The sequence below is a fragment of the Bos indicus genome, chromosome 9 (assembly GCF_029378745.1).
Source record: "Bos indicus isolate NIAB-ARS_2022 breed Sahiwal x Tharparkar chromosome 9, NIAB-ARS_B.indTharparkar_mat_pri_1.0, whole genome shotgun sequence".
Taxonomy (NCBI): Eukaryota; Metazoa; Chordata; class Mammalia; order Artiodactyla; family Bovidae; genus Bos; species Bos indicus.
The window spans coordinates 1,819,234-1,891,322 of record NC_091768.1 but is presented as its reverse complement, the minus strand read 5'-3'; positions in this window follow the sequence as shown (position 1 = coordinate 1,891,322).

Here is a 72,089-nt window from a genome sequence, read left to right as displayed (position 1 = left end):
CCTGGGTTTGATCCCTGGGTTGGGAAGTTCCTCTGGAGAAGGGAACTGCTACCCACTCCAATATTCTGTCCTGAAGAATTCCATGGATTGTATAGTTCATGGGATTGCAAAGAGTTGGACATGACTGAGCAAATAGAATAACTAAAATGAATACTCTTCTAAGTCAAAAATGGTCATAAACATAGTTAAAGCAGATATATGCAAAACCATGTTGCCTGCTAAGATAGACCTATGACTATAAAACACTTTGCTAAATTAAAGTGAAGAAACTGACCATTGGAATAGTAAAAAATTTTGCTATAAGCAAAAAATATAAATATATTTCAAAATTAGAAGCAATTGAAGACAGCACATTTAGAATGAAACAAATGTTATCTGTTTGCCATTTTTATGTTTATTTTTCATTGTAATACTCTGATTAGTGAAGATTCTCTACTCTTTGGGGGGAAAGTAAATGTGTACCATCTTTTCAGAGGATTACTTGTCACCAGAAATGCTTAAGTATTAAAATACCAATTTCAAATTTAGAAAGTTATTGTTGCTGTTGTTTTTCAGTTGCTTAGTTGTATCTGACTCTGCAACAACATGGACTGTAGCATGCCAGGCTTTCCTGTCCTTCACCACATCCTGGAGGTTGCTCAAACTCATGTCCACTGAGTTGGTGATGCCATCCAACAATCTCATTCTCTGTTGTCACTTCTCTTTCTGCCTTCAGTCTTTTGCAACATCAGGGTCTTTTCCAGTGAGTTGTCTGTTCACATCAGGTAGCCAAAATATTGGAGCTTCAGCTTCAGCATCAGTCCTTCCAAAGAATATTCAGGGTTAATTTCCTTTAGGATTGACTGACCATTGACCTCCTTGCTGACCAAGAGTCTTCACCAGCACCACAGGTCGAAAGCATACATTCTTCTGTGCTCAGCCTTATCTATGGTTCAACTCTCACATCCGGACATGACTGCTAAAAAACCATAGCCTTGACTATTTGGACCTTTATCAGCAAAGTCATGTCTCTTCTTTTTAATATGCTGTGTAGGTTTGTGATAGCTTTTCTTCCAAGGAGTAAGTGACTTTTAATTCCATGGCTGCATTCACCATCCTCAGTGATTTTGAAGCCCAAGAAAATAAAATCTGTCAGTTTCCTCTCCCCAACCCATTTTCCATAAAGTGATGGGACTGGATGCCATGATCTTAATTGTTTAAATGTTGAATTTTAAGCCAGTTTTTACTCTTCCCTTTCACCTTCATTAGTAGGTTCCAGTTCCTCTTCACTTTCTGCCATTATGGTGGTGTCATCTGCATATCTGAGGTTATTGATAATTCTTCTGGCAATCTTGATTTCAGCTTGTGCTTCATCCAGTCTATTGTTTCCTATGATGTACTCTGTATAGAAGTTAAACAGGGTGACAATATACAGCCTTGACATATTCCTTCCCCAATTTTGAACCAGTCCATTGTTCCATGTTTGGTTCTAACTGTTGCTTCTTGACCTCCATACAGGTTTTATAGGAGGCAAGTAAAGTGGTCTGGTACTCTGATCTCTTAATTTTCCATAGTTTGTTGTGATCCAAAAAATCAAAGGCTTTAGCATAGTCATTATCCAACGGATGTTAGCAATTTGATTTCTTGTTCACCTGCCTTTTCTAAATCCAGCTTGTATATCTGGAAGTTCTTGGTTCTCACACTGTTGAAGCCTAGCTTGAAGGATTTTGAGCATTACCTTTCTAGGACCTAAAATGAGTGCAATTGTGCAATAGTTTGAATATTCTTTGACCCTGTCTTTCTTTGGGACTGGAATGAAAACTGGTCTTTTCCAGTCCTGTGGCCACCATTGAGTTTTAAATTTGCTGGCATATTGAGTTATTATTGATATACCCAAATTTTGTTATTAAAATCTTATTAAAATTATAAATATTTGAAAACAGCTGTTTCCTGAAGAATGGATTCCTAGGTGGCTCAGTGGAAAAGAATCCACTTGCCAATGTAAGAGATTCAGGAGATGTGGGTTTGATCCCTGGGTCAAGAAGATCCCCTGGAGGAGGAAATACCACCAACTCCAGTATTCTTGCCTGGAGAATCCCATGATCAGAAAAGACTGTGGGCTATAGTCCATGGGGACACAACTGAGTGACTGCATGCACTGAACATGCATGCATGCATGCATCGTAAAGTGGTGGTTGTACTAAATAGATGTTGACATAAAAATCTGCTTCACTTATACTCTTAAGTGGAAGTGATAAGACTACATGTACAATATATTTGCAAAGATGTGCAGCACAGGCATACTACACATATACATGCATTAGATTCTTTCAAATATTAATGTTGCTTTTCATATGGCTTTTATTTTCTGAAAATTTTACACATATATTTTATACTCATGATAAAATATGTTTTTTGCAAATGTTTGTGTACAGTGAGTTAAAATAACATTTTAGAAAATATATTTAATTACTTCATTCACATTAGATTAAAATGATCTAATTTTTATAAGAATCATGAGGAAAATATTTATGGGAAAAATAATTGCTTATTAATATTATTATACTGACAATAGAGTCAACTGAAAAAAAATTGTCATATATATCTCTGAAATAGCATAGGAATATTATGTATTCTTAATATTCAAACATGCCTTGCACTTCTTAAGCTAAATTACCACTTATAGGTTGAAACCATTAGTCACATGACTGCTGCATTCTTTACATTTTAGTGAAATTGGAAAAAAATGAAATAGTCTTTTAATCACATGGTTTTATTGAATATTCAGATGTTTACTGACTGATTACTTTGTGACAGGCACCAGATACTGCTATAATTTATTTTGTTTGTTTGTCCATTTGACCCAGAACTGCTCAGGATGAATTACACCTTTAAAAAATTTTTTTCCTAATTTTATTTTATTTTTAAACTTTACATAATTGTATTAGTTTTGCCAAATATCAAAATGAATCCGCCACAGGTATACATATGTTCCCCATCCTGAACCCTCCTCCCTCCTCCCTCCCCATACCATCCCTCTGGGTCGTCCCAGTGCACTAGCCCCACGCATCCAGTATCGTGCATCGAACCTGGATTATTTTACAGTGCTGTGTTAGTTCTGTTGTACAGTGAAGTGAATCATCTATATGTATAGATATATACCTCCCTCTCACCCTTCATTCTCCTTCTAGGTTATTGCAGAGCACTGAACCGAATTTCCTACTCTATTCAGCAGCCTCCCACTAGCTATCTCCTTTACACATGGTAGTGTATATATGTCAGTCCTAGTCTCCCTATTTGTACAACCTTCCTTTACTCTTGTGTCCACATGTCCAATTCCTATGTCTGTGTTCCCATTCTTGCTTTGGAAATGGGTTCATCTGTACCATTTTTTATAGATTCCACATATGTGCTTTAAAATATGCTATTTGTTTTTCTCTTTCTGAAGTGCTCAGACATGAATTACACCTTTTAAAACTATTGTTAACTGTTTCTCCTTTCTATTTCTTGGCAAATTTTAAATCACGTTTTTGTTTTTTTTTTTAATTTTATTTTATTTTTAAACTTTACATAATTGTATTAGTTTTGCCAAATATCAAAATGAATCCACCACAGGTATACATGTGTTCCCCATCATGAACCCTCCTGCCTCCCCATACCATCCCTCTGGGTGGTCCCAGTGCACTAGCCCCAAACATCCAGTATCGTGCATCAAACCTGGACTGGCATCTCGTTTCATACATGATATTTTACATGTTTCAATGCCATTCTCCCAAATCTTCCCACCCTCTCCCTCTCCCACAGAGTCCATAAGACTGTTCTATACATCAGTGTCTCTTCTGCTGTCTCGTACACAGGGTTATTATTACCATCTTTCTAAATTCCATATATATGCGTTAGTATACTGTATTGGTGTTTTTCTTTCTGCTTACTTCACTCTGTATAATAGGCTCCAGTTTCATCCACCTCATTAGAACTGATTCAAATGTATTCTTTTTAATGGCTGAGTAATACTCCATTGTGTATATGTACCACCGCTTTCTTATCCATTCGTCTGCTGATGGACATCTAGGTTGCTTCCATGTCCTGGCTGTTATAAACAGTGCTACGATGAACATTGGGGTACACGTGTCTCTTTCCCTTCTGGTTTCCTCAGTGTGAATGCCCAGCAGTGGGATTGCTGGATCATAAGGCAGTTCTATTTCCAGTTTTTTAAGGAATCTCCACACTGTTCTCCATAGTGGCTGTACTAGTTTGCATTCCCACCAACAGTGTAAGAGGGTTCCCTTTTCTCCACACGCTCTCCAGCATTTATTATTTGTAGACATTTGGATCGCAGCCATTCTGACTGGTGTGAAATGGTACCTCATAGTGGTTTTGATTTGCATTTCTCTGATAATGAGTGATGTTGAGCATCTTTTCATGTGTTTGTTAGCCATCTGTATGTCTTCTTTGGAGAAATGTCTATTTAGTTCTTTGGCCCATTTTTTGATTGGGTCATTTATTTTTCTGGAGTTGAGCTGTAGGAGTTGCTTGTATATTTTTGAGATTAGTTGTTTGTCAATTGCTTCATTTGCTATTATTTTCTCCCATTCTGAAGGCTGTCTTTTCACCTTGCTAATAATTTCCTTTGATGTGCAGAAGCTTTTAAGGTTAATTAGGTCCCATTTGTTTATTTTTGCTTTTATTTCCAATATTCTGGGAAGTGGGTCATAGAGGATCCTGCTGTGATGTATGTCAGAGAGTGTTTTGCCTATGTTTTCCCTAGGAGTTTTATAGTTTCTGGTCTTACATTTAGATCTTTAATCCATTTTGAGTTTATTTTTGTGTATGGTGTTAGAAAGTGCTCTAGTTTCATTATTTTACAAGTGGTTGATCAGATTTCCCAGCACCACTTGTTAAAGAGATTGTCTTTAATCCATTGTATATTCTTGCCTCCTTTGTCAAAGATAAAGTGTCCATATGTGCATGGATTTATCTCTGGTCTTTCTATTTTGTTCCATTGATCTATATTTCTGTCTTTGTGCAAATACCATACTATCTTGATAACTGTGGCTTTGTAGTAGAGCCTGAAGTCAGGCAGGTTGATTCCTCCAGTTCCATTCTTCTTTCTCAGGATCGCTTTGGCTATTCGAGGTTTTTTGTATTTGCATACAAATTGTGAATTTATTTGTTCTAGCTCTGTGAAGAATACTGTTGGTAGCTTGATAGGGATTGCATTGAATCTATAAATTGCTTTGGGTAGTATACTCATTTTCACTATATTGATTCTTCCAACCCATGAACATGGTATATTTCTCCATCTATTAGTGTCCTCTTTGATTTCTCTCACCAGTGTTTTATAGTTTTCTATATATAGGTCTTTAGTTTCTTTAGGTAGATATATTCCTAAGTATTTTATTCTTTCCATTGCAATGGTGAATGGAATTGTTTCCTTAATTTCTCTTTCTGTTTTCTCATTATTAGTGTATAGGAATGCAAGGGATTTCTGTGTGTTGATTTTATATCCTGCAACTTTACTATAGTCATTGATTAGTTCTAGTAATTTTTTGGTGGCGTCTTTAGGGTTTTCTATGTAGAGGATCATGTCATCTGCAAATAGTGAGAGTTTTACTTCTTCTTTTCCAATTTGGATTCCTTTTATTTCTTTTTCTGCCCTGATTGCTTTGGCCAAAACTTCCAAAGAATAGTAATGGTGAAAGTGGGCACCCTTGTCTTGTTCCTGACTTTAGAGGAAATGCTTTCAATTTTTCACCTTTGAGGATAATGTTTGCTGTGGGTTTGTCATATACAGCTTTTATTATGTTGAGGTATGTTCCTTCTATTCCTGCTTTCTGGAGAGTTTTTATCATAAATGGGTGTTGAATTTTGTCAAAGGCTTTCTCTGCATCTATTGAGATAATCATATGGTTTTTATTTTTCAATTTGTTAATGTGGTGTATTACATTGATTGATTTGCAGATATTGAAGAATCCTTGCATCCCTGGGATGAAGCCCACTTGGTCATGGTGTATGATCTTTTTAATGTGTTGTTGGATTCTTTTTTTTTTTTCTTGATTTATCAGTATTGATATATTTTTTTAATTTTATTTTATTTTTAAACTTTACAATATTGTATTAGTTTTGCCAAATATCGAAATGAATCCACCACAGGTATACCCACGTTCCCCATCGTGAACCCTCCTCCCACCTCCCTCCCCGACCCTCCCTCTGGGTCTTCCCAGTGCACCAGCCCCAAGCATCCAGTACCGTGCATCGAACCTGGACTGGTGACTTGTTTCATACATGATATTATACATGTTTCAATGCTATTCTCCCAAATCTCCCCACCCTCTCCCTCTCCCACAGAGTCCATAAGACTGATCTATACATCGGTGTCTCTTTTGCTGTCTCGTACACAGGGTTATTGTTATCATCTTTCTAAATTCCATATATATGTTGGATTCTGATTGCTAGAATTTTGTTAAGGATTTTTGCATCTATGTTCATCAGTGATATTGGCCTGTAGTTTTCTTTTTTTGTGGGATCTTTGTCAGGTTTTCGTATTAGGGTGATGGTGGCCTCATAGAATGAGTTTGGACGTTTACCTTCCTCTGCAATTTTTGGAAGATTTTGAGCAGGATAGGTGTTAGCTCTTCCAGGACAATATTAAACGCTACGACATTTGAATCATAGGGGTCCCAGAAGAAAAAGACAAAAAGAAAGACCATGAGAAAATACTTGAGGAGATAATAGTTGAAAACTTCCCTAAAATGGGGAAGGAAATAATCACCCAAGTCCAAGAAACCCAGAGAGTCCCAAACAGGATAAACCCAAGGCGAAACACCCCAAGACACATATTAATCAAATTAACAAAGATAAAACACAAAGAACAAATATTAAAAGCAGCAAGGGAAAAACAACAAATAACACACAAGGGAATTCCCATAAGGATAACAGCTGATCTTTCAATAGAAACTCTTCAAGCCAGGAGGGAATGGCAAGACATACTTAAAATGATGAAAGAAAATAACCTACAGCCCAGATTATTGTACCCAGCAAGGATTTCATTCAAGTATGAAGGAGAAATCAAAAGCTTTTCAGACAAGCAAAAGCTGAGAGAATTGTGCACCACCAAACCAGCTCTCCAACAAATACTAAAGGATATTCTCTAGACAGGAAACACAAAAACGGTGTATAAATTCGAACCCAAAACAATAAAGTAAATGGCAACGGGATCATACTTATCAGTAATTACCTTAAACATAAATGGGTTGAATGCCCCAACCAAAAGACAAAGACTGGCTGAATGGATACAAAGACCCCTATATATGTTGTCTACAAGAGACCCACCTCAAAACAGGGGACACATACAGACTGAAAGTGAAGGGCTGGAAAAAGGTTTTCCATGCAAATAGGGACCAAAAGAAAGCAGGAGTAGCAATATTCATATCAGATAAAATAGACTTTAAAACAAAGGCTGTGAAAAGAGACAGAGAAGGTCACTACATAATGATCAAAGGATCAATCCAAGAAGAAGATATAACAATTATAAATATATATGCACCCAACATGGGAGCATCGCAGTATATAAGACAAATGCTAACAAGTATGAAAGGAGAAATTAACAATAACACAATAATAGTGGGAGACTTTAATACCCCACTCACACCTATAGATAGATCAACTAAACAGAAAATTAACAAGGAAACACAAACTTTAAATGATACAATAGACCAGTTAGACCTAATTGATATCTATAGGACATTTCATCCCAAAACAATGAATTACACCTTTTTCTCAAGCACACATGGAACCTTCTCCAGGATAGATCACATCCTGGGCCATAACTCTAGCCTTGGTAAATTCAAAAAAATAGAAATCATTCCAAGCATCTTTTCTGACCACAATGCAGAAAGATTAGATCTCAATTACAGGAGAAAAACTATTAAAAATTCCAACATATGGAGGCTGAACAACACCCTGCTGAATAACCAACAAATCACAGAAGAAATCAAAAAAGAAATCAAAATTTGCATAGAAATGAATGAAAATGAAAACACAGCAACCCATAACCTGTGGGACATGGTAAAAGCAGCCCTAAGGGGAAAGTTCATAGCAATACAGGCACACCTCAAGAAACAAGAAAAAAGTCAAATAAATAACCTAACTCTACACCTAAAGCAACTAGAAAAGGAAGAAATGAAGAACCCCAGGGTTGGTAGAAGGAAAGAAAGCTTAAAAATTAGAGCAGAAATAAATGCAAAAGAAACAAAAGAGACCATAGCAAAAATCAACAAAACCAAAAGTTGGTTCTTTGAAAGGATAAATAAAATTGACAAACCATTAGCCAGACTCATCAAGAAACAAAGGGAGAAAAATCAAATCAATAAAATTAGAAATGAAAATGGAGCAATCACAACAGACAACACAGAAATACAAAGGATCATAAGAGACTACTATCAACAATTATATGCCAATAAAATGGACAACGTGGAAGAAATGGACAAATTCTTAGAAAAGTACAACTTTCCAAAACTGGACCAGGAAGAAATAGAAAATCTTAACAGACGCATCACAAGCACGGAAATTGAAACTGTAATCAAAAATCTTCCAGCAAACAAAAGCCCAGGTCCAGACGGCTTCACAGCTGAATTCTACCAAAAATTTAAATCACGTTTTTATTGTAGGGTTTGCAAATAACTCATTCTTATGTTGACATTTCCTAAGCCAGAAAATTTAGAGGAATAAGCTTTCTTTTGGTGAAAACTATGGGGCTTCCCTGGAGAAGGAAATGGCACCCCAATCCAGCACTCTTGCCTGGAAAATCCCATGGACGGAGGAGCCTGGTAGGCTACAGTCCATGGGGTCGCTAGGAGTCAGACAGGACTGAGCGACTTCACTTTCACTTTTCACTTTTATGCCTTGGAGAAGGAAATGGCAACCCACTCCAGTGTTCTTGCCTGGAGAATCCCAGGGACGGGGGAGCCTGGTGGGCTGCCATCTATGGGGTCGCACAGAGTCGGACACAACTGAAGTGACTTAGCAGCAGCAGCAGCAGCAGCATGGGGCTTCCCTGGTGACTCAGACAGTAAAGTGTCTGACTGCAATGCAGGAGACCCAGGTTCAATCCCTAGGTCAGGAATATCCACTGGAGGAAGAAATGGCAAACCATTCCAGTACTCTTGCCTGGAGAATTCTATGGACAGAGGAGCCTGGTGGGCTACAAGTCCATGGGGTTGCAAAGAGTCAGAAACTACTGAGCAACTTCACTTCACTTCTTCATGGGCATGTGCAACTGACAGGTGAAACCTTCTAGTGCACCTCCCCAGTTGCCGCTGCAGTGGAGACTCCAGTCCTGGGAGCTGGGAAGCACTTACACATAGATAGGAGTTTTTTGTTGCAGTTTCTATTAGTCACTTTTGTTCTAATTTACTTGCAACTTATAAAAAATATTCCATCTAGAACTCACCCTGTAATGAACACCTCTGGTTTTCCTCCAGGTTAAACTGTATCTGCTGAAACCCAGCAGGTTTCACTAATAAATTCAGGGTAGTAATAAATTCAGAAGTAACATTCTGACATTTTCTTCCTCATGCATCTCCCATCATCTTCCACAAATAAATGCCCCTTGTTCTTGTGTTATGCTAGTTTGCAGCTTTCAGGTGCATTCATTAGTTTCATGTTATTCCCACTAGTCATTATCATAAATTGTATCATTGACACCATATACAAAACATAGTAGAGTGAATATAGTAATTTAATAATACATTTTTTCATGCCTGTTACAGTTCTTTGGTTTCAAAACAGTTTCATCTTTATTGTTGAGTACCATTTCAGCAGCATGTAGAAAATTAATTGCATAGAACAGAGATTGAAAGTATGGTTTGCAGGTCAAACCTGGCCAGGACCACTGTTCTTGTAATGAGTTTTGCAGGAACATAGCCTTACTCATTTGTTTACATATTTTCCATGGCTGATTTTGTACTGTGTTAGGCATCAGCTTCCAAAGTGCTGTTAGAATATGCATCTTCTAAGGCATGTAATAAAAGCAGTTGAATTAGTTTGCTCCAGTATTCAGAGTTAACTAATACTGAAAACAAAACATGGGCTTCCCAGGTGGCACTAGTGGTAAAGAACTCAATGAAGGAGATATAAGAGACACAAGTTCTATCCCTGGTAGGGAAGATCCCCTGGAGGAGACCATGGAAACCCACTCCCATGTTCTTGCCTGTAGAATCCCATGGACAGAGGAGACTTGTGGGCTACAGTCCAAAGTGTTACAAAGAGTCAGACACAAATGAAGTGACTTAGCATGCATTCATACTAGCTCTGAAATATAAGATGTGTAATTTTAATGATGTCACTAAAGAGTTAAATCCCTTTGTATTGTATTTAAACTGTCATTGCACAAATTAAAGATGAATGGTCAAAATTTAGCTAAAAATGGAAAATTTTCTTGGAATGACATTCAACAGCAAGTGAAAAATACTGTGAAAAGATGTGAAAGACCACAGAAAACAAGGGAAAAACTATAGTTTAGTACTTCAATAGGACTTTTTTTTTTTTAAACAAATGACCCCATATTTTCATTTTGCACTTGGTTTGTAAGTGCACCCCTGCCCATGCTGCCACTGTTCTGGAATTTTCTTCCCACCTACTCCAGGCCTGTTTCATGTAGTTCTTCAGTTAAAATCCTCCAGGGTGTGCTCTTACATGTTTTCCCTCTCTCTTTCCTCCTTTTCACACACCCTTTAGACTCCTGGCAATTCTCGCTAGTTTATTTAAAATTTTTCTTTGAAAGTACAGCACCTACATTCATGGTTTCAAACCCATGCAGAGGTATAAATACTCTTGTATTTTTTTTTTTTTTTTTTACTCATCAGTCCCTCAAAAACTTAAAATCTTTATCTCTCCAATACTGCAACCTATATCTCCCTACCCATAATTTTCTCCCCGTATTCATACCTTGGCCATGAAATTTATATCCATCTAGATTTCCAAACTTCAGGGTAAACTTTAGTTTATCAAAACCATTATGGATTCTACCTACAAAATCTTCTCCAGCAGTTTTGCATCTCAGTTCTCTGCAGTCACTCCAGTTTAAACTTGTCACCTCTTTTGAACTGCGTTGGTTCTGTCTAAAATTGGATAGACATTATAGTCTCCATTCTCCTGATCCTTGTTCTGTTACTTTCAGAGTGACTTTTTATTTTTTATCTTCTTATGTGATTTTTTAATTCCTCTGCTTAAAAAACTACAGCAAATCTTCATTTTCAGTAAGAAAAAGTTTAAAATTCTAAGCATTCCAGCTACAATATTCAACCTTGATTTTATCATCTGAAGTTCTTCTCTGCCACCTATCTCTACCCTGCTACTGCTAAGTCACTTTAGTCGTGTCCTACACTGTGCAACCCCATAGACGGCAGCCCACCAGGCTCCCCCATCCCTGGGATTCTCCAGGCAAGAACACTGGAGTGGGTTGCCATTTCCTTCTCCAATGGATGAAAGTGAAAAGTGAAAGTGAAGTCGCTCAATCGTATCCAACTCTTAGCGACCCCATGGACTGCAGCCTACCAGGCTCCTCCGCCTATGGGATTTCCCAGGCAAGAGTACTGGAGTGGGGTCCCATTGCCTTGTCCACCCTATTTATGACTAACTCTCTTCAGTCCCATCACAGTTTTACAGCTCTGTTGTTTAGAGTCCATATTCCCATTCAAAGCTATGGTTTTTCCAGTAGTCATATACAAATGTGAGAGTTGGGCCATAATAAGGCTGAGCACCAAAGAACTGATCTTTTCAAATTGTGGTGCTGGAGAAGACTGTTGAGAGTCCCTTGGACAGAAAGGAGGTTAAACCAGTCAATCCTAAAGGAAATCAACCCTGAGTATTCATTGGAAGGACTGATGCTGAAGCTCTAATACTTTGGTCACCTGATGGTGAACCACTGATTCACAGAAAAAGACTCTGAAGGTGGAAAATGTTGAAGATAGGAAAAGAAGGAGACAGCAGAGGATGAGAGGTTGGATGACATCACTGGCTCAATGGCCATGAGTTTGAGCAAACTCTGGGAGATGGTGAAGGACAAGGAAGCCTTGTATGCTATAGTCCATGATGTTGCAGAGAGTTGGACATGACTTAAAAAGTGAACAACTAAGTCCCTCCATATTGGTGCCCTCTATTCCATAGTTTGTGAGAATATTTGTATTCAGAAATGAAATATATAATATATTTACTTTTTTCATATTCAATTCCATTATGGTGTATTACAGGATATTGAATATAGTTCCCTGTGCTGTACAGTGGGGCTTCCCTGGTGGCTCATATGGTAAAGACTCTGCCTGTAATGCAGGATACCTGTGTTCATTCTTGTTTATCCATTTTATATATACTAGTTTTCACCTGCTTAATCCTAAATTCCCAACCCAACTCTCTCCCCAATACAACTTTGGCAACTACAAGTCTTGTTAACTGCAAGTCTGTGAGTTGTTTCTTGTAAAACACCTATCTTAAAGCTGGTTGCAAAGACTGTCATCAACTTATTAAAAGTTAGGGAGTCTTAGCTGTGAAGGCTGCTATGACCAGAGTCACATAAACTGGATATTCAGAAACTGGAGGGTGGGAAAATACCCTAAAATTCCCTAAGCATGGATGAAGTGTCTGACCCCCTACGGAAGAAGGTGAATAGCTCTGTGTACAGTAATCTCAGGGAATTATGAGTGTATCTGATCAGCATGCCTTTAGTTATCAAGTGACTTGACACCAGGAGATGCTAGGTTGCTGGTGACATAGGTAAAGATGGGGAAGTCATGTCTGTTTCTGAGCTTGATTCTAGGAAGTGCTGCTGATTCCTTGATTGAGGAAGTGCTGTTCCCCTAGAGAACAGCTATCTCTTGTTGGGCGGGGATTCAGCACAGCTGGAGTTTGAGGCAGAAGTCAGCTCCACAACCAGCGTTGAATGAGTATGGCACTTGATGTTCCAAGTGGAGGACCTAAATAACTAGGTCCTGTTATAAAATAAATAATAACTCAGTCCTGAGACCTATGTTGGTGTTATATGACATTCAGAGATCAGTCACAGGGGGGAAGTGGTTGGGCCAAGAAACAGCACACTCAGTGGACACCTCTGGATATTATGGGAATGAAGATGAAACACCTGGTCACAAGGATAATTTTAACAATAGTATCTGCCATTTATTCAATACCAGCTTACTAGCAACCTAGTCCCCTCCCAATTTTGCAGATGAGAACCAGGTGGAGACTGTCCTGGCTCAGGTACCTGAGCAAGTAAGTATCTCATAAGCACTGGAACTGGAGTTGGCAATTCCCAGGTCTAACTCCAATGAACTGTAAGGACAAGACACCAATTCAATGAAGACAGTGAGTCTCTTTTTATTCTTCATGCCTTGACTATCTTCCTTTCTAGTATAGATCTCGGCGGGTCCATCTGGAGAATGCCATCCCTTCTTTGTGGGGGCTGGGATGCAGGGTAACAAGGTTCAACATTGGAGTAGGGACCTGCAACTCATGGGCTTCTGCCCATAAGTAGGGCTAGCGTGCCTACTTCTTTCATCAAAACCTTTCCCAAAAGAAAGAAGAATGTGGCCAGTGGGATAGATGTGGTGGTGTTTTCTGGCCCCTGTTCTAGAGCATCTCAGAGAGTGCACCTAACTATTAACACTTGCCTCTCCACAGATGCAGATTTTCCCTTTCTGTGTGCTATTGTCAGTCACTTGTACATAGGAAATGGATAAAAATCTGTTTGTTACCTCCAAACTCTATTTATACTTGAAGCACATGGTGCAAAATGACAAGGTGTCACTTTATAAACATCAGTCAATAATATTTTTAGATGTTATTTAATGTCAGCACAGGAGCCCCTGGTGGCTCAGATGGTAAAGAGTCTGCCTGCAGTGCAGGAGACCTGGGTTCAATCTCTGTGTCAGAAGATCCCCTATAGAAGGAAATGGCAACCAACTCCAGTATTCTTGCCTGGAGAATCCCATGGGTGGAGGAGCCTGACAGGCTACATACAGTCCATGGGGTCACAAAGATTTGGACATGACTGAGTGGCTTCACTGTCATTTAATATCAATAGTTAAGGTATTATTTAAACCCCTAGACAGTGTCCTCATCTGAGTGTAACAGAGATTAGTGTAACTTGTGTTCTTCCTGAATAACCATGTTTCACTTCCAACACATCTAAGTGAGGATGTCCTCATCTCTGTGGTTTGAGTGACACACTGCTGAACAGAACGTGTCTCCTGTCCTCCCAGAGCTTAAACTCCAGTAGAGAGAGACAGATAGTAAAGACTAAGTATAACAAACCTGTATTTCTCTGCAACATATTATATACAATAAAATGTATGTTGTGTACCCAGTCAGTAAGGTGTGTCTGACTCTTTGTGACCGCATAGCTTGTAAATCTCCTCTGTCCATGGGATTCTCCAGGCAAGAATACTGGTGTGGGTTACCAATGCCATTTGCTTGATATTGTCTAAGAACATAAGGGAAACTCTGTGTGGTGGAGCAAGTGAGCAAGAGGAAGACTTGTAGAGGGTGAAGTCAGGTGGATAATAGGGGAGAAGAAAAAAGTCAGATTCCAACAACTTTAGGTTAATAGAAGGGCTTGTGTTGTGAGTGAAACAGAAAATCCTGCCAGAGGTTTGAGTAAGACAGTGACAGGATTTGAGGGATCATTCTGGCTGTACTGCTGAGTATTGATTAGTGAGTGGGGTGGGATGGATGTAGACAGGGTACCAGTTAGGAGGCTAATGCACTTGTCCAGGTGACAAATGACCTTTGGCTCAATATAGGCAGTGAAACCAGATAAATAGTCAGATTCTGAATCTATTTTGAAGTTTGACCCAGCAGTATTTGCTGATGCATTGGCTTGTTTTTATTTGTTTTGGTAATCAAATTTTTTTAAAAGAGAGTAAAATGTCTTAAGATACCTCTGAAGATAAAGGAAAAACTAGGCAAACCAATTTTTCCAGATATGCTACAAATAGGTATATCTGAAATTTTGTCAACTCTAAATGATACCTAACAATATCTCTATTACAATGTAAAAGTCTGATACATTCATAATGATATTCTTGATGATGGCCCTGAGGCACAGAAAGACACTTTGGCTCCTGCATTGGTCATGCATTAAGAAACTATGTTTGACATAAAATATGAATCTGGTGTGCTGCACTTGTGCTTATCTTGTATATTTATGTGTGAGTTTGTGTTGAATGGAGGCACTCTCTGCTAATTATATTTAATAATTCAAGCTATATGTGCCCTATGTGATAGTATAACTAGAAGAGTACATATATGCATGTGTGTATATGTATGTTTGTGTATAGACTTGGGTATGTGCTTGTGTGTTTGTATACAGCAATAAGTCCATATGAAGTAGATAGACCTAAGAATATAATGTTAACTATTAAGAGAACACATGCCAGAATTAGAAAATATGGAAAAGGAAGAAGACAGATGCCAGGATGAGATTTGATAATACTGACTCTGAAATTTTGCAAATGTGATACAAACTCTAGAATTACAAATATATTTTGATGAACAAGCTATTAATTTCCTAGGGTTGCCACAACAAAGGGTGATTTGTGCTTTCTTCAAATCACCTGCAAAATACTGGGTAATTTAAAACACCAGCAATTTGTTGTCTCACAGTCCTGGACCCTGGAGGTCTGAAAACAAGGTGTTGGTAGGGCCACACTCTTACTCTGAAACCTCAGCTGAGTCCTCCCTTGCTCACTTATTTCTGGAGGGGCTGTCAATCCTTGATGCCCCTTGACTTGCAACTGCATCGCTAATTTCTGCCTGCTCTTCTCACATGGTGTCCACTTTGTGTACTTTACCATCTTCCTACAAGGACACACTAAAAAAGATTTCAAAAACCTTGAGTCATATAATTTCATTGCTTGGTAATATGGCAGAAGCTTAGAGGATAAACAAATTCTAAAAGTCCCATTATGTGACTTTCTAACTCTTTGACTTTTTAGAAATGTTATCTGATTAGTCTCTGTTATTAAATGGGGCTACCCACTAGTTTTGTGGAGTTAATTTTTAGGATTATATGAGTAAATATATACATATATATGTATATGTATATATATATGTGTGTGTGTGTGTGTGTATGTATATATATATATGTGTGTGTGTGTATATATATATATATATATATATACACATATTTCTGTCACAGTACCACCTGAATGCTAACCTCTCCCTAAACATTTGCTTTTTTTTTTTTTTTTTTTTTTAAATCTTCCAATTTTATTTTATTTTTAAACTTTACATAATTGTATTAGTTTTGCCAAATATACTCTATACTCTGTTTAGTTTCTGGACTACTACCTCAATCACAGTTAAACATTTCTGGTCCTTTGAGTAATTGAAACATCAGCTTCATGCTTGCCCTGGATTTTATTGACATATGCTCTGTGTTGATTTGATTACTTACTATTGACTAATTTGCTCTCTTGACATTTTATTTCTAGGCCTAGCCACACTCTTGCATCTCTTGTAGTTGTAAATCTCTGATTATATTTGGCCAGAAGTTTCTAACCCTTCCCTAGGTCTCTTTAGTTCCTATTAATACTTTTCAATGTGTATCCTCAGTTCAGATATATTCAGTAGCTGATGCTCTGGGGCTCCCTAAAGCCCATGTAAGCCTGTCCCCTCTTTCTTGAGATCCAGACACCTTATCCTTCATTCACAAACTAATGGAGTCCAGTGTCTAACCCCTACTCTCAGTTTTGAATTGCATGATACTCCCAGTGTAGAAATAACATTAATTCCTATATTCTTATCATATTTATCTTCCTTTTTCTCCAAAACTTCCATGATATTTTACTTTTTGAACAGTTATTTAATGCTTAAGAAACACGACATGAATAGTCAGTCTATATTTGCAAATGCAAAAGCAATTCTAGATAGAATTTACAAAATTCACTTGAGGTGCACAACATTTTTGATCTAAGATTATAACCATAAACTATATTTTTCTATTTGATTTTTATGTATGCTCTTATTTTAGGTAGAGTTTCTCTAAGTAACTTACCATTTTGCTTAGATTTTGGATAATTTTTATTTCCTGTAGTTGTTTTTTGTTTTTTTTTTTTTTTACTATTAATGTATCTTATTTTGATACTAGTGCCTCTGTCATTCTTTATAGCAGTCTGATGAACTTTCTATGATAGAGGGAATAAAGTTGTGTTTTATAATTTTGATAGTGGAGATTAATAAGTGGTGAAATTCTGTGCTTTTGTGTATTTAATATTTGTACATGAAGGTATGTGAGTATAATTGTTTATACTTGAAAAAAGTCATCTTCTATTTTTCTAAAACCAATAGGTCCTGTATTTAAAATAAGATTTTTGGCAAACAGGTTGAAAAAAGTATCTATTTTTATTAACGTGACAGGAATCACCCCACATTTTAAACTTATTTAATTTTTAAAAGCAAACGAAATATACACTATCATTTTTTTAAATTATTTTTAATTGAAGGTTAATTGCTTTACAGAATTTTGTTGTTTTCTGTCAAACATGGACAAAAATCAGCCATAGATACACCAATGTCCCCTTCCTACCAAGCCACCCTCTTATCTCCATCTCCATCCCCCTTCTAGATAGTTACAGAGCCCCTGAGTCATACAGCAAATTCTCATTGGTTATTTATTTTACATATGATATTGTAAGTTTACATGCTACTCTCTCCATACATCTTACCCTCTCCTTGCACCCCTCCCCCATGTCCATAAGTTTGTTCTCTATGTCTATTCCTTCATTGCTGACCTGTAAATAAATTTATCAGTACCATTTTTCTAGATTCCATATATATGCATTCAGATCAGTTCAGTTTAGTTGCTCAGTTGTGTCCAGCTCTTTGTGACCCCCAGAGGTCACTCAAACTCATGACCATCGAGTCGGTGATGTCATCCAGCCGTCTCATTCTCTGTCAGCCTTTATCTTGCTAACCCCAATCTGCCCCAGCATCAGGGTCTTTTCCAGTGAGTCAACTCTTCCCATGAGGTGGCAAAAGTATTGGAGTTTCAGCTTTACCATGAGTCCTTCCAATGAACACCTAGGACTGATGTCCATTAGGATGCACTGGTTGGACCTCTTTGCAGTCCAAGGAACTCTCAAGAGTCTTCTCCAACACCACAGTTCAAAAGCATCAATTCTTCGGCGCTCTGCTTTCTTCACAGTCCAACTCTCACATCCATACATGACCACTGGAAAAACCATAGCCTTGACTAGATGGACCTTTGTTGGCAAAGTAATATCTCTGCTTGTTAATATGCTACGTAGTTTGGTCATAACTTCCCTTCCAAGGAGTAAGTGTCTTTTAATTTCATGGCTGCAATCACCATCTGCAGTGATTTTGGAGCCCAAACAAATTAAGTCTGACACTGTTTCCACAATTACCCATCTATTTGCCATGACGTGATGGGACCAGATGCCATGATCTTCATCTTCTGAATGTTGAGCTTTAAGCTAACTTTTTCACTCTCCTCTTTCACTTTCATCGAGAGGCTTTTTAGTTCCTCTTCACTTTCTGCCATTAGGGTGGTGTCATCTGCATATCTGAGGTTATTGACATTTCTCCCAGCAATCTTGACTCATCTTGTGCTTCTTCCAGCCCAGCGTTTCTCATGATGTACTCTCCATATAAGTTAAATAAGCAGGGTGACAATATACAGGCTTGAAGTACTCCTTTCCCTATTTGGAACCAGTCTGTTGTTCCATGTCCAGTTCTAACTGTTGCTTCCTGACCTGCATACAGATTTCTCAAGAGGCAGGTCAGATGGTCTGGTATTCCCATCTTTTTCAGAATTTTCCAGTTTATTGTGATCCACACAGTCAAAGGCTTTGGCATAGTCAATAAAGCAGAAGTAGATGTTTTTCTGGAACTCTCTTGCTTTTTCCATCATCTAGTGGATGTTGTCAATTTGATCTCTGGTTCCTCTGCCTTTTCAAAAACCAGCTTGAACATCTGGAAGTTCACAATTCACGTATTGCTGAAGCCTGGCTTGGAGAATTTTGAGCATGACTTTACTAGCGTGTTAGATGAGTGCAATGGTGTGGAGTTTGAGCATTCTTTGGCATTGCCTTTCTTTGGGGTTGGAATGAAAACTGACCTTTTTCAGTCCTGTGGCTACTGCTGAGTTTTCCAAATTTGCTGGCCTATTGAGTGCAGCACTTTCACAGCATCATCTTTCAGGATTTGAAATAGCTCAACTGGAATTCCATTACCTCCACTAGCTTTGTTCATAGTAATGCTTTCTAAGGCCCACTTGATTTTACATCCCAGGATGTTTGGCTCTATGTGAATGATCAAAATGTTGTGATTATCTGGGTCATCAAGCTCTTTTTTGTACAGTTCTGCTGTGTATTCTTGCCACCTCTTCTTAATATCTTCTGCTTCTGTTAGGTCCATACCATTTCTGTCCTTTATCAAGCCCATCTTTGCATGAAATGTTCCCTTGGTATCTCTAATTTTCTTGAAGAGATCTCTAGTCTTTCACATTCTGTTGTTTTCCTCTATTTCTTTGCATTGATTGCTGAGGAAGGCATTCTTATCTCTCCTTCCTATTCAAAATTCTGAATTCAGATGCTTATATCTTTCCTTTTCTCCTTTGCTTTTCACTTCTCTGTTGTTTTTTGTTTTTTTTTTTTTCCCACAGCTATTTGTAAGGCCTCCTCAGACAGCCAATTTGCTTCTTTGTATTTCTTTTTCTTGGGGATAGTCTTGATTCCTGTGTCCTGTAGAATGTCATGGACCTCTGTCCATAGTTCATCAGGCACTCTGTCTATCAGATCTAGTCCCTTAAATGTACTTCTCACTTCCACTGTATAATCATAAGGGATTTGATTTAGGTCATACCTGAATGGTCTAGTAGTTTTCTCTATTTTCTTCAATTTAAGTCTGAATTTGGCAATAAGGAGTTAATGATCTTGGCCACAGTCAGTTCCTGGTCTTGTTTTTTGCTGACTGTATAGAGCTTCTCCATCTTTGGCTGCAAAGAATATAATCAATCATGGTCATGGTGGAGAGGCCTGACAGAATGTGGTCCACTGCAGAAGGGAATGGCAAACCACTTCAGTATTCTTGCCTTGAGAACCCCATGAACAGTATGAAAAGGCAAAATGATAGGATACTGAAAGAGGAACTCCCCAGGTCACTAGGTGCCCAATATGGTACTGGAGATCAGTGGAGAAATAACTCCAGAAAGGATGAAGGGATGGAGCCAAAGCAAGAAAAACACCCATTTGTGGATGTGACTGGTGATAGAAGCAAGACCCAATGCTGTGAAGAGCAATATTGCATAGGAACCTAGAATGTTAGGTCCATGAATCAAGGCAAATTGGAAGTAGTCAAACAGGAGATGGCAAGAGTCAATGTCGACATTCTAGGAATCAGCAAACTGAAATGGACTGGAATGGGTGAATTTAACTCAGATGACCATTATATCTACTACTGTGGGCAGGAATCCCTTACAAGAAATGGAGTAGCCATCGTGGTCAATAGAAGAGTCCTAAATGCAGTAATTGGATGCAATCTCGAAAATGACAGAATGATCTCTGTTCGTTTCCGAGGCAAACCATTCAATATCACGGTAATCCAAACCTATGTCCCAACCAGTAACACTGAAGAAGCTGAAGTTGAACGGTTCTATGAAGACCTACAAGACCTTTGAGAACTAACACCCCAAAAGATGTCCTTTTCATTATAGGGGACTGGAATGCAAAAGTAGGAAGTCAAGAAACATATGGAGTAACAGGCAAGTTTGACCTTGGAGTATGGAATGAAGCATGGCAAAGGCTAATAGAATTTTGCCATGAGAATACACTGGTCATAGCAAACACACTCTTCTAAGAACACAAGAGAAGACTCTACATAAGGACATCACCGGATGGTCAACACCAAAATCAGATTGATTATATATATGCATTAGTGTCTGATATTTATCTTTCTCTAACTTACTTCACTCTGTGTAACAATCTCTAGATTTGTCTACCTCATTAGAACTGACTCAAATGTGTTTTTTATGGCTGAGTTATATTCCTTTGTATATTTGTACCACCATTTATTTATCCTCCCATCTGTTGATGGACATCTAGATTGCTTCCTGTTCTAGATATTGTAAATAGTGCTGCAAAGAACACTGGGGTAAATGTGTTTTTTTCACTTTTGGTTTCCTCAGGCTATATGCCTAGGAGTGGGATTGCTGAGTCATGTAGTGGTTTTATCCCTTCTTTATAAAGGAATCTCCATTCCATCTTTCATAAAGGCTGTGTTATAGAAACCAAGGTGTTGGAAAGAGACAAGAGACACTTGAAGATGCAGAATATCAGGGTTTATTCAGCACCAGTGTGGGCTCAGGAGTCACCTCCAAAGGCTGAGTGCCTGGCTTTTTCTGGGTATCTTTTATACACTGTAAACTCCCCGCTCAAATAGTTCAGATCCCTCCCCTCTCCAGGTAGCCCAAGTTTTCCTGGACAAGCCAGCAAGATCACAGACATAGAAGCAGTGATTGATGAGCAGCACCAGTTAACACAAGATAAAGGAAGGGCAAGCAAAAGGTTGTTACTTTAATTGGGGCCTTTGATCTCACTCCTATCTTAGTCCCCCCTCTTGATGTTTAGGATACATCTGCCACCATCAGAGAGCATCATCTCCTGGCATTTGCTGGTGTCCCTTTAAAAGCAGCAGCTGGGAGGCTGTTGTCCGTTGGACAACTGTCTCTATGAACCCTGTTACAACTCTGACTAGGAGAGATATGAGGCAGGGAATAAGCAGACATCCAGTGATTATGACTACGACCATACCAACCATTGTTTTAAAGCCCCCCCTAGCCAAGAGAACCATTCTCCAAAGAGGCCATCTGTACCCCATCCCTTTCAGGTCTGAACCGGAATATGGGCAATCTTCTTAATATTTTTAGCCATGTCTATCACAGCTTTTCCATTATCATCTATTTGGACATGACAGTCAGTTTGGTTGAATTTCCCACAAACTTCTCTTTCCTCCACTAGGATCTAGTATAGTGCTAATTGGTTTTGATAAATGGCAGTCCTCATCTAGGATTGTTGGTGTGCCAATAGTTCCAATGCAGTTGTGGTTTCACTAGTTATAATCTCAAGTACCACGTGAAGTTAGATTATTCAGTAAATGGGGGTCCTGTATCCCCAACTCTGATCTTGTGCCAATGTGGGCAGACCATAATATTGGATTATCCATTGTGGGGGCCACTCATCTTCATCTCAATTTTGTTTTTCCCTTAGCTCGAGGGATCGTTTTTCTCTATGTCTTAGGTTGTCAGATTGGGACACCTAGTGTGTCCCCTTGTGTGTCAGGTAAGAGGAAGAAACCTGGTGAATTATTCCTATGATGCAGGTTCCTCCCCATCTGGATGGAAATCATAAGTAGGCCCTTCTCCAACAAATCCAAAAAAAAGTCTCTCTGGGGCCTTCCATAAGTCTGGGTTTGTGGAGCTAAGATGCTTCCAATATGGCTAATGCCTGGGATTACAAGAAAGGTATTAATATCAGTTTGATTTCCTGTACAGTTTTGCACTAGAATCATGGAGGTGGAGTTGAAGGGAACACAAGTGTGATTTCCATTCCCTCCTTTTTGGGGAGCCCAATACTAGGTTGGGCCCCTAGCCACCATGACAGGATCTTACTGGTATTATTATAGACCAGCGCTCTTTCGTTTCTCCAACGCAGGTATAGTTTATCCCTTCTCACTTAGGCATTCTTCACCTTTTGTCTCCGTGGACAGGGTCCAACTCTAAATAGGACCCCTTGCCCACCTGCTAATTGTTCGATTGCATTGTAATAGCAGAAATTCATCCAATCCAGTATCCTTTCATGGCCATATTTCACTCACCGGGGTCCCTCCACAAACCCAGCAGCTAGTGACATTTAACTCCCAGGCAACCTCTTTGGCTAGATGGATAAAAAGATTATTTCCAATAGTGGGCACTTCTAACTTATCTTTGAGGGAGGCTTAAAGCAAGTTGTACAGTCTAGTGGACCCTGGCTTTGGACCTGATGTCAATGGGTCTGTCTTGATTACTTGGGCCTTTAACCATTTGACCGCCTCTTGGACTTCTTCTTTCTTAGCCTTCTTTCCTGTTTCCCCCTGCCTTCTGACATCCTAAAGTGAGTCTGTTGAGTCCAGCAGGCCATCTGTCTTGGGGTGCCATAGCACATTAGGCCATTCACACTGTGGGCTTTAATTGTTTTCCTTCCAGTAATGTTTCCCTTCCCTAGTGCATGGGGAAGCTGAACTGTAACATGCGGCTGGTTGGAATGTTTAGTAAATGAATCCTTGGACCTGTTTCCCCTAATGATAGAAAGGTTCCATACATTCAGAACAACCATTCTGATTCTCGGTTGAGGCGGGGATTTTACAATTTACAGAACCATAAGGCAAAAAATATGCTGTTTTCATATTTAAGCTGATTGTAGTAGAAGGAGACTCCAAAAAGCAAGCATTATGAAGTAGGCAAAGCAGAGGGAGAGTTTTTGAATACAATCCAGTTGTGTCTCCAGGGGAGACACAGAGTAAAGCCCTATTCTGAATAAGGTGAATAGGGGGAGTCCCAGCCCAATTAAAAAGCAATACATTTACCTCTTGTCAGCTCTGTTGGTTCCTCAAGCTTCAGCCGTGCATTGACTGATCAGCTTTTCCATCAGCTGGCTAGAACAGGGCTTTGGGGTAGTTGTGTCCTTCTTTGCAATGACAGGCACAGGGGTTCCTCTGGACTGAGGGTGGTTTTCCACTTCTCTTGGCTATTAGTCTGACTTGCAGGTTTGACTCTGGAGTAATGGATCCAAGTGTCTATTCCTGCCACCTTGAGAGCAGTGGGGGTAGTTACGATTACAGAATAGAGCCCTTTACACATGGGTTTTAAAGGTTTTTTTTTTCCAGTCCTTTACCCATACTTGGTTCCATGGTTTGTGGAATGGACTGTTATGCCTAAGGATATGGGTAGTCTATCAATTGTCCATCTATGTATTTGAGAGATTATGTGTCCTAACCCTTGTAGCTGCCTACGTAAGTCCAAGTTCTGCAGTTTTCTGGTGTCTCCCCTTAAGCTGACTAGCGGGAGTGGCTGTCTATACAGGATTTCAAATTGCAAAAACCCTATCTCTGCCCGAGGTGAACACCTCACCTTTAAGAGGGCCACAGGTAACATGTCTACCCAAGATAAACTGGTCTCTTGGCATAGTTTTGCTAGGATTTGCTTGAGGGTTCAGCTTATGTGTTTCACTTTCCCTGAGCTCTAGGGACAGTAGGAAGTATGTAATTTCCACCAGATTTTCAAAGCCCTTGCCAACTGTTGTACTGCCTCAGCTACAAATGCCAGTCCATTCTCTGACCCTATCATCAGAGGCATTCCATATCTGGAGACAATGTCTTTCAGGAGCCTTGGTTTCTTCTCTTACTTTCTCAGTTCAAGTAGTAAAGGCTTCCACCCAGCCTGAAAACATGCAGATAGAAGCCAAAAGGTATCTAAATCCTTGACTTGGGGTGATTTCAGTGACATCTTCTGTCATATCCTCAAAGGCAGATAGTCCACAGTTTTGTCTACCTGCCAGCCTACTAGGCCCTTGGCAAGCATTATTTCGTATACAGTTTACACATCACTGGGAGACAGAAGATCAGAATGTCGGGAGGCAATCAATGAGATAGTGCCAGCCTAGTCTTTAAGATGGTCTTGACCATATAGGTTAGTTCATGTTGCTGGTGGACCAGCTTAAAGGCTAGCTGTTCCAGATCATAGACTGAGTGGTCTTATGTGATCCACCAACCTGTCTTGGCCTTGGTTCCTCCTCCCTTTTTTATTCATTTTTCCTCCTCGAGAGAGTACCTGGGAGCAGCTGGTTTCTCCGGGGCTAGCAGGACTTTTGGTTTGTCTGGTGGCCACTCCTGATGGTCTCCTCGGTGGCTGCATCAGCCTGGTGATCCCCTCTGGCCACCAGCTCACCACCCTTCTGGTGGCCTTTGACGTGGACGACTGCCACCTCCTTTGGTTCCCATACTACTTCAAAAATTTCAGGACTTTGGCTTGGTTTTTAATCCCTTTTCCTTCTGCTGTAAGAAGTCCTCTTTCCTTGTATAAGGCTCTGTGGACATGTAGAGTAGCAAAAGCATACCACAAGTCAGTATAGATGTTGGCTCATTATTCTCAGCTGAGTTCCAGTGCCCTGATTAAAGCTTATAAACTCTGCTCTCTGTGTTGACCATCCTTGAGGAAGCAACTCTGCTTCCACCCCTTCAGAGTCAGATACCACAGCATACCCAGCCACCTTCTTCCTGTTCTCCATGAAGCTGCAACCATCAGTATATACGACAAAGTCTGGGTTGTGGAGTGGCTAATCAGTCAGATCTGGTATACTAGAAAATAGTTCATCTATATTTTGAAGTAATCATGGTCCAAGGGCCCTGCTTTGTCAGATAGGAAGGTAACTAGGTTTAGAGTCTATACAACTTCCAGTTTTACCAGCGGATTTTCACGTAGTAACCCTTGATACTGAGTCATTTGTGCATGTGTGAGCTGATGGTGGCCTCTGCTACCCATCAGGATTACAACTGAATGTGGGACTGTAACATTTAAGTTTTGCCCCAATGTTAACTTGTCAGCCACCCTCAGTTAACAAGGTAGTGGCCGGTAATGCTCAGAGGTAAGATGGCCATCCGGCCGTGACCAAGTTGATCTGTTTAGACAAGTAGGCCACCGGCCTTTGCCAGGGTCCAAATTCTCTTGGTCAAGACTCTCAAGGCCATTCCATTCTTTTCATGAACAAAGAGATTGAACTCTCTAGTTACATCAGGAAAACCTAGGTCTGTGGCCTCGGAGAGCTTGGCCTTAATTGTTTGAAATGCTGCCTCTTGGCTTGGTCCCCATTCAAGGGAAGACTTTTGTTCTTTCAAAGCCTCATATAGGTGCCTCGCAAAGTATGAAAATCCAGGGATCCATATCCCACAGAATCCTGTTGTTCCCAGGAACTTATGTACCTTCTGGCAAGCGGTAGGGATAGCAATAGCATAAACTGCTTGTTTTCTTTCAGTTCCCAGCATTCACTTGCCCTGCATGATGTTAAAACCTAAATATCTGACTTGTCTTTTAGAGATCTGTGCCTTTTTCTTTGGTACCTAGTACACAGCTTCCATTAACAAAGAGAGGAGGGTTTTTGTTCCTTCTAGGCATCGAAGCTGCATTGTGCTGGCCAGCAGAAGGTCTTCAACGTATTGCAACAGGACACAGTCTAACTCCTGTCCAGGAAATTTAGGCAATTCAGCAGCCAAATCTCTGCTGAAAAGAGTAGGGGAGTACTTGAACCCCTAAGGATGCCACATTCAAGTGAGCTGTTCCTTGTTTCCCATGTGAGGGTTTTCCCACTCAAAGGCAAATAGTCGTGGGCTGACAGATGCAACCCAGAGGCATCTTTCAAGTCCAAGGAAGTAAACTATTCAGCTGTGGAAGGGATGCTAGTAGGGTGTACAGATTAGGCATTTCCAGGTGTAGAGTAATTGCTGCCTCATTTACAGCTCTTAAGTCTTGAACCAGACAGTAGTCATGCACCCCTGGCTTCTTCACAGGCAGTAATGGGGTGCTCCAGGGTGGCTGGCATTTCATCAGAAGTCAGTGTTAGAGTAGTCTTTCTAAATGAGCCTGCATTCCCAGTTGGGCCTCCTGGGGAATTGGACACTGTTGAAGTTTTACAAGCTGAGCTCCAGGTTTCAGATCAATCAGGATGGAAGAATACTGTTTTGCCAGACCCAGAGGATTTTACTCAGCCCAAACCAGTGGGTATCCAGTCTCTAATTTAGGAGGAATGGTCCGTTCTCCTGGAGGGGAGGAATAGAGGCACCATTCTTCTCTCCTTACAGCAAGAGCACAATCAAGGAGGAGGGTGATCCTGCTAGCTTTAGCCAAGCTGACTCATCAGCAGAAAAGGAAATCTGGGCCCCCAGCTTAGCAAGCAGGTCTCTTCCCATCAAGGGAATGGGGCAGTTGGGCAGGTAGAGGAATTGGTACCCTACCTTATGACCCCCCAGTCGGTATTGTCGAGGACTACAAAACAACTCGCAGGTCTGGGCACCTGTGGCCTCAATGACGGTGGCTTCTTTTCCCTAGAGGGGGACCCCCTGCTTGGTAACCACTGAATGCTCAGCACCTGTGTCCATCATAAAGTCCATGGGATGGCCCCCTACTTGAACTCTGACCATGGGCTCTCGGGAGCCCAACTGGAGAGAGCCCAGTCCTGTCTAGTCAGATTCTACTCCAGCTAGCCCAATCAGATTAGCACTGGGTGGCTTGGACTGATACCAGCTCAGTGTACCTGCTGCTTTGGTTTTCCTCTCAGGGTGACTGAGGCATTCATTTTTTCAGTGTCGCTTTTCCGTGCAATAGGCACACTGATCACAGCTGAGGGGAATTCTCCTTTTCAGATCTGGGCCTCTTGCCTTATGGGGTGGTCCCACTGGAGGTGCAGGTTTTGACAGGGCAACTGCCAAGAGTGTGGCTTTTTACTTCATCCTCTTTTCCACTTCTGATAGCATGCTGTTTGGTATTGATTGACAAAGAGTTTGTTTGCTATTTCTAGCAGTTCTGTGACATTTTTGCCTGCAAACCCTTCTAACTTCTTGAATTATTATTATTATTATTATTATTATTAATGTTATATTATGCCTGTCCCACAAAGGCTGAATTTATCATCCATTGATTTTCAGGGGTTTCAGGATCAAAAGGGGTCAAGACCCAGAAGGCCTCACACAGCATTTCATAAAAATCAGCCAGGCTTTCATCTGTTTTTTTGTAGCACTTCAGTGGTCTTAGCGATGCTAGTAGGCTTCTTAGCCCTGGCCTTTATCCCCTGAGGGGTGCCTGTCAATACCTCTCCAACCTCCAAGGGAGATTTCTTCCCCCCTTGGTATTTGGGTCCCAGCGAGGCTCTTCCTCTGGGAAGTTGTCCCAAGCCCAGTTCTCCACGTCTAATTGACCCCCTAGGGCATTGGCCTGGAGCCTTTTTTGAGCCTCTGTCATGACTCTTGACCTTCTTCTGTATTGAATAGGGTGAGGAGAAACTGCTGGCAGTCTACCCAGGTGAGGTGTTGGGTCTGGAAGAGGGATTCTAAGAGATCAACCAGTGCTTGGGGCTTTTCAGAGTAGGAGGGGGTGTAATGCTTCCAGTTAAGATCAGTCATGTAAAAAGGCTGGTAGCAAAAATCAGGTCCCCACTCTTGTAGGATGCCATTGTCAGCAAAGTGCTGCAGCCCTTGAGTCTCTCATAAGGGCGTTTGTAGTGCTGAGGCAGCTGCTCCCTGAGCTGACCGGAGGTGTCTACCCATTGGTTCTGGGGTAGCTGGCCACAGCGTCACCATGGCTTCAGGAGCATCAGGAGGAGGTGAGACGGAAGGCAGCGGGCTGTCTGGTAAATGCAGACCTGCTGCTCTAGATGGAGCAGTGTGGGGGTGGAAGGTGGGGGCACTGGGGGCACTTCTTCAGCCTAGCTCTGGAGGATAGGTGGTTCCTTCTCTTGACACAGGCCCTTTTATTTGGTTGAGCTACTAGGACCTTACACCGTCCCTGACCTGTGGCATAGAATTGAACCCAAGGGGGCCTTAACTGGGCAATTTCCAACCACTGACCCACATATAGGAATCGGTCCGGGTGGTTGGGGTCTCCTGTTGTGTCTCTAGGCACTGCTCGAACAGTGGGCACGTCTAAGGTCCCTTCTGAGGGCCATCCGACCCCAAAGGAGGGCCACTCCAGCATACAAAGGATCACAGTTTTCCAGGACTCAATTTTACACCATAACCCCCAGAGAATTCTTTCTTAAAATTCTTAACCATACACTCTAAGATAATGGGTTTAGAAGTCAAATTCCCCGTTATGTGAAAGTTCCAACCCTGAGGTGGTGTTGCACAACAAAACAAAGGGAGGCACTCACTATCCTCCACCTGGCCGCTCCCTTTAAGGACATTTAGACGCCTCTTAGCATTGGCAGTATATATAAACCCCCGACCCAGACCAGCTTGAAGGGAGGGATTAAATCCCCCAGAGACTGGCACTGCCCTGAGCTGTATGAAGCCATCGTGGAACTGCAGGTTAGGACCCACTCAGGCTCCATAAGACGGTGGAGCATGGGCTCTCACTCTGCACAGTCCTTCTCTTAAACAAGCCAGAATGGATAGACCACCTGAAGGAACAAACCCTATTGTGAGTGACTCTCCAATCACTGGGAGGTGATCAGGCTCCCCTCCTGCCCTATGGTGGGTCTTGACTCTGGCAGATGTCCCCGGGTCACTCACCCATCTGACATACTCTCTTGGAGCCCACTTCTGCTCTCCTTCTGAGTCTGCTTGGGAATCGGTGAGGGTTGAGGCTGGTGTGGCTCAAATGAAGGTTGGGATCCTGCAAATGGCTGGGCAGTGCCTATCCATCAGTTACCTGCCAGCAGCTGCAGCTTTCTCCCCTTCCCTGATAAGGGTGGTGCAAGGGGTCAACTAGGTTGTTGGCTTCCCGGTCAATGTACGAGAAAATGTCATAGAAATTGTGGCCTCTGAAACAGACAAGAGGCACTTGAGGATGCAGAATAGCACAGTTTATTCAGCACTGGTGCAGGCTCAGTGGAGTCGTCTCCAAAGGCTGAGCACCCCAGCTTTGTTCTGAGAATATTTTATACACGGTAAGCTTCCACTCGAACAGCTCAGATCCCTCCCCTCCCCAGGCAGCCCAAATTCCCACAGATGTAATAAGCAAGCAAGATCACAGATGGCAAGTGGTGATTGATGAGCAGGAACTGTTAACACAAAATAAAGACAGGGAAACCAAAAGGGTGTTACTTTAATTGGGGGGCTTTGATTTCACTCCTATCTCAGCTGTATCAATTTACATTCCCACCAACAGTGCAAGAGTGTTCCCTTTTCTCCACTCCAGCATTTATTGTTTATATGCTTTTTGATGATGGCCATTCTGACCTGTGTGAGGTGATATCTCATTGCACTTTTGGTTTGCATTTTTGTTAATAATGAGCATTGTTGAGCATCTTTTCATTTATTTATTGGCCTTCTGTATTTCTTTGGAGAAATGTATGTTTAGATCTTTTTCCCACTTTTTGATTGGGTTGTTTTTCTGGTATTGAGTTGTATGATTTGCTTGTTTATTTTGGAGATTAATCCTTTGTCAGTTGTTTCATTTGCTATTGTTTTCTCTCAGTCTGAGGGTTGTCTTTTCACTATATTTATAGTTTCCTTTTCTGTGCAAAAACTTTTAAGTTTAATTAGGTCCTACTTGTTTTTGTTTTTATTTTCATTCCTGTTGGTACTTTTCATTAGATAAGACATGGCATTGCAAAATAGCTTAATTTATTTATATAGTTATGAAACTTGTAGTATTTAGTCCTCAGTTCATTTATTTAAAATGCAACTGATAAGCTTAACCTATATTCAAGAGAAACACAACTATTTGTTTAGTATTCATTTAAGACCTACAGCCATCAGCAGAAACACACATACTTCTTTCTCCTGTTGCCCTAGAAATGGTTTCTATAGCAACTGAGTATATTGGTCTGAGGACCCAAAGACTACACATGAGTGTGTGCATTCATAACAAGAAACAGTCTTTACGTGATCTTTTATTTTTCAGCTTAAATATAATTGATATCAAGTCAATTGGAACTCATTTATAACAAATAGTACATAAAATGTTATGAAGACCAGTGGAGCACAATTTTGATTTATTTCTTTAATCTAAATTAAGTAAATAGCTCAAAGTTACTTACATCATTTTTAATCCATAAATGTTCCCACACTTTGTCTTTAATATCAATTTCCAGAATAGTGGTACCTTATCTGCTAAAAGTTATTACTCTCAATACATAATACTCACTATGGTTATAAATAAAGATCCAAATATAAAGTCTATCCTATTCAGGTGCATAATGTATTTTAGACAAATACTCTTCTAAATAATTATAAATACTCATGATATACACTAATAAACATTATGTGAGCATTTAAATGGTCTCTTTGGAGACATTATGATGCATGGACTTTTGAAACCATTTTTTTCCCATAATAAAATATGCACAAGTGAGTTTTTATAGAAATGGAATGTAATTTAAAACAATTGATAAGTAATTTAGCTCATAATATAAAAAGAGATTTATATATGATATAGTATCCATTTCTAGTTTGTGTTGTTTCTTTTGTTTAGTCATTTTTTAACATTGATTTTCTTTTTTTCATTCATTCCTATTCTGGATTTATCCACTTTGTGATTTCCCTGTACATTCCCCCAAGACTTTCATTTTCTCTTAAAGAATATCAAGTAATAGCTGTCTTCAGATGCCCAAGAGAAAGGCTTTTCCTCTCATACCAGAGTTATTTTCCTTAACATTATACTTTAGGCCTTCCACAAACTATTTTCTAAATTTAAAATGGCTTTCGTCCCCAAATCCTGCTGAAGTCTTATGTTTGTTTCAAACATAAGTCAAAACTTCATTTCTTCAAGGAGCCATCCTAAGTGTCCCTCACCTTCTGACCCCCAGTGGAATTACTCGCCATATTTCTTAGAAAGAACTATGTCTCTGTACATTCTTGTATAATATTCATTTTCACATGAGATTTATTCTCCTGCAGTCTTTCTCATGGTTTTACTCCTCCCCACAGAGTGCACTGAAATCAGTGTCACCCAAAGGATTTCTGAATTGAATTGACTCCCCAGAAGAAATATTTTTGCTATTGCTATGACAGCAGATCACTTTTGTGCTGATGTAGAGAGAGTTTCTCATAATCTCAAAAACTACAGAATGATCTCTGTTCGTTTCCAAGTCAAACCATTCAAGATCACAGTAATCCAAGTCTATGCCCCAACCAGTAACACTGAAGAAGCTGAAGTTGGACAGTTCTATGAAGACCTACAAGACTTTTTAGAACTAACACCCCAAAAGATGTCCTTTTCATTATAGGGGACTGGAATGCAAAAATAGGAAGTCAAGAAACACCTGAAGTAACAGGCAAATCAGGCCTTGGAATACACAATGAAGCAGGGCAAAGACTAATAGAGTTTTGCCAAGAAAATACACTGGTCATAACAAACACCCTCTTCCAACAACACAAGAGAAGACTCTATACATGGACATCACCAGATGGTCAACACCGAAATCAGATTGATTATATTCTTTGCAGCCAAAGATGGAGAAGCTGTATACAGTCAGCAAAAAAAAGACCAGGAGCTGACTGTGGCTCAGACCATGAACTCCTTATTGCCAAATTCAGACACAATTTGAAGAAAATAGGGAAAACCACTAGACCATTCAGGTATGACCTAAATCAAATCCTTTATGATTAGACAGTGGAAGTGAGAAATAGATTTAAGGGCCTAGATCTGATAGATAGAGTGCCTGATGAACTAGGGAATGAGATTTGTGACATTGTACAGGAGACAGGGATCAAGCCCATCCCCATGGAAAAGAAATGCAAAAAAGCCAAATGGCTGTCTGGGGAGGCCTTACAAATAGCTGTGAAAATAAAAGAAGAAAAAGCAAAGGAGAAAAGGAAAGATATAAACATGTGAATGCAGAGTTCCAAAGAATAGCAAGAGAGATAAGAAAGCTTTCTTCAGCGACCAATGCAAAAAAAAAAAAAAAATAGAGGAAAACAACAGAAAAGGAAAGACTAGAGATCTCTTCAAGAAAATCAGAGATACAAAAGGAACATTTCATGCAAAGATGGGCTTGATAAAGGACAGAAATGGTAAGGATCTAACAGAAGCAGAAGATATTAAGAAGAGATGGCAAGAATACACAGAAGAACTGTCCAAAAAAGATCTTCATGACCCAGATAATCACGATGGTGAGATCACTCACCTAGAGCCAGACATCCTGGAATGTGAAGTCAAGTGGGCCTTAGAAAGCATCACTACAAACAAAGCTAGTGGAGGTGATGGAATTCCAGTTGAGCTATTTCAAATCCTGAAAGATGATGCTGTGAAAGTGCTACACTCAATATGCCAGCAAATTTGGAAAACTCAGCAGTGGCCACAGGACTGGAAAAGGTCAGTTCTCATTCCAATCCCAAAGAAAGGCAATGCCAAAGAATGCTCAAACTACTGCACAATTGCACTCATCTCACACGCTAGTAAAGTCATGCTCAAAATTCTCCAAGCCAGGCTTCAGCAATACGTGAACTGTGAACTTCCAGATGTTCAAGCTGGTTTTAGAAAAGGCAGAAGAACCAGAGATCAAAATGCCAACATCCACTGGATCATGGAAAAAGCAAGAGAGTTCCAGAAAAACATCTATTTCTGCTTTATTGACTATGCCAAAGCCTTTGACTGTGTGGATCACAATAAACTGTGGAAAATTCTGAAAGAGATGGGAATACCAGACCACCTGATCTGTCTCTTGAGAAATCTGTATGCAGTTCAGGAAGGAACAGTTAGAACTGGACATGGAACAACAGGCTGGTTCCAAAAAGGAAAACGAATACGTCAAGGCTGTATTTTGTCACTCTGTTTATTTAACTTCTATGCAGAGTACATCATGAGAAACGCTGGACTGGAAGAAACACAAGCTGGAATCAAGGTTGCCAGGAGAAATATCAATAACCTCAGATATGCAGATAACACCACTCTTACGGAAGAAAGTGAAGAGGAACTAAAAAGCCTTTGATGAAAGTGAAAGTGGAGAGTGAAAAAGCTGGCTTAAAGCTCAACATTCAGAAAACGAAGATCATGGCATCTGGTCCCATCACTTTATGGGAAATAGATGGGAAAACAGTGTCATACTTTATTTTGGGGGGCTCCAAAATCACTGTAGATGGTGACTGTAGCCATGAAATTAAAAGACACTTTCTCCTTGGAAGGAAAGTTATGACCAACCTAGATAACATATTAAAAAGCAGAGACATTACTTTCCAACAAAGGTTCATCTAGTCAAGGCTATGGCTTTTCCTGTGGTCATGTATGGATGTGAGAGTTGGACTGTGAAGAATGCTGAGTGCCGAAGAATTGATGCTTTTGAACTGTGGTGTTGGAGAAGACTCTTGAGAGTCCCTTGGACTGCAAGAAGATCCAACCAGTTCATTCTGAAGGAGATCAGCCCTGGGATTTCTTTGGAAGAAATGATGCTAAAGCTGAAACTCCCGTACTTTGGCCACCTCATGCAAAGAGTTGACTCATTGGAAAAGACTCTGATGCTGGGAGGGATTGGGGGCAAGAGGAGAAGTGGTAGACAGAGGATGAGATGGCTGGATGGCATCACTGACTCGATGGATGTGAGTCTCAGTGAACTCCGGGAGTTGGTGATGGACAGGGAGGCCTGGCATGCTGCGATTCATGTGGTCGCAAAGAGTCGGACACGACTGAGCTACTGATCTGATCTGGTCTGACTGATATTGTGCTCCAATGCTATAGAAACTTAAAAAAAAAAAAAAAAAAAAAAACACGAGAAGCTATTTTAAACTATTGGGTTTAACCAGCAGAGTGCTCACAGGTCGTCTTCTGTCTCTTCATGCTACTTCTTGATCTGTTTTACTGGCTTATCATCCTGCTGCTGCTGCTGCTAAGTCACTTCAGTTGTGTCCGACTCTGTGCGACCCCACAGACGGCAGCCCAACAGGCTCCCTCGTCCCTGGGATTCTCCAGGCAAGAACACTGGAGTGGGTTGTCATTTCCTTCTCAATGCATGAAAGTGAAAAGTGAAAGTGAAGTCGCTCAGTCGTGTCCGACTCTTAGCGACCCCATGGACTGCAGCCTACCAGGCTCCTCCACATATGGGATTTTCCAGGCAAGAATACTGGAGTGGGTTGCCATTTCCTTCTCCAGGGGTTATCAATCTACACTTGTATTATTATTGCTAGTACTTCTCAGTCATGGGGGAACTCATGTCTTGCATGCAGTTTTTTTAAAATGTGCTTTTCATCTTCCCATACCTTTGTTGGAACTGCTTCTAGAAGTTCTTTCCCACCCTCACACTTGACTCACAGAACTATGATGATTACTGGATACTGGAGGACATCTGTCTACAGTCTCAGGCTCTCTGGCGACTTTCTTCTCTCTGGTACTGACAAGCTAACTCTGGCCTTCTTGGCCTCCTGAATTTCAACTCCAACTCCTAAAGTCATAAAGAATGTCATAGTCAGTGTGCATTCCTCCAGCTCGTGCTAGAGTCCAAACACCGCCAGACTGAATCGGGGATAATCAGAGCAATGGCAGTCAGGGGAAGCCTATTGTCCAATATCTGAAGACCCTTGTTTTACTTGCACTGTCTTGTTTCTAGCTATTTAGAGCAAATACATTTCATCTCTGTTACTCCATCATAGCTGGAAGAGGTGACTATTCTTTTATCTTTTATTGTTATTTAGGGTATATTTTCTCTAACATATTTTATTTTCATGCAAATTTCTTACCATAGAGTTCATTTTCCTATGTAATCCATAACAAAATTATATTTTTAGAAACAATTTATTGACAACATCACATGAGATTTATTTCACCTTTTACCCCTTAGTTTTATCTTTTACTTCCCATTTATCCTAGGTGTCCTCAAATTATGCTACAGGGATACTGCCATATTTTCTCCAATTTTGCAGTCTCTATATTGCATGATATTTGTTTTCTTATTTGAATCTCATTTGAAAGGAGTGTCAATTCTAATAGCTATTTGGGTCTGAAGTACAGAGAATAAGCTTTTTATCTTGAAAGGTCCTCAACTGCTGTTGGTTTAATACATCTAAATGATTAAATTGATATGTTAGTGGCAAGCAGCCAATTCTCAATAGACAGAATTAAATTTATACTTAGAGGACATCAAATTAATGAAGAGATATTTATTATATAATAAAATTAATTTTACCAATTTAGATCTTAGGTAACTATAAATCTATTGAAAGATGATTAGAAAAATAGTTTCCTGAGGTTCACCATTGGATACATGGTAGGGATATTGTAGTAAAAGTTTCAAAATTAAAGGATCTATTTAAATGAACAAATTTTCCTTTTGGCAACAGAATGGTTAGAGTGAAATGGGTGTCTACCTCCAAGGAGCCCAGGTCCAATCTTCTTGTGTAATTCCTTACATATTCCCTCTTCTTATACATGGTTTGAACTTTCATTTACTTCAAGTCAATAGTCCACTGAAGTAGGGCATACATGACACTCAATATATAATTTAAATAATGGATTCAGTTGTTAAATATTCACTAAAATGTGTAGCACCTATCTGAATTGCTTTAAAGAAAATACGAAGTGCCTACTTTTATCAACTATGATTTTGGTACAGGCATTAGGGCAGCAAGCTTTGCTTGTTATTAATGTCACTGATGATGCTGATGATGATGGTAGCCTATTTATTTATAATATATAAATACATATAAGTATATAAATATAATTATTATTTATAATACATTATTTATTTCATGATTACTGCCAGCAGAGGCACTGTTCCTTTGTGAACTTTCTCAGAATCATAATCCCCATCATTGTCAGAGTCAAAGTTTGAATCTTTGTCTACTCTCCTAAACTACATGTCTTTCCATTGTACACATAAGAATATATTTTCTTCCCAAAACAGAGATAATACAGTTTTTACTATTGATAAATCTCCAGGCAAGAGTACTGGAGTGGGGTGCCATTGCCTTCTCCATCAATAAAAAAGTACCGGACTATTAGTGAGGTGAGGTAGACCAAAGCACTCTTTCATCATAGATTAATTGTGCATAAATCCTACTGTTCTTTATACAGAATAGTAGTATTCAGTGCAAAGCACAGTTTAATGAGAAGAAAAAGATTAAATTTTTGAACAATTTTGAAAATAAAAATTTGAAATTTCAGACACATGTGACATTTATTTTTGAAGGCAGGCTAAGTTAAATGTTAAATCTCTACTGATATAATAATATTTTGTGCATTCTTAATCTGTATACAAAATAACAGAATATTATAAATTTAAAAACAAAAACTGATATTTATTTGTGGTTTTTTAAGAAAATATGAATCAAAGTTCTGAAAGACTTATTTCTTTTAAATTTTTGGCTTCTCTGGTGGCTCAGACAGTAAAGAATATGCCTGTAATGTGAGATACCTGGGTTCCATCCCTGGATTGGGAAGATCTCCTGGAGAAGGGAATGGGTAGCCTCTGGAGTATTCTTGTCTGGAGAATTCCATGGACAGAGGAGCCTGGCAAGCTAGAGTTAATGGGGTTGCAAAGAGTGGGACCCTTCCTAGCGACTTTCACTTTTTCACTTTTCTGATATAATGCCATGTTCTTTGCATTCATAACCTACCTTAGGTGTTTTCTTATATTGTTTCTAATTACCAGAGATGAAATTGGCAATATCCACTGGATCATTGAAAAAGCAAGAGAGTTCTAGAAAAACATCTATTTCTGCTTTATTGACTATGCCAAAGCCTTTGACTGTGTGGACACAATAAACTGTGGAAAATTCTGAAAGATTTGGGAATACCAGACCACCTGACCTGCCTCTTAAGAAACCTGTATGTCTTTAATCCATTGTATATTCTTGCCTCCTTTGTCAAAGATAAGGTGTCCATATGTGCATGGATTTATCTCTGGGCTTTCTATTTTGTCCCATTGATCTATATTTCTGTCTTTGTGCCAGTACCATACTGTCTTGATAACTGTGGCTTTGTAGTAGAGCCTGAAGTCAGGTAGGTTGATTCCTCCAGTTCCATTTTTCTTTCTCAAGATCGCTTTGGCTATTCGAGGTTTTTTGTATTTCCATACAAATTGTGAAAGTATTTGTTCTAGCTCTGTGAAGAATACTGTTGGTAGCTTGATAGGGATTGCATTGAATCTATAAATTGCTTTGGGTAGTATACTCATTTTCACTATATTGATTCTTCCAGTCCATGAACATGGTATATTTCTCCATCTATTAGTGTCCTCTTTGATTTCTTTCACCAGTGTTTTATAGTTTTCTATATATAGGTCTTTAGTTTCTTTAGGTAGATATATTCCTAAGTATTTTATTCTTTTCGTTGCAATGGTGAATGGAATTGTTTCCTTAATTTCTCTTTCTGTTTTCTCATTATTAGTGTATAGGAATGCAAGGGATTTCTGTGTGTTGATTTTATATCCTGCCACTTTACTATATTCACTGATTAGCTCTAGTAATTTTCTGGTGGAGTCTTTAGGGTTTTCTATGTAGAGGATCATGTCATCTGCAAACAGGGAGAGTTTTACTTCTTCTATTCCAATTTGGATTCCTTTTATTTCTTTTTCTGCTCTGATTGCTGTGGCCAAAACTTCCAAAACTATGTTGAATAGTAATGGTGAAAGTGGGCATCTCTTTAACAAGTGGTGCTGGGAAATCTGGCCAACCACTTGTAAAAGAATGAAACTAAAACACTTTATAACACCATATACAAAAATAAACTCAAAATGGATTAAAGATCTCAACGTAAGACCAGAAACTATAAAAGTCCTAGAGGAGAACATAGGCAAAACACTTTCTGACATACATCACAGCAGGATCCTCTATGACCCACCTCCCAGAATATTGGAAATAAAAGCAAAAATAAACAAATGGGACCTAATTAAACTTAAAAGCTTCTGCACATAAAAGGAAATTATTAGCAAGGTGAAAAGACAGCCTTCAGAATGGGAGAAAATAATAGCAAATGAAGCAACCGACAAACAACTAATCTCAAAAATATACAAGCAACTCCTACAGCTCAACTCCAGAAAAATAAATGACCCAATCAAGAAATGGGCCAAAGAACTAAATAGACATTTCTCCAAAGAAGACATACAGATGGCTAACAAACACATGAAAAGATGCTCAACATCACTCATTATCAGAGAAATGCAAATCAAAACCACTATGAGGTACCATTTCACACCAGTCAGAATGGCTGCGATCCAAAAGTCTACAAATAATAAATGCTGGAGAGGGTGTGGAGAAAAGGGAGCCCTCTTACACTGTTGGTGGGAATGCAAACTAGTACAGCCACTATGGAGAACAGTGTGGAGATTCTTTAAAAAACTGGAAATAGAACTGCCTTATGATCCAGCAATCCCACTGCTGGGCATACACACTGAGGAAACCAGAAGGGAAAGAGACACGTGTACCCCAATGTTCATCGCAGCACTGTTTATAATAGCCAGGACATGGAAGCAACCTAGATGTCCATCAGCAGATGAATGGATAAGAAAGCAGTGGTACATATACACAATGGAGTATTACTCAGCCATTAAAAAGAATACATTTGAATCAGTTCTAATGAGGTGGATGAAATTGGAGCCTATTATACAGAGTGAAGTAAGCCAGAAGGAAAAACACCAATACAGTATACTAACGCATATATATGGAATTTAGAAAGATGGTAACGATAACCCTGTATACGAGACAGCAAAAGAGACACTGATGTATGGAACAGTCTTATGGACTCTGTGGGAGAGGGAGAGGGTGGGAAGATTTGGGAGAATGGCATTGAAACATGTAAAATATCATGTAGGAAACGAGATGCCAGTCCAGGTTCAATGCACGATACTGGATGCTTGGGGCTGGTGCCCTGGGACGACCCAGAGGGATGGTATGGGGAGGGAGGAGGGAGGAGGGTTCAGGATGGGGAACACATGTATACCTGTGGTGGATTCATTTTGATATTTGGCAAAACAAATACAATTATGTAAAGTTTAAAAATAAAATAAAATTAATTAAAAGAAAAAAAATAAAAATTAAAAAAAAAAAGAAACCTATATGCAGATAAGATGGTAAAATACATAAAAATCAATCAGTCCCCTGTTATATTATCAATAACCAGTTAATCTATTTACCAAATCATCAACAATGGCAACCACAAACAAAAATATAACAAACAGTAATTCTTTTAGCCCAAGGAATTAATTGGAAAACTTGTGAATTTGTAGAAATAAAGTTATAAATATTTCTGGGAAATATCATAGTTTAAGAAAGAAATTTAATATTATCAGATGTCAATTCTGAAACTAATATGTAAATATAGTCCAATTCCAAGCAAAACACAGTGTTGTTTTTCGGTTAACTTTCCAGAATAATTCTTTCCTAAAAACAACTTGACTTAAGTATATTTTTTATATCAGAAATTTCACTTATTTCAAGTCACAATCTAATGATTTTAGTCATCATTACTTACTACTGAGTGAAGCCATCAACTTCAGTTTTAAAACATTCCATCACCCCAGAAAGATCCCTCAAACCTATGTACAGGTCATGCTTACTTCCATCTGTAGCCCTGATAAATTGCTAATCTACTTTCTTCATCTATATATTTGCTTTATGGGAATACCAGATCACCTAACCTGCCTCCAGAGAAATCGGTATGCAGGTCAGGAGGCAACAGTTAGAACTGGACACGGAACAACACACTGGTTCCAAATCAGGAAAGGAATATGTCAAGGCTGTATATTGTCACCCTGCTTATTTAACTTATATGCAGAGTGCATCATGAGAAATGCTGGGTTGAATGAAGCACAAGCTGGAATCAAGATTTCTTGGACAAATATCAATAACCTCAGATATGCAGATGACACCACCCTTATGGAAGAAAATGAAGAAGAACTAAAGAGCCTCTTGATGAAAGTGAAAGAGGAGAGTGAAAAATTTGGCTTAAAGCTCAACATTCAGAAAATGGAGATCATGGCATCTGGTCCCATCACTTCATGGCAAATAGATTGGGAAACAGTGGAACCAGTGTCAGACTTTATTTTTCTGGTCTCCAAAATCACTGCAGATGGTGATTGCGGCCATGAAATTAAAAGACGCTTACTCCTTGGAAAGAAACTAATGACCAACCTAGACAGCATATTAAAAAGCAGAGACATCACTTTGTCAAAAAAGGTCTGTCTAGTCAAGGCTATGGTTTTTCCAGTGGTCATGTATGGATGTGAGTGTTGGACTACAAAGAAAGCTGAGCATCGAAGAATTGATGCTTTTGAACTGTGGTGTTAGAGTAGACTCTTGAGAGTCCTTTGGACTGCAAGGAGATCCAACCAGTCCATCCTAAAATTAAATCATCCTAAAATTAGATCCAACCAGTCCTGGGTGTTCACTGGAAGGATTGATTTTGAAGCTGAAACTCCAACACTTGGGCCACCTACTGAGAAGCGCTGACTCATTTGAAAAGACCCTGATGCTGGGAAAGATTGAGGGCAGGAGGAGAAGGGGATGACAGAGGAAGAAATGGTTGGATGGCATCACCGACTCAATGGACATGGGTTTAGGTGGACTCTGGGAGTTGATGATGGACAGTGAGGCCTGTCATGATGCAGTTCTTGGGGTTGTAAAGAGTTGGACACGATTGAGTGACTGAACTGAACTGAATTGAATTATTCAGTTAGATGCCTGAGCCCTTCATAAACTATTAACTCCTTGAGGAAATGAACTATGCCATTTTTATTCCCAAATACGGTAACTTTGGTGTAGTAAAAGTGTGTGCTGTGCTGTGCTCTTCTTAGTTTCTCAGTCATGTCGAACTCTTTGTGACCCCACGGACTGTAGCCTGCCAGGCTCCTCTGTCTGTGGGGATTGTCCAGGCAAGAATACTGGGTTGCCATGCCCTCCTCCAGAGGATCTTCCCAACCCAGGGATCCAACCCAGGTCTCCCTCATTGCAGGCACATTCTTCGCCATATGAGCCACCTACTGATAAAATTGATTAAATGTATTAATTGCAGTGATGATTTGCAGAAAAAATTGACAAGTTTTCTTAGACATAAGTATCTGGTTTTAATTTAGTGGATATAATGAAGATATTCCCTGGAACTAATTATAATTAGAGGACAGTGTGTATCTGTTTTAATTCTTATGTCAAATTTGGTCTCAGAATTTTAAATACATGAGATACCTCTATGCAGTTTAATCATTGATGATCATATTAGTGCTTGTTTGTTAAAGCTCTCTGATGTTCTTTAAATACCAAGCAAGAATCCTTTTTCATCTGCTTCAAAAAAGAAAAAGTAAAAAAGAATGCTATAAACTAGCTCTTTAGATCAGAGAATAAATATTAAATTCCACAACTTTGAACTATGCATCTCTAAAAAATTGCCAAATTATGTTCCTGAAATAACCCAGAAAATGGGAAAAGTTAGACCGTCATTGACCTTTGCTACTCAACCAAATTAGGCATTTTGAAAGTATAAATGTTAACTCCACATGTAAAACTCAAGTCCTCTACTTTAATATCTGAATCCAATTTTATTATTTTTACCATTAATGAATATACTTTAAAGTTAAAACGTGTGCATAATGCACAATCTTTGAAAATTAAAGTTTTCATAATAGATTTACATATTGCATAGATCTGTATCAGAACAATGGTTTTAAATTTTCAAAGTTGTGCAACTTAACAATAATTTACTTGTAAATCTGATGTAAAATTTAACTTAGTGGTTACTTAGAAAAGTATTTGGCAGGAACAAAGACATTGTAAATGTTTTAAATGAAAGAATATGTATTATAGCTAAATCATACAAGTTATTAATTTTAAAATTAGGAACATAAATATGCTCATCAAGTACAAAAGATATAAGTAAATTTAGAGATAATCTATCACAAATTCCTCATTTTTCATGTTAAAAAGCTAAAATACTTCTAATTGAATAATTTATTCAGCCTCCCTCCAATATATTAGAAGCAAAGAGAAAAATGAGATATTTGATTTTCACACTGTAAACCCAGAACAGGATTATTGTTCTTGTTCAGTCACTAAGTCGTGTCCAACTCTGCAATCCCATGATCTACAGCATGACAGGCTTCCCTGTCCTTCACCATCTCCCAGTGTTTGCTCAAACCCATGTCCATTGAGGCAATGATGCCATGTAGCCATCTCATCCTGTTGTCCCCTTCTTCTCCTGCCTTCAATATTTCTCAGCAATAGGGTCTTTTCCAATGAGTTAGCTCTTTACATTGGGTGGCCAAAGTATTGGAACTTTAGCTTCAGCAACAGTCCGTTCAATGAATATTTAGGGTCAATTTTTAGGATTGACTGGTTTTGTCTCTTTGCAGTGCAAGAAACTCTAGAGTCTCCTCTAAAACCATAATTCAAAAGCATCAGTTCTTTGGTGCTCAACCTTCTTTATGGTCCAACTCTCACATCCATACATAATTACTGGGAAAACCATAGCTCTAACTGTACTGACATTTGTTGGCAAAATGATGTCTCTGCTTTTTAATATGTTGTGTAGTTTTGTCATAACTTTCCTTCCAAAGAGCAAGTGTCTTTGAATTTCATGGCTTCAGTCACCATCTGCAGTGATTTTGGAGCCCAAGAAAATAAAATCTGTCCCTGTTTCCACTTTTCTCCCGCTCTATTTGCCATGAAGTGATGAGACCGGAAGTCATGATCTTCGTTTTTGTGATGTTCAATTTTAAGCCAGTTTTTTCACGCTCCTCTCTCACTCTCATCAAAAGATTCTTTAGTTCCTTTTCACTTTCTGCCATTAGAGTTGTATAATCTGCATATCTGAGGTTGTTGTTATTTCTCCAGATGTGAAATGAAATGTTTTCTGCAATATCCTCAAACAAGATGTCACAACCAGCCTTCAGGGATTTCAGCCTTCCAAATGTAAATCCCTGAGGCCAGGAAGAACAGTAAGGGCTATTTGGCAGCCATCAGCCGCTCCTCAGGGTAAGAGCTGTGGAGCTTAAAGAATGCCAGAAAGCGGTAGCAGCCATCTGCCACATGTGCTACTCCCTTCAGTTAATAAGGAATTAAGGATGTTAACGATCAAGAAACAGGCTGATGACCCCAGATAACTGAGACACATATGAAGGAAATGATTTCAGTGTGCCCAGACACTTGCTTGCAGACATATATAGAAGAGTGCTAAATTCCTTAATTTAAGATATTTTGTTTTCTTTAATTAATAATGTGAGTGCTAAGTCACTTCAGTTGTGTCTGATTCTGTGTGACCCTATGGACTATGGCCTGCCAGGCTCCTCTGTCCATGGGGATTCTCCAGGCAAGAATATTGGAATAGGTTGCCATGGTCTCCTCCAGGGGATCTTCCTAACCCAGGGATCAAACCCAGGTCTCCCACATTGTAGGAGATTTTTTACTGTCTGAGCCACCAGGAAAGCCCTTATATATTCAGATTACCTGACCCTTGCTGCAAACTTCTATGTAGCCTTACTCCTCCCTTCACCTCCAGGGAAACAGTTCTCTCAGAGTCAGTTGAGATGCTGTCTCCCAGGTTGGAATTCTTAAGAATGCTCACCAAATAAAGCAACTCTTCACTTTCAGGTTGTGACTATATTTTTAGTTGACACTAGCAACCTTGGTTCCAACTTGTGATCTAGAAGAGTAATGATGGTTTCTTAGGAATGTTAAGTAAGAATAAGAAAAGAGACATTTACAGGGGTCAAAAAATAGTAAATTTAACTCTTCAGGTCAGTGGTTTAGATTTAGAAAATTTAAATTGAAAATCAACAATGATGTAAAGATGATACAGTATGATTTATGAAGCGTAAGTGTTTTGGTTTAATGATACTTGGCATTTAAGGTACATTTGTAAGTAATGTATAGAATAGTCAGGAAGGGTCAAAAGAATTTAAGCCCTGGCACCATGGAAACATTTTGAAAAACAAATAAAAGAGAATACTTTCTTGAGACCCATGTTCCACTGTTTTACTCCAATGAATTATTATTTCAGCGATTTTATTTTTTACTTCGACTCTTTATCGTTCTTTGACTATTCTATTGTATTTATAGCTTGCACCATTTCATTAGGACTTCCTGGGTGGCTCAGATGGTAAATCATCTGTCTACAATGCAGGAGACCCGGGTTCGATCCCAGGGTCGGGAAGATCCACTGGAGAAGGAAATGGAAATCCACTCCAGTACTATTTCATTAGTAAAATTATTCTCATATCACTTTTTCAGATAAAATGTGGAAGCTTTCTAAAATATTTTTAGTAAACACCTTCTCAGACATTCCTTATGCTGAACTTTCTATACAATGAATGTAAATTTTTATCTGTTTTTCTAAGTGATGGACTTATCTAAATTGTTCTTATCTACATTTCCTAAATTTATAATAATCAATATTGCTTTTATGATACTGCACTTGTTTTTTACAATACTTATAAAATCATTAATTAAGAATCTATAAATATCATTATCATAAAATATTAAAAATTGTTAATATGTTCAACCATGAGACCATATAGGAAAACATAAAAGATAAATATATATTTGCCTATATGATAGGTATATTGATAGATATTTATTAATTGTCATCATAAAGAAAATGAAACTTGGCATGAAATGCCTTTTATGTTAAATTTTTATCATATAGATAATGAATATTATAAGAAATGTTGCAATAATTAATGATAACTAAGAGCAATCATATAATTAACTCACAGGAAGATAGGTTGACAGTACAAATATTAAGACAGACAACTAAAAATTACTGTAGAAAACAAAATCATTATTAAATGTTTGTAAAAAAGAATAATACAGATAGAATTGTAGACATTAGGCTATGTCACAATTCTAATATTTGTAATATTTGTAACTACAATGCATGTAGTTACTAGTTAAGAATGCAAATTGCAGGACATCTGTATAATCATCCTTAGCCAAAGACATATTTCATGTCATGCAAGTACCTTTGGAACTGCTTTGTCATGTGTTCATACAAGGTTTTTAGATAAAATGGAACAGCATCAAAACTATGATAAGAAGAGAACTTGGAAAAAATGAAAGCCTTAACATTATGTGCTACACATGACAAAAGCAATAACCTAATAACCAGTTTTGCTAGCAGGAAAATTATTTTATTTCCTGAAACTTGCTGAAAATTTCCTAAAGCTACATTCTATTACACTGCCTATTACAAGAAATCCGTTGTAAACATTTTCCTATCATTGTACTTTAGGGAGATATTGAAATTGGCATAGATGCAATGAAAGCTGAAATGGAGATAGTGATTTTGGGGTCATTTTGTTACCTCCAATGGTAATTACTTTGCTTCCTACTGTAACCTTATGAGAGAATTTCTCAGTCTCACCATGATTGACATTTTGGTGGAATGAATCTTTGCTATGGGGAATATCCAGTTCACTGTGTAATATGTTTCGCTGTTTCCATGTCTCCTAAGCTAATAGTGTGACCCCCCTCTCCAACCAGAAATGCACCTTCCCAGAGTATGTACAGATATTGCCCTATTTCCTCTATTGGGGCAAATTCACCCCCCAGCTTCAAGCTAGAGTGAAAGTATAAAGATATTAAATATATATATATATATATGTACATATATATATATATATATATATATACACATACAGTTGTGTGAATAAAGAGTTCATGTTTAAAAAAATAATTGTGTCAACCAAAAGTTCATGTTTAAAACATTAGAAAAAATTTGCTCCAACAACAATCTTAAAATGAAGTACAAAATACTCAGAAAGTAATTTCTTCAAACAATGCACAATGTTAGCTTTGGGGGTGTTTCTATGAAAGTGCATTATTGCCATTTCCCAAATCTTTCAATCCAGGAAGTGAAGAAAACTCTCCACCTTAGTCCAGTACTATTAAAGGCCAGCTTAAATGAAACAAAAAAAATAACAACAAAAATCAGAAGTATCTGTGTGTGTGTGTGTATATATATATATATATATATATATATATATATATTGCTGCTGCTAGGTCACTTCAGTCGTGTCCGACTCTGTGCGACCCCATATAGGGCAGCCCACCAGGCTCCCCTGTCCCTGGGATTCTCTAGGCAAGAACACTGGAGTGGGTTACCATTTCCTTCTCCAATGAATGAAACTGAAAAGTGAAAGGGAAGTCGCTCCATCGTGTCCGACTCTTAGCTACCCCATAGACTGTGGCCCACCAGGTTCCTCCATCCATGGGATTTTCCAGGCAAGAGTCCTGGAGTGGGGTGATATACGTGTGTGTGTATGTATGTATGTATATATATATATATATAGATATATAGATATATATTTAAAATGTGTTTTATTGGTTTTAATTAATTTTATTTATATAATGAACAGAATACAAAGAAGTAGTACATTTCTGGGGAAAAAAAATATTGTTCCTCCTCTTAGATGAAATTGAGTATATCTTTAGTGTCATAGGTATTCTTATGGTGACTATAAGAGTGGTGCAGAAACTGACTGTCCTGTAAAAGGCCAGAAAGCAAATGTTTTAGGCTTTGTCATTTCTCTCAACTGCTCAGCTGTGCCATTGCCATATGAAAGCAGCATTGCATGCCCATCAGCATTATGTGAGAACTCCAGCTTCTTCTCATCCTTTGCAGCACTTGGTGTGTGCTGTTCTAGTCTTTAATTTATGCTATTTTAGTACTATGTGGTAGTATCTCAATGGGATTTTAATTCTCATTTTTACAATGACAAATTACTTTGAGCATATTTGCCATATACTTATTTACTATCTGTATCTCTTCTTTTGCTTGTTTATATTTTTATACAGGTTCTTTATATATTTTAGAATTAAAATCTTTATCTTATGCATGTTTTGCTAATGTTTTCTCCAAGACTGTGTCTTATGCATTTATTATTTTTTTTAGCATTGTCTTTTGAGGAGCAGATTTATCTTTATTGATGAAGACTAATTTATTGTTTTTTTTCTCTTATGGTTCACGCTTTTATATCCTACATGCAAATATTTGTGAATAACAAATAAACAATTTATTTACCATTGGTTCCATTAGAAGTTTTATAATTTTGATTTTTACTCATTCATATTTCTACTTTATTTTTGTATGTTATGCAATGTATACTTATTTGCATAAAAATATCCAGTGCTCCACCACTTAGTGATATAGATAGAATCTTTTCTCTACTGACTCCAGTCCAATTCAGTCACTCAGTTGTGTCCAACTCTTTGCAACCCCATGGACTGCAGCACACCAGGCTTCCCTGTCCATCACCAACTCCTGGAACTTGCTTAAACTCATGTCCATCCAATCGGTGATGACATCCAATCATCTCATCCTCTGTCATCCACTTCTCCTGCCTTCAGTCTTTCCCAGTCTTTTCCAATGAGTCAGCTCTTTGCCTCAGGTGGTCAAAGTATTGAAGTTTCAGCTTCAGCATCAGTCCTTCCAATGAATATTCAGGACTGATTTCCTTTAGGATTGACTGGTTTGATTGCCTTGTAGTCCAAGGGACTCTCACGGGTCTTCTCAATTGACTTACTTTAGATCACTTGTTGAAAGTTGATATTCTATTCTGTTTCATTTCTCTATATGTATTTTCTTAAGCTCATACTGCATTATTTTGATTAAATATATCTTCTTAATAAATCTCAAAATCAGATAATATAAATTTTCCAACTTGGTTCTTTTTTCAAAAATTGTTTTGATTACTCTAAGCTGTTTGTTTTTCCATATAAATTTTGCAAGGTATTTGTCAATTTCAGCTTGACGAAATTATGTCAAATCTTTAGAACACTTATTTTTTTAGCAAAATGATCATATATGCATACACATGTAAAATGACTCTATGTATGTGTAGTTTTATAGTGTATATATCTACATCTTTCTGTGTTTAGAGATATATATGTAGGTATATACTATGTATACTATATATATACCATATTTATAGATTTGATATGTTTATCAAATATTCCTTTTTCTAGAATAGTAGATGTAGATTTTATCATGTGATCTATCTACCAGTTTCAACTAAACCTGACAGTGTAATTTCTGGAAAATTTGTGGAACAGTAACTTTTAAAGAATATTCAATGACATGTTTTCATGTTGTATGCAAACAATATTTAGTTTATATAGTACTAAACCCATGACTTGACTACATGAGTATTTATAATCTTGGACCTCTCCCTTTCTTCAGTTGCATACATTCCCTGAAAGAAACTGAAAGTGTTAGTCCCTATATTGTGTCTGACTCTTTGTGACTGCATGAACTGTAGCCCTCCAGGCTCCTCTGTCCATGGACTTCTCCAGGTAAGAATACTGGGGGAGTTGTCATTTCCCTCTCCAGGGGATCTTCCCAACACAGGGATCAAACCCAAGTGTCTCAATTGTAGGCATATTCTTTATAGTCTGAGCCACCAGGGAAGCCCATACATTCTGTAGGTGATTTCAACAAGTTTTGTGACTTTAGCAGTATTTCGTATTGATTTAACATCAGATTCAGATAGCTATATCTCTATTCATTTCTGCTTGGAAATACTGTTGATTCTCTTTCACTGTCTTCTTTCACCTTCATGAAGAAGCTCTTTAGTTCCTTTTCGCTTTCTACCATAAGGGTGGTGTTATCTGCATATGTGAGGTTATTGATATTTTTCCTGGAAATCTTGATTTCATCTTGTGCTTCATCCACTCTAGCATTTTGCATGATGTACTCTGCATATAAGTTAAATAAGCAGAGTGACAATATACAGCCTTGACATAATCCTTTCCAACTTTTGAAGCAGTTGCTTGTCACATGTCCAGTTCTAACTGTTGCTTTTTGACCTGCATACAGGTTTTGCATAAGGCAGGTAAGGTGGTCTGGTATTCCCGTGTCTTTAAGAATTTTCCACTGTTTGTTGTGATCCACACAGTCAAAGGCTTTATCATAGTCTATGAAGCAGAAGTAGATTTTTTTTTAATTCTCTTGATTTTTCTATGATACACTGGATGTAGGAAGTTTGATTCATTCATTTACTAATAATGAAAGCTGTTCTTGACTGCTTTATTTTTCTCAAGCCCACGCCAGCCTATTGTGTAACTCTATCAGCTTTACTTTCTAAATATATCCCAATCTGAGTACATTCCTTAACTAATCTGCTCTCATGTACAATTTGTGGCTCCAGCTCCTACAGTCACAACCTAACTAGTCAGACTGCCCCAGCTGTTATTTTCTGATATCATCATCTCTCACGACAGTCAGAATTATAAATTTTTAAAAGACTGCATTCAAAATGAAATCTGAAATGTGCATTATGGCCTAACTTCCAATGCCTACTTCTTTCTCCTTCAATTCTCCTATTGTCCGTATTTCTTCCCACAATCTCCAGCCACAAGGGTCAGCTTTAAATATTCCTTTGCATGTGTTCTTTCTTGTGTCCATGAGTATTTCACCCAGATAACTATGGGGTTCATTCCTTGACTGCATTCATTTCTATTTTCTTTTCAGTCTTAGAGTAACTTTTCCAAACCAGTCAATCTCAACTTAAAATAACACTTGCCATCAGAATCCTGATTAATTTTTTCATAGTATTTTTATGTAATAGACTACACGCAAACTCATAAACAAACACATACAAATTTTCTTATGCAATTGACTGCACACACATTTGCACACTGCACACACATTCACATATAGAACAATATCTATATCCATCAGTTCAGTTCAGTCAGTCATGTCCTATTCTTTGTGCCCCCATGGACTGCAGCACACCAGGCTTTTCTATCCAACACCAAACCCCAGAGCTTACTCAAACTCATGTCCATTGAGTTGGTGATGCCATACAACCATCTCATCCTCTGCCATCCCCTTCTCCTCCCACCTTCAATGTTTCCCAGCATCAGGGTCTTTTAAGTTAGTCATTTATATGCATCAGATGGCCAATGTATTGGAGTTTCAGCTTACCATCAATCCATCCAATGAATATTCAGGACTAAATTCTTTTAGGATGGACCAGTTGGATCTCCCTGAAGTCCAAGGGACTCTCAATTGCCTTCTCCAAAACCACAGTTCAAAAGCATCAATTCCTCAGTGCTGAGCTTTCTTTATATTACAACTCTCACATCTGTACATGACTACTGGAAAAACGATAGCTTTGACTAGATGGACTTTTGTTGGCAAGGTAATGTCTCTGCTTTTTGATATGCTGTCTAGGTTGGTTATAAATTTTCTTCCAAGGGGTAAGTGTCTTTTAATTTCATGGCTGCATTCACCGTCTGCTGTGATTTTGGAGCCCCTCCCCCAAATAAAGTCTGCCACTGTTTCCATTATTTGCCCATCTATTTGCCATGAAGTGATAGGACCAGATGCCATGATCTTAGTTTTCTGAATGTTGAGTTTTAAGCCAACTTTTTCACTCTCCTATTTCACTTTCATCAAGAGGCTGTTTAGTTCTTCTTCACTTTCTTCCATAATGGTGGTATCTTCTACATATCTGTGGTTATTGATATTTCTCCCAGCAATCTTGATTCCAGCTTGTGCTACATCCAGCCTGGCATTTTGCATGATGTATTCTGCATATAAGTTGAATAAGCAGAGTGACAATTTACAGCCTTGATGTATTTCTTTCCCTATTTGGAATGAGTCTGTTGTTCCATGTCCAGTTTTAACTGTTGCTTCTTGACCTGCATACACATTTCTCAGGAGGCAGGTCAAGTGGTCTGATATTCCCATTTCTTGAAGAATTTTTGATCATTTGTTGTGATACACAAAGTCAAAGGCCTTGGCATAGCCAATAAAGCAGAAATAGATGTTTCTCTGGAACTCTCTTGCTTTTTCAATGAACCAGCAGATGTTGGCAATTTGATCTCTGGTTCCTCTGCCTTTTCTAAATCCAGATTGAACATCTGGAAGTTCATGATGCACATTATGCTGAAGCCTGTCTTAAAGAATTGTGAGCATTGATTTGAAAGCATGTACTGCTAAGTCACTTAAGTCGTATCGGACTCTGTGTGACCCCATAGATGGCAACCCACCAGGCGCCCCCGTCCCTGGGATTCTCCAGGCAAGAATATTTTAGTGGGTTGCCATTTCCTTCTCCAATGCATGAAAGTGAAAGTGAAGCTGCTCAGTCGTGTCCGACCCCATGGACTGCAGCCCACCAGGCTCCTCCATCCATGGGATTTTCCAGGCAAGAGTACTGGAGTTGGGTGCCATTGCCTTCTCCTTGAAAGAATGTAAGATGAGTGCAATTGTGCAGTAGTTTGAACATTCTTTGGCATTTCCTTTCGTTGGGATTAGAATGAATATTCATTTTTACAGTCCTGTCACAATTGCTGAGTTTTCCAAATTTAGCATCATCTTTTGGAATTTGAAAGAGTTCAACTGGAATTACATCCCCTCCACTAGCTTTGTTCATAGTGATGCTTCCTAAGGCCCACTTGACTTCACATTCCAGGATGTCTGGTTCTAGGTCAGTGATCATACCATTGTGGTTATCACTGTCATGAAGATCTTTTCTGTATAGTGCATCTGTGTATTCTTATCACCTCTTCTTAATGTCTTCTTCTCTTGTTAGGTCCATACCATTTCTGTCATTTATTGTGCCCATATTTGCATGAAATGTTCACTTGGTATAACTAATTTTCTCTAAGAGGTCTCTAATCTTTTCCATTCTATTTTTTTCCTCTTTTTCTTTGCATTGATCACTGAGGAAGGCTTTCATATCTCTCTGTGTCATTCTTTGGAACTCTGCATTCAAATGGGTATGTCTTTCCTTTTCTCCTTTGCCTTTCACTTCTCTTCTTTTCCCAGCTATTTGTAAGGCCTCCTCAGATAAGCATTTTGTCTTTTTGCATTTGATTTTCTTGGGAATGGTCTTGATCCCTGCCTCCTGTACAATGTCACGAACTTCTTTCCATAGTTCTTCAGACACTCTGTCTATCAGATCTAATGTCTTGAATCCATTTGTCACTTCCACTATATAATCATAAGGGAGTTGATTTTGGTCATACCTGAATGGTCTGGTGGTTTTCCCTACTTTCTTAAATTTCAGTTTGAGTTTGGCCATAAGGAGTTCATGATCTGACTGTGGCTCATGACTATGAGCCTAATGCTGTACAGTCTGACTGTGACTGTATAATAGCATTTCTCCTACTTTGCCTGCAAAGAATATAATCAGTCTGGTTTTGGTGTTGACCATCTGGTGATCTCCATGTATAGAGTCATCTCTTGTGTTATTGGAAGTTGGTGTTTGCTATGACCAGTGTGTTCTCTTGGCAAAACTCTATTAGCCTTTGCCCTACTTCGTTTTGTATTCCAAGGCCATATTTACCAGATACTTCAGGCATATCTTGACTTCCTATTTTTGCATTCCAGTCCCCTATGATGAAAAGGAAATCTTTTTTGGTTGCTAGTTTTAGAAGGTCTTGTTGGTCTGCATAGAACCTTTCAACTTCAGCTTCTTCAGCATTACTGGTCAGGGCATATACTTGGATTACTGTAATAGGGAATGGTTTGCCTATCATTCTGTCATTTTTGATATTGCATCCAAGTACAGTATTTTGGGCTCTTTTGTTGACTATGATGGGTAGCCCATTTCTTCTAAGGGATTATTACCCACAGTAGGAGACATAATGGTCATTTGAGTTAAAATCACCCATTCCCATTCATTTTAGTTCACTGATTCCTAAAATGTCGATGTTCACTCTTGTCATCTCCTATTTGAACACTACCAATTTGCTTTGATTCATGGATGTAACATTACAGGTTCCTATGCAATATTGTTCTTTACAGAATCAGATTTTACTTCCATCACCTGTCACATCCATAACTGAGTGTTGTTTTTGCTTTGGCTGCATCTCTTCATTCTTTCTGGAGTTATTTCTCCACTGATCTCCAGTAGCGTATTGGGCACCTGCCAACCTGGGGAATTCATCTTTCAGTGTCCTATCTTTTTGCCTTTTCCTACTGTTCATGGGGTTCTCAAGGCAAGAATACTGAAGTCGTTTGCCATTCTCTTCTCCAGTGGATCACATTTTGTCAGAACTCTCCACCATGACCTGTCCATCTTGGATGGCCCTACACAGCACAGCTCATAGTTTCATTGAGTTAGACAAGGCTGTGATCCATTTGATCAGTTTGATTAGTTTTCTGTGATTGTGGTTTTCATTTTGTTAGCTCTCTGATGGATAAGGATCAGAAGCGAATGGAAGCTTCCTGATGGGAGAGACTGACTGAGGGGGAAACCAGGTCTTGTTCTGATGGGTGTGGCCATGTTAAGTAAATATTTAACTCAATTTTCTCTTTGTGGGCGGGGCTGTGTTCCCTCCCTGTCTTTTTACCTGAGTCCAAACTATGGTGGAGGTAATGAAGATAATAGAGACCTCCTTCAAAAGGTCCCATGCCTGCATTGATGCAATGAGTGCTCCAGATCCTGCAGCAGGCCACAGACTACCCATGCCTCTACCAGAGACTCCTGGATACCCACAGGCAGGTCTGGTTCAGTCTCTTTTGGGGTTACTGCTCCTTTCTCTTGGATCCTTGCGCACACAGGGTTTTGTTTGTGCCCTCTAAGAGTCTGTTTCCCCAGTCCTGTGTAAGTTCTGGCAGGGTTAATGGCAACCTCCCCTGAAACGGCCTATGCCATAATCAAGTCTGCTGCACCCAAAGGCCCTGCCACTGTGGCAGGCCACTGCTGACCTGTACCTCTGCAGGAGACACTCAAACACAGTTCTGGGTCAGTCTCTGTGGGGTTTCTGGGTCTTGATGCACACAAGATTTGTTTGAGCCCTCCGAATATCTCTGGTGGGTATGGGGCTTGATTCTAAGTGAAATTTCACCCCGTCTACCATCTTGCTGGGGCTTATCCTTTTCCTGTGGATGTAGGGTTTTTTTTTTTTTTTTTGGCGGGGGTGGGGGTGGGATCTAATATTCTCCTGTAGATGGTTGTTCAGCAGTGAATTGCAATTTTGAAGTTCTCACAGGAGATGAGTGCACATCCTTCTACTCTGCCATCATATATAATGTTTTGCTTGATTTCTCAGTGGAAGCAAATGACATGAGAGCAGGAACTTTTTGATTATTGATACATCCTCAGCAATAAGGAAAACACATGGATCACAATAAGTGCCCAATTAAATATCTGGGTATTTACATAAATAAAAAGAAAGAGAAGAAAGAAAAAAAAAAAAGAAAATTTATATAGAATCCTTAAGACATTTTGTATTATAAATTTATATTTAGTATGTATATTTATATGCAAATTGATATTAAGACAGATTCTTTAACATCTTACCATTCTTTACCATCTGCAATGCAAAAGACCGTGGGTCAATTCCTGGGTCGGGAAGATCTCCTGGAGAAGGAAATGACTACCCACTCCAGTATTCTTGCCGGGAGAATTTCATCCACAGAGAAGCCTGGTGGGCTACAGTACATGGTGTCGCAGAGTCAAATACTACTGAGCAACTAACATAAAGTTCCCATGCAATAAACTCTACTGATTTTATGTATTATAACATGTCCTTGTAGTTCAATATTTATTCTGTGCTTTTGTATATACCCGGGAGGGATTGGGGGCAGGAGGAGAAGGGGACGACAGAGGATAAGATGGCTGGATGGCATCACTGACTTGATGGACGTGAGTTTGAGTGAACTCCGGGAGTTGGTGATGGACAGTGAGGCCTGGCATGCTGCAATTCAGGGGGTCGCAAAGAGTTGGACATGACTGAGCGACTGAAATGAACTCAACTGGACTGTAAGCATGCATTTTATTAGAGGAATGTAGTTATCTGCAAAACGTGGACATCTTCCTTACATATAGATACAGTTACACTTACCTCCTCCTGTCTGTTGATCTGGAAATAAATCGCCAAAAACTTGAGTTTCAGCAATTTTCAAGACATATTCAATACATACTATTTTAAAATACTGATCATGTGACATATTGATTACACAGACAGGGACATCCCATCCTGTTAGCAGTTTACAAGAGATACAAGGAGTTTATGTGAGGTTCTATCCATAGGGATATGCTGTGAACAGAGAAGATACAATTGATTTCAAATAAAAGGATGCAACTAAGAGTCATAAGAGAAAGTACACTAAACTGTCAGCCTTATTTTATCTGGGATACATCATGGTCGTTTTTAATGTAGCATGCTCCAGGATGGATAGAAGCAGGAATTTATTTAAAGAGAGTTAATAAGTCTCTCAAGTCTATTTGGAGAAACCAGATAGTCTAGAATAATTTGGTTAGCTAGTACTTAATGTGATAAAACTCACAAGTGCTCAACATTCTAGCCAAGAAGCTAATTGTATTAGAAAAGACTGTCTGGAATCTATATCATTAAATGATTTTTGTGGCCTTACTTGGTGCCATAATACAAATACTCACAAAGCAGCTAAGCAAATAAAATGTTTTAATCACATTTATTTTAAATGGTGCCTCTATGTAAATTAAAATGGTGACTTCAATTTTTCAAAAAGTATCATTCACCTTGAATTTTTTAAAATCTTGTGAATTATTCTAATGGACTTTAAAGAACATGTCCTGTAAGTGTTTGAAAGTCTTTGACTTTATTTTAACTATCCAAGGTCTTTGATGTTCATGGTTGGAATTACCTAATTATCAATAATTTCCTATACAAAATGTACTTTAAATATGATGTGACTATATTTAGTATGAAATTTTCAAAAATTCACCACCATTTTCAGAGTGAGAAAAAAATGCATGTATAATTAACTATACCCCAAACTAACCAATTAGTGTATCAAAAAAATTTGCTGGTTATGCTAAAGTTAATCAATAACTGGTGAAAATTGCATAAAATTATTTAGGTCTAGCCTAGAGTTTCTCAGTCTTTAAAATGAATATAAGCCACTTGGATATTGTTACAAAATAGCTTCTGATCCATGTATTCAGGGAGCTGTGACTTCTAAGGGGCTCCCATGATGACAGGCAATATACATTGACAGGAGGGGGACTCCTGGATAGGGTTTTATCTCTTCTGGTTTTCTGACTAAAAAATGACAATATATAGGTGTTAAATAAAAATTGTGTGTAATTATTCAGCTGTTTCCTTCCCAAATCAATGATTTAATATCATTTTAAATGAGTTAATTTGCTGTTGTCATTCAGCTATTTTAAAGTAAGCTAGACATACCAATGCCTGTTCTTCTAGATTTTACTGCTTCATTTCTCCATCCTAAGAGAAACAAACTCTTTTTTTAAATCGGAAAAAAAAATGCATATACACTATCAGCATTTTCTCTATATTTTAGCATTTAGAGCTATTTCTGAGGTATAGCAGAAGCAAATGGCATTACAATTTAAATTCATAAACAGGTTATTTTATTTAGCTGATATGAAAATGAGTGTCCAGAGAATATAACTATTGGAAAGTTGAAATTTTCAAGGGGTTTAAAGCATAAAAACACTAAGCATCTTTCAAAATATGTTGATTGAATTGAACCTACAAAATATTTTAGGAATAAAATAAATGCAGCATATGATTCCCTTTGGATGTCATTTCAAAAACTTATCACAGAAAATACACTAAAATATGAATTTATTTTCATAATAAATCTGTTTAAAGTAATCATAGGAAAGCAATGAAAACAAGTGACACAAGTATTGCCTTAAGGTCTTATCTCTACAGACAATACAAGCACAGAAAACAGTAATATGAAAAGAGATTCTTGTTTGCCAATCATTCCTTGGAAGCTGGAGAATACTTTTTCTTTGATATGTTTTATTTTTTCTGAAAGTTTGAATGAATAATTTCAAAGGTGATTTTCTTTTATTTAAAGAACCTCCTGTTAAAAAACTAAAAATCCATTAATGTTTTGTTGACATAGAGTTAACTGTGGATACAGGAACTGGTTTCCACAAAGGCATCTTTTGCTATTTAAAACAATTAAGGGGTTGTTGCTATGGTGATTGCTGGATGAGTATGCATATTTGCCCTATAACTGCCTATGGGTGAGTAAATGTCACCTGATTTTGATTTTTGTTTCTAAAATTGTTAAAGCAACATTTTTCACAAATAAGTCTCAGATGTAAACAATCTGCTATAAGCTTGTGAATATTAGAGATACTCTGTGTGTAAAGTGGGTAGTTATCACTGCATTATATTGCATACTTTGAATAGAGAGTATAAATAGAGGAACCAAACCCATCAGTGTATGTAAGGTATTGATCTCAGATGGTCTTTGTCTATGGAGGTTAGAAACTGGATCTCAATTCCCCATCTAGAGATTGAAGTCAGGCTTCAGGGGTGAGATCGCTGAAACTTAACCACTAGACCATGAGGGCCCGTGACCAGTGCCAAGGCCCCGGATTGTCTGCTTTGGAGAAAGGAATTTCAACAAAGAGATGGAAAGTAGTAAAACAAGTAAAATGTTTATTAGAAGGAAAAAGGTACATGTGGATAGACACACTCAGGCAGGCTCAAAGAGTCATGCCTTTGGGGTAGTGCAAATCACTTACATGGGGAAGATCTTCTGAACTTACCTCTGGCCAATCATCCTGCTTCCTCTGGCTCTGAGTTCCTATTCCCTATTTGCTGACAAATGTTTTAGAAAAAGATGGATCACAGTGCAGAGATTTCGGGGAAGAAGTACATATTATGGCCTGCCTCCCCTTCCCTTCTCTGACCTCTGAGAAACCTTTCTGCACATGTGTAGTTTGGGAAGTCTCCTTGACCTCAAGAATGAAAAATATGTGGCCTCTTCACCCTCTATCTAAGTAAGACTTAGCTCCTCCCTTGCTCCCACCAATATCTTGGAGTATCTGCCCACAGGTGACAGATTCTAGCTGTTCAGCCCTGGGCTCATCTATCCCCTGCCTCAGTATTAGTAAAATGAAATGATAACTAAAATCATCTATTATATTAATAATAAATGGGAAGATGGTCAAATTCCTGTTAATGCTTTAAATTTCCAGATTATTTTTGGATTCATTTCATACTCATGTAGAATAAATGAAGTAATCTGATGGGAAGCAACAACTTCTAAATCCCCAGGATTCACCAGCTCCTTACTCTGCAATCAATGACTGGGTACTCCTCTAACATTTCAAAAGAGTATTCTCCAACTTTTTATTTTGTAATCATCTAAAAATCAGACAAAATCTAGCAGACTTATGAAGAAGTTACTGCATAAACACATTTTAAAGTTATATGCTGTTATATGTTCTACATTCAAAATAAAATTTTAATTGCCTACTAATCTAGGAAAAAGGTGACTACTGTTAAAAGCTTTTTCTATTAAACACTTGAAGAGTTTTGAAGTTGCTTGCTTGGCTCATATTGGTAATTATTAATAGGAATAGAGAAGTATTAAAATAAAGATTCATCATGCCATAGGGGGGCATGAAGAATTTATAATGCATATGTTGTGTTTTTGGAGAAGGCAATGGCAACCCACTCCAGTACTCTTGCCTGGAAAGTCCCATGGATGAAGGAACCTGATAGGCTGCAGTCCATGGGGTTGCTAACAGTTGGGCACGACTGAGCTGCTTCACTTTCACTTTTCACTTTCAAGCGTTGGAGAAGGAAATGGCAACCCACTCCAGTGTTCTTGCCTGGAGAATCCCAGGGACGGGGGAGCCTCATAGGCTGCTGTCTATGGGGTCTCACAGAGTTGGACACGACTGAAGCGACTTAGCAGCAGCAGCATGTTGTGTTTGGAAATTGGAAATTTTGTAAAAGAGGTAGCTACATTCTGAACAGTTTCACTTTTCAGGACTTTAACCATGAAACCAAGTGAGAAGGAAGCACAAATGTGTCGGTGGTCAGAAGTCTGCCTAGGAATGGACAGCCTGTATAATGGAGATGAAGGTACTCTGTCCCACAGGCTGTGTATGCACCGTGTTTCCTTGCCCACGAGACTCTTTAACTTCCATCACCCAAACACAGTGAGAAAATTAAATGTGACACTTTCAAAAATCAACTCAGTTGAGAAGCGTACCATAGAACTATTTCTTTTATAGTATTGGTTAAATTATGTTAAATATGGTTGTAACAGTACTATTGGCATCATCCACTAATGAGTCAGTTTATGCTTCTTCCACTGAGATTCCTGGTCTTGTGATAGTAGGGAGCAGAGGGGAGAATCAGCTTAGAAAGGATGACCACAGGAATACCATTTACAGCTGTACTGGGGGAGTAGTATGGTGGCATCCCTAATAAATAAAAGAAGGCTGCTCTTCCTGCCTCTGAAGGGTAGTAGCTTAGCAGTGCCCTATACTTTGTCAGTGGACATAAACTTTATTTTGATTGTGTTAGTCTGGAAAATGATCTGCAGCTTCTGAAATTAAATGTGTAACAACTTGTGGTATAATGATCATGAATTAAGAAGGTGACTGCTGTGAATGGTGTGTACCATGTGCCAGAGCTGAGGTCAGCCAGTGAGGGATGCCCTGTGAAGTTTACAAGGCAGGACGCAGCTGGGATGGTCCTCGCCTCACATTCTGTGTTCTCAGCATTTCTGGCACAGCTTCTGCTTCCCCAGAACAGCCTCCACCCACCTTCTATCCCTGCGCCAGAGATGCTGGTGATGCTAGTAGCTATTTTAATAAGTGACACAATTTTTTTTAACAAATTTATTTTTAATTGGAGGATAATTGCTTTACAATATTGTGTTCAGTTCAGTTCAGTTGCTCAGTCGTGTCTGACTCTTTGCGACCCCATGAATCACAGCACACCAGGCCTCCCTGTCCATCACCAACACCCGGAGTTCACTCAGACTCACATCCATCGAGTCAGTGATGCCATCAAGCCATCTCATCCTCTATTGTCCCCTTCTCCTCCTGCCCCCAATCCCTCCCAGCATCAGAGTCTTTTCCAATGAGTCAGCTCTTCGAATGAGGTGGCCAAAGTACTGGAGATTCAGCTTTAGCATCATTCCTTCCAAAGAAATCCCAGGGCTGATCTCCTTCAGAAAGGAATGGTTGGATCTCCTTGCAGTCCAAGGGACTCTTAAGAGTCTTCTCCAACACCACAGTTCAAAAGCATCAATTCTTCGGTGCTCAGCTTTCTTCACAGTCCAACTCTCACATCCATACATGACCACAGGAAAAACCATAGCCTTGACTGACGGACATTTGTTGGCAAAGTAATATCTCTGCTTTTGAGTATGTTATCTAGGTTGGTCATAACTTTCCTTCCAGGGAGTAAGTGTCTTTTAATTTAATGGCTGCAATCACCATCTGCAGTGATTTTGGAGCCCAAATATATAAAGTCTGACACTGTTTCCCCATCTATTTCCCATGAAGTGATGGGACTGGAATCCATGATCTTCATTTTCTGAATGTTGAGCTTTAAGCCAACTTTTTCACTCTCTTCTTTCACTTTCTTCAAGAGGCTTTTTAGTTCTTCACTTTCTGCCATAAGGGTGATGTCATCTGCATATCTGAGGTTATTGATATTTCTCCAAGCAATCTTGATTCCAGCTTGTGTTTCCTCCAGTCCAGCGTTTCTCATGATGTACTCTGCATATAAGTTGAATAAGCAGGGTGACAGTATAGAGCCTTGACGTACTCCTTTTCCTATTTGGAACCAGTCTGTTGTTTCATGTCCAGTTCTAACTGTTGCTTCCTAACTTGCATACAGATTTCTCAAGAGGCAGGTAAGGTGGTCTGATATTCCCATCTCTTTCAGAATTTTCCACAGTTTATTGTGATCCACACAGTCAAAGGCTTTGGCATAGTCAATAAAGCAGAAATACATGTTTTTTCTGGAACTCTCTTGCTTTTTCCATGATCCAGTGGATGTTGGCAATTTGATCTCTGGTTCCTCTGCCTTTTCTAAAACCAGCTTGAACATCTGGAAGTTCACGGTTCACGTTTTGCTGAAGCCTGGCTTGGAGAATTTTGAGCATTACTTTACTAGCATATGCTGCTGCTGCTGCTGCTGCTAAGTCGCTTCAGTCTTGTCCGACTCTGTGCGACCCGATAGACGTGAGATAAGTGCAATTGTGCGGTAGTTTGAGCATTCTTTGGCATTGTCTTTCTTTGGGATTGGAATGAAAACTGACCTTTTCCAGTCCTGTGGCCACTGCTGAGTTTTCCAAATTTGCTGGCATATTGAGTGTAGCACTTTCACAGCATCATCTTTCAGGATTTGAAATAGCTCAACTGGAATTCCGTCACCTCCACTAGCTTTGTTCATAGTGATGCTTTCTAAGTCCCACTTGACTTCACATTCCAGGATGTCTGGCTCTAGTTGAGTGATCACACCATCGTGATTATCTGGGTCATGAAGATCTTTTCTGTACAGTTCTTCTGTGTATTCTTGCCACCTCTTCTTAATAACTTCTGCTTCTGTTATTCAATATTGTATTAGTCTCTGACAAACATCAACATGAATCAGCCCTAGGTATACATTTATCTTCTCCCTCTTGAACCTTCCTCCCACCTCCCACCCTGTCCTACCCTTCTAAGTTTCAAGTGACACTCTTACTTCCCTTTCTCTTTCCAGTCTGGCAGCCGTGGGTGGTTCCCTGCAGTTACTAATCTCTCACCTCCCTACACTCTATGGTTCATCCTTAGATTCGTCTTTACCTTCTTAAAGGTATGAACTGAAATCTTTGAACTGAATTAATTTTGTTGGAACCCTTTCTTTCCTAATTATGCCATGAGGACTAAAAGAGTGAAAATTCAGTGAGGTAACTTATTACGCTTGTTTCTATCAACTTCTTCCAAACTACATATTCTCTCAGTTAATACACTGACTAAAAACAAAACAAAACTCTTAAGTTGAGTGGAAAACTTTTTTTGTCTCATAGTCTAAACCAGCCATACCCTCTAAGTATTATATTAACAGATTAAAAAAAAAATCAATATATTACCTGAAGGGAGTTACTGGTATTTCAAGTATAGTTTTAAGGATAATTCTAGGAGATACATCTTTTACATGTAACATATTCTAGTCGTGAATAACATTTAAAAATCTGACTCATTATAAGCAAATACCTGTTTATTGAGGAAAGTATTATAGTGTTTAAGGGGCTGAAGGATGACATTTGAGTCCTATACCAGCAATTTCTGCTGTGTGATACCCTGGTCATGTAGACTTTGGTTTGGTATGAAGTGATGAAGGATAATTCTCACAACATCCTGCCATGACTGTTCTTATTCTCACTTTCAGTTCAGTCACTCAGTCACGTCTGACTCTTTCCGACCCCATGAACCACAGCAAGCCAGGCCTCCCTGTCCATCACCAACTGCAGGAATCTACCCAAACCCATGTCCATTGAATCAGTGATGCCATCCAACCATCTCATCCTCTGCCATCCCCTTCTCCTCCTGCCCTCAATCTTTCCTAGCATCAGAGTCTTTTCCAATGAGTCAGCTCTTTGCATTATGCGGCCAAAGTTGAAGTTTCAGCTTCAACATCATCCCTTCCAATGAACACCCAGGATGGATATCCTTTAGAATGGACTGGTTGGATCTCTGTGCAGTCCAAGGGACTCTCAAGAGTCTTCTCCAACACCACAGTTCAAAAGCATCAATTCTTCAGTGCTCAGCTTTCTTTATAGTCCAATTCTCACATCATACAAGACTACTGTAAAAACAATAGCTTTGACTAGACATAATAGACAACTATTACTTTGTTGACAAAGTAATGTCTCTGGTTTTTAATATACTGTCTAGGTTGCTCATAACTTTCCTTCCAAGGAGTAAGCGTCTTTTAATTTCATGGCTGCAATCACCATCTGCAGTGATTTTGGAGCCCCCAAAATAAAGTCTGACACTGTTTCCACTGTTTCCCCATCTATTTCCCATGAAGTGATGGGACCAGATGCCATGATCTTCGTTTTCTGAATGTTGAGCTTTAAGCCAACTTTCTCACTCTCTTCTTCAACTTTCATCAAGAGTCTCTTTAGTCCTTCTTCACTTTTTTATGACGCCATAAGGGTGGTGTCATCTGCATATCTGAGATTATTGATACTTCTCTCAGCAATAATAATCCCAGCTTGTGCTTCCTCCAGCCCAGCGTTTCTCATGATGTACACTGCATAGAAGTTAAATAAGCAGGTTCACAGTATACAGCCTGATGTACTCCTTTTCCTATTTGGAACCAGTCTGTTGCTCCATATCCAGTTCTAACTGTTGCTTCTTGACCTGCAAACAGGTTTCTCAAGAGGCATGTCAGGTGGTCTGTTATCCCCATCTCTTTCAGAATTTCCCACAGTTTATTATGATCCAGTCAAAAGCTTTGCATAGTCAATAAAGTAGAAATAGATGTTTTTCTGGAACTCTCTTACTTTTTCGATGATTCAGGGGATGTTGGCAATTTGATCTCTGGTTCCTCTGGCTTTTCTAAAACCAGCTTGAACATCTGGAAGTTCACGGTTCACGTATTGCTGAAGCCTGGCTTGGAGAATTTTGAGCATTACTTTACTAGCCTGTGAGATGAGTGCAATTGTGCGGTAGTTTGAGCAATCTTTGGCATTGCATTTCGTTGGTATTGGAATGAAAACTGACCTTTTCCAGTCCTGTGGCCACTACTGAGTTTTCCAAATTAGCTGGCATATTGAGTGCAGGGTTTTCACAACATCAACTTTTTTAGGATTTGAAATAGCTCAACTGGAATTCCATCACCTCCACTAGCTTTGTTCATAGTGATGCTTCCTAAGGCCTAATTGACTTCACATTCCAGGATGTCTGGCTCTATATGAGTGTGAGTGATCACACCAAGGTGATTATCTGGTCGTGAAGATTTTTTTCTACATTTCTTCTGTGTATTCTTGCCACTTTTTCTTAATATCTTCTGCTTGTGGTAGGTCCATACCATTTCTGTCCTTTATTGAGCCCATCTTTGCATAAAATGTTCCCTTGGTATCTCTAATTTTCTAGAAGAGATCTCTAGTCTTTCCCATTCTGTTGTTTTCCTCTATTTCTTTGCATTGATCACTGAGGAAGGCTTTCTTATCTCTCCTTGCTATTCTTTGGAACTCTGCATTCAAATGGGTATATCTTTCCTTTTCTCCTTTGCTTTTCACTACTCTTCTTTTCACAGCTCTCTGTAAGGCCTCCTCAGACAGCCATTTTGCTTCTTTGCATTTCTTTTTCTTGGGGATTGTCTTGATCCCTGTCTCCTGTACAATGTCATGAACCTCAGTCCTTAGTTCATCAGGCACTCTATCTATAAGATATAGTCCCTTAAATCTATTTCTCACTTCCACTGTATAGTCATAAGGGATTTGATTTAGGTCATACCTGAATGGTCTAGTGGTTTTTCCCACTTTCTTCAATTTCAGTCTGAATTTGGCAATAAAGAGTTCATGATCTGAACCACCGTGAGTTCCCAGTCTTGTTTGTGCTGACTGTATAGAGCTTCTCTATCTTTGGCTTCAAAGAATATAGTCAATCTGATTTTGGTGTTGACAATCTAGTGATGTCCATGTGTAGAGTCTTCTCTTGTGTTGTTGGAAGAGGGTGTTTGCTATGACCAGTGCATTTTAAATCCTCACTTACAGAATATGAAACAGAAACTATTTTATTCTCTGAAATTCAAGGTCTAATAACTACTATGTAGAGAGCTGAATATTTAATCTCCCAAGTCTTTAAATGTATAAATCTTTATTTGAAAATAGTGTTTTGTAAGTTTATTTAAGCAGTGTTTTGTTAGCTAGTTTTTATTAACTCTATTAATTTTAGTAGCAAATATTTCTCATAGGTCCTTCAAGTCATGTTCAGAGGTACATGAGTTCAAATAAATAAAATCCAAATCTGTGCATTCACAAATGCCATTTGAATTTTAAATTTTGGAAAAAAAAAAAAAAACATGCAGATCCAAATTAATTGAACCAATGAGACTATTTTTTTCTATAAAGTGAAAACTTCATTTATGTAAAAAATTGCCAGTTTCTTTAAATGACTATAATATTGGCAAATCTTTCCAAAATAAATAAGTAATGAATGATGAGTGTCATAGTGTTAGTAGTTCAGTCATTTCCATCTGTTTGTGACTCCATGGACTATAGCCATCCATGCTTCTCTGTCCATGGAATTCTGTAGGCAAGAATACTGGGATAGGTTACCATTCCTTTCTCCAGGGAATCTTCCTGACCCAGGTATAACAGCCGGGTCTCCTGCATTGCAGTCAAATTCTTTACAGTCTGAGCCATCAGAGGAGCCCAGTGAATGATTAACCTATATTTTAATAGTAAGTTGTTAGCCATCTTTTTTCCTTAATTTTTTTTTACATATACATATTTTCAAATTCTTTTCCCTTATATATTATTATAAAATATTGAGCATACTTCACTGTGCTATATGGTAAGTTCCTATTTATCTATTTTATATACAGAAGTGTGTGTATGTTAATCCCACTATACTAATTTATCTCTCCCCCACCCCTTTTTCCTAAAATTAATTTGAGGAATCATATTCCTGATTCTCTTCTCATATGAATAAACGTAATGATTTAGATAATGCTGATGATTCAAAGGAGAAGTTGAAACTTAAAATTCTCTGAATATTGTTGCTCTTCAGTTGCTAAGTCTTGTCCGACCCTTTGTGACCCCCACAGAATGTAGAATGCCAGGCTCCTCTGTCCTCCTCTGTCTCCTAGAGTCTGCTCAAATTCAAATCCATTGAGTCAGTGATGCTGTCTAACCATCTCGTCCTCTCTTCTATAAGACTTAAAGCTATAAATTAAACTATTTTTTTAAAAGCAATAAATTATGAGTTCTTTATGGTGACATGTCAGATGGTGAACTTTAAAGGATGAGGACTGGTAATTCAAATCTTATTCAAGCATGAAAATTACATGACTCAGTTAAAGGGTTATAAATTAAAAGGAGAGCCCTTTTGAACTAAGACATCAATTTCTTAGGACAAAAAGATATTTATCCCTAAAGCAGATATATGGTGTGGTATAGTCAAAGATACATAGATATCTTGGTAAGAAGATGAAAATGAGGAATGAAGCAGAAATCATTATTTGAAATTTATTCAAAATATGATGGTGATTCTCTCTTAGGGAAACTGTTTTGTGGCTATTATCCTTTTCTCTTTAGAAGTATATTGGCTATGACTCTCTCTCCTTTCATGAAGGATATTCTTCTATCCCATTCACTGAATGGCTGAAATTCTTGAAACATTTTCAGTTATTTGTCTGCCCTTTTATATATATCCTTTTATAATTTTACTTTTTAAGAATTCATCTCAAATGTGAAATCTGGCACTGCTTTAAGCTCAATTTTAGAATGGTGAAGGGATTGAGATCTAGAAAGCTACTCTGACAATACCAGGAGCAGACATCAATCAACAGGAGTATTTAGCAGTCAATGTTTGGTGTCCAGAATCCCCATTAAAGTATATATCATCTTTATCCAAGTGCTTTATATCCAGGTAAATGCTACAGTTTATGTTTTAGCTAATAACACAAGATGATTGAAAGGTTTTTCCTCCCTAAAGTAAGAAATATCTTATAAACTTTGGTTATACTAGATCTAATTGGGCAGAAAAGTCAATTGGTAAGCACAGAACACAGCTTTGGGAAACATTTTGGTAGATGATGTTTACATAGATGACTTTAAGTGCAAGTAAGCTGTAAAGGTCACTGTGACAACAATATTAACTTGATAGTATAAATAAAAATATTTGAGTAAGATGGCTACTTTTCTTTCTTCATGGAAAACTGAAGATGCTGGTTTGCTCATCAAAATTTGGAGGTGGACAATTTCATTATTATGACAACTAATATTCAATGTTTTCTATTTACTTTTGTATTTTAACAAAGTAAGTACAGGTTCAAAAGAAATGCATTTTATACAGATGAAAAAAATGATATTCTTAAAAATGGAGTGTAACTGAGTAAATATAAATGAAGGACCTGTTTTTAAACACAACGGCCTTCATGTCTGAGGGAAATTCACCATTTAGTAATTTGTTTCTGATTGTACAAAAATGGAAGTGAGATAATTCTATAAGTAATATAAAAAACTCACAATTTTTTTTACATTTTCAGAACACCTCCATATGAAGTGCCATCTCCCTTTCTCACCAATCCATATGAAGGAGAAAATTCAGACATTGTTAACCCCCTCACAAAAGTAGGAATCATGACTTAGTAAAGTGGTATAAGACACATGGAGAGAAATAGTGGAAAAATGGAAAGGAAGCTGATACTTCTGAAATGTCAGTGGGGTGGGAGATGAATGATAGAGTTGAAAGCATGGAAAACAAATATTTAAAAAAGAGAGAAAAAATAAGATAATGATATAGAAAAAATGCAGTATTTTTAAGGTTTCTGAAAGATTGCACTGGAGAGGGAAAATTATCTAATAACCAAAGCACGCACATGGGTTAGGGGATATAGTTTCGAGGTGGAGAACCACTTTTCCTCTAAGCAAATAAGTTGGAATACAAAGGTAAGTTTAGAAATTCTATAATTATTTTTGATTGGATAAGCATGCACTTAAAAAAAAAAAAGCTGCTGGGGGTCTATGATAAGAATACTTAAAATACATGTTTGAAGTTTCTTCTGGAGAAGGAAATATAAAATAGCATAGCTCTTAAGTACAGGTGCCATGAACAAATATGAAGGTGAGTTAATCAGGGGCCTATTTCTGACCTACTATGGCCAGGTCAGTCATCAATAGAGTAGATCCCATGGCCTTAATAGGACCAGAACCTGTCAAAATTATTAAGTCTTGATCCTCAAGCATGAATAGTGGAGTATTAGACATTTTCAAGTTCCAAAAAAAAAAAAAACAAGATTAATTCAGGTTTATTCTAGTTAATGGGGAGATATTGAAAAGACATTAAGAAAGTAGCAAAAAAAAAAAAAAAAAAGAAACTCAACAACCAAGGAATAACACATTAGTTTCAGAGTTAGTACAGCTCTAGGACCCTTTTTTCTTTTTTCTTTTTTTTTTTTAAGCATCAGACATCTTTGATTCTCTGCTTCCCTGTTAACTCTCTTTGTATCACATTCACATTCTCCAAGTCAGAGAATGTCATTGGCAGAGCTAATTGCCATGAGGTATAGAACTGTCACAAAAGTGAAGTAAAGTCGCTCAGACATGTCTGACTCTTTGCGACCCCATGGACTGTAGCTACCAAGCTCATCTGTCCATGGGATTTTCCAGGTGAGAGTACTGGAGTGGGTTGCCATTTCCTTCTCCATAACAGGCCATTTAAAAAGATACTAGAAAAAATGTAGATGGTTTTTTGCATCTATTGGCTTTATCATGTATTAGAAAAGTTGGGGTTAAAAAGCAGAAGAGATCCTGTAAAGTGATGACTTTATACTGTTTCCCTAAATAAGTGGCTGCTGGCATTCTTTCCTTCTGGGATAACGGGTAGTGCCTGTGAAGCTGAAACCAAAGGTCCTTCTCAGTTCGCATTTTGGCAAGCTCCTTGAGCAGATGCAAGACAAAACAGGACACAGAGTTAATCCATGGGAATCAAACCACAGTAGGAATCCCCACACCACCCAACGGATTTAAAGTTGCTCCCTCTATTACAGGCAGCTGACAGTAGTTTGTTTGTTTGTTTTTCTGGAAAAGACTTTGGCTGATGTTTTCTCAAACACTGAAAAATAGTTCAGTGGAGCTCAAAAGTCTTGCTGTTTGATATTTAGCAGCAATTTGGAAACTGTTTCCCTCTTCTCAGCTCTCAGGATGAGAGCAAACTTTTCAACAAGTATCATAGGATTTATTTTAAGACACATTTATCTGAGAAACTTAAGGAAGACCAAGATTCTTCCAAAGCCAAAGGCATTATTAGAATTGGAAATGTCTAGGAATTGAAGGGCAACAAAAGCAATGGGCACTTTATGAGGATATACATTTTGGTTATAAAGGCACTTTAGTAGAGAGGAAGTATTTTCAATAGGTTTTATCCTATATATCAATTCAAATCAAATGGCAGTGACTTCTGAGAAACTATCTGTGTTTTTGCCACTACAAGGTTCATTTGTAGACCAGCTGCATCAGCACAGGGTGGCACAGTGGTAAAGAACTTGCCTGCTAATGCAGGAGATACAAGAAATGAGGGTTTGATCCCTGGGTAGGGAAGACCCCTTGGAGTAGGAAATGGCAACCAACTCCAGTATTACTGCCTGGAAAGTTCCATGGACAGAGGAGCCTGGTGGGTTACAGCTCTTGGGATCACAGAGTCAGACACGACTGAGGATGTACATACATACATCATCATCACCATGTGGTCCTCCTTCCTGACATACATACTAATTATAAAACAACATGTGAAAATTAAAGTGTTAGTTACTCAGTCGTGTCTGACTCAGTCGTAGCCAATCAGGCTCCTCTGTCCATGGAATTATCTAGGGAAGAATACTGGAGTGGTTTGTCATCCCTTTCTCCAGGGGATCTTCCTGACCCAGGGATTGAACCCTGGTTCCCTGCATTGCAGGCAGACTCTTTACCAACTTAGCCACTAGGGAAGCCCCTAAAAGGATGCAAGTGAAGTGAAAATCCCTCAGTCACGTCCAACTCTTTGTGACCCCTTGGACTGTATAGTCCATGGAATTCTCCAGGCCAGAACACTGGAGTGGATAGCCATTCCCTTTTCCAGATGATCTTCCTGACCCAGGAATCAACCCGGGGTTTTCTGCCTTATAGGTGGATTCTTTACCAACTGAGCTATCAGGGAAGCCCCATAAAACAACATATTTGTAATAAAACAGTGATATAGATTAAACTGAAGTATATGATGCTAAGTGAAATAAACTAGTCAGAAAATGCAAAACTATATGATCCTACTCATTTAAGACTCTGTATTTTAGAACATGAGGGCACTAATTTAGGTCCCATCTGGACTCAGCAGGCATAGCAGCAAACAAGGATTAGACTTTTCACCTCTGGTAGAATAAAAATAATACACTTTTCAAATTCAGATCAATCTCTTTTATGATGCAAGCTCTACTGCTTACTACCCATTTGGTAATTGGTAATTGTTTTAAGCTGCTCTAAATGTCATTTTAAAAAATGTATAATATGGTCATATAGAAACCCATTATGAATTTTTTTCAAATGGTTAAAGGAGTTGTAGGCTGATCATTTCTTGCAGCCCTTGACTCACAATAAGCACACTTGGTAGATAATTTATTGTTATTATTATCTGGTTCAAAAACATTTCCAAATGTATTCTGTATTTTAGCAGAGTAGCAAGTCCATGAAATGTTCAGAATGTTGACCTAGTTGAGAAAATAATCTCAAGTAAACATATTGAACATGATATAAGGGTATGGATATTGTAAAAGTCAAAAGGCTGTTCAGATTTCAATAGCTCTGAAAGCCATCTTGATGAAAGGCTAAATGTAAGGCACTCTGGCAGTTACAGTATTTCCCTCTTTCTGTATTCAGAAAAAGAATATACACAACTAATCCAGGATTTTATTACAATTATTAAAAGTTATTCTACTTTAATAATAAAAATGCTTTAATATGAGTCTCAGCACTTTCCCTTAACTGAGCCCCTCTGCTTTTTCATATTCTTCTGACGGGCAAGCTCATGATGGTTATCATCTAGAGAAAGAAAATGAAAGGGGAATTCTTTACCATTGAACAAGGAGGGAAGAGCTGTCTCTGGGATTTGATTTGTGACCGGTGTTAAAGACGGCAGAGTAAAAGGACTTGTGCTCATCTTCTCCAGTGACAACTCAGAAATTAGAACTCGCTGCTGAACTACTGTAGACAAGAAAATGTTTGATCCCACCAAAAAAGATATTGAAATCAGACTGATTATATTCTTTGCAGCCAAATGTGGAAAAGCTCTTAAAAGTCAGCAAAAACAAGGCCAGGATCTGATTGTGGCACAGACCATGAACACCTTATTGCCCGATTCAGACTTAAATTGAAGAAAGTAGGGGAAATCACTAGACCATTCAGGTGTGACCTAGGTCAAACCCCTTATAACTATACAGTGAAAGTGAGAAATAGACTTAAGGGACTAGATCTGATAGACAGAGTGCCTGATGAACTATGGATGGAGGTTTATGACATCATACAGAAGGTAGTGAACAAGACAGTCCCCAAGAAAGAGAAATAGAAAAAGACAAAAATGGTTGTCTGAGGAGACCTTACAAATAGCTGAGAAAAGAAGAGAAGTGAAAGACAAAGGAAAAAAGGAAAGATATATCCATTTGAATGCAGGGCTCCAAAGAATAGCAAGAAGAGATAAGAAAGCCTTCCTCACAGATCAAAAAGTAGAGAAAAACAACAAATAGAAAAGACTAGAGATCTCTTCAAGAAAATTAGTTTCATCCACCTCATTAGAACTGATTCAAATGTATTCTTTTTAATGGCTGAGTAATACTCCATTGTGTATATGTACCACAGCTTTCTTATCCATTCATCTGCTGATGGACATCTAGGTTGCTGAAGTAAGCCAGAAAGAAAAACACCAAAACAGTATACTAACGCATATATATGGAATTTAAAAAGATGGTAATAATAACCTTGTATATGAGACAGCAAAAGAGACACTGATATATAGAAC